The sequence below is a fragment of the Cupressus sempervirens genome, chromosome 2 (genome assembly GCF_028749045.1).
Source record: "Cupressus sempervirens isolate cs-2001-9-10 chromosome 2, ASM2874904v1, whole genome shotgun sequence".
Lineage (NCBI taxonomy): Eukaryota > Viridiplantae > Streptophyta > Pinopsida > Cupressales > Cupressaceae > Cupressus > Cupressus sempervirens.
Genome location: NC_143119.1, coordinates 203,585,921 through 203,658,009, shown reverse-complemented (window position 1 = coordinate 203,658,009; position 72,089 = coordinate 203,585,921).

The window sequence follows — 72,089 nt, the reverse complement described above, 5'->3', positions numbered from 1 at the left end:
AGTTCTCTATGAGCAACTAGAAAGCATCCCAAAAATACTAATCGAAGACTCAAAATGGTTAAGTCAAATATGCCCTTACATGACATCACCAAAAAAAATCATAGCAAACACCTCGGTGTCACAGAAGAACACTGGAAAGCAATAACAATCAATAGATCAACACACATCATAGATCATACTAGACACATTACCATGGTTGGGTTAAAAAGATCGAGATCAAATCAACATAGCATCACAATCACATAACCCTCGAGCCTTTGGTAACATCCTAAGACCGGTCAAAGCTAGGTCAACCATGAAACCCTAAAGCATAGATAGTACATAGAAAACATAATAGTCTCACTATTTAGTTTGATTTGAAAACACATAGTTGAGTTAAACAATAAGGTTTCAATTTTTGTTTAGTGTAAGTTCCAAGTAAATAAGTCTAATAGTTCACCCTTACAGTTAACCGATTCTTATTTTTAAATAATTTGTGCAATTAACCCTAATCAATTTAGGTAATTTTTTTTTTCAAAATTATCAAAGGTAATTATTCATTTAAATTATTAGAATAATATTTATTGATCTTCGAATAAGAAGCTTATAATTTTATTAAAATTAAATAAGTTTAGAACTTAATTGAATGCCTTTTATTATTAATTGATCTTAATTAAATCACATTTAATTAAATTAATTAATAATTATATAAAATATTCATATTAATACATAATTTATGATTCTAATTTATTTTAATAATAATTTAATTAAGTATTCTAATTAAATATTATTAAATTACAATAATCAATTTTGCTCCCCAAAAGTATTTTAATAATAAATAATTAAAACCTTTAATTAATTATTCTTAACTTCTTAAATAACTTATTTTTTTACATTCTAATAGGATAACCATTATTTTATTAATAATTTTATAAAAACATCAATAACAATTTAATTTAATTAATTATATTAATTAATATAATGAGTTAACCATGAAAATAACACAATCTTTATTAAATTAATTAAATTTTTAATAATTTTAAATATATATAATAAATTATACATACACACATACATACATACATAGATACATATATATAAAACACTATTATTAAAAATTTAAAAACGTATAAATTTTATTTATATTAAAAAAAAAATTATAATAAAAAAAGTGTTGCATTCAAAGCTCGCATGGCTACAACTATTGTTTGCAATAGAGTACTGGTGTCACAACAGTACTTGCTACGATGGTTGGACTGGTAAGAAGGTGGTGTGGGTTTGTGGTCCCTGCCCACCCCATTTTATTTATTTTTATTTATTTAATATTTATTATTATTATTATTATGGAAAACTATTTGAATTTTCCAACTAAAAATATGTTTATTTCAAACCCTCCTAGATTAAATACCAATTTCTTTTACCTACGAAATGAGGTTTCAAATTGATTTATTTTTCTTTCGATCCTAATAATATAGAGAAGATACTGGTATGCATTTAGTAATATTCAATATTGAAATACTCAAGAGTTCTTCACAGAAAAATTCAAATTTACAAACCACAGTCATGAAGAAGATAGGAAAGAAAGAGCGTAATAAATTATGTGAAAATCACAAGCGTCTACCTGGACTTTGATGTTAATCGCTATGCCCAAGAAGATGGTAGAGAAATCCCTCCTCTTAAAAACTTCTCAATTATAAAATTCTTTCCTCTTCCAAAATTTGCAGTCCTTTGAAAATGAACCCTCAAATTGTGATATGGAGTTCTTGCCTAAAATTGGGGCACAAATTGTGCATTCACTCTAGAGAGCTCTCTATTCACCCGACTTCAAATCTTTATTAACTTTTCTTTACCTTTCCTTTATCTTTTCTTTTTCTTTCCCATGCACATTTATTGAATTATTAAAATTACTTTATTTAATTTTTACTTGACTTCTCTTTTAATTAATTTATTAAATTTAATCTCATGCATGCATCATGCAAACATGAAACTTTCAATAAATTAATTTCTTTTTCCACTTCTTAATTTATTTTCGAACATTTAATTTGATAACTATTTATTAACTTAAATAATAATATTATTGAGCATTTATTTAAAAATGAACTCTAAACATATTATTATTAAATTAAATAAATATTATCATGTTCTAAATTTATTCTTATAACTTTTATCTTCAAATTTAATTCTTTTTATTTAATTAATTTCTCTATTAATTAAATATAATTAAATATTTAAATATTATAATAATTTTCTTTCAAATTAAATCATTAATTTAATATTTTAATTGGACTTAATCAATCTAAAATTCACCAAAGACTCATAAAATAAAATATGAAAACCCATCATAGCAAAACACATACAAAATCAAACTAAAGGGTTATAATCATGAATTAACATCATTCAACGCATTCAGAGGTTAAACAACTCAGATACTTGTCCCAATTTTCTAGGACAAATGGCTTAAGGGTTTAGGATTTGGATTAAGAATTTATCTCCCCTCTCTTACCATTGAAATAATGTGATAGAGTACAGTCATCCTGGCAATTCAAAGAAGTCGATACCCAGTACTTGTAACCTGCATAAAATCCACACATGTACAAACACAATATTCTAAGCTAAACAGACAATGATAGGAAGTGGTGCATCATGTAGATCCTAACTAGCAAGTCACTATGACTCCCTTCCTTAACCACATCAGAAACACCATGCATAAAGAAAACATACACGCACACCATACACATGCAATCTGGGGTAAGTATCCATAAGATAACACATAATATAATCCATCTAACTAATCACCATCAATATCTGAAAACACTATAATAACCATCATGCATACATGAAGTATAGAGTGCTAAGTAATCTCATCATATATCAACTAAATCTGAAACAATAACTAATAATCTCAAAATAATGCTACTAATCATCAAACATAAAACTGGCCTAAAAGAGTTCGATAATGATAGAAAAATGAAAACTAGGGGCAGGCACCACATATCTGAAATCAATTACTCTTTTCTCACTCTGATCCCTAAAAAGGCGAAGCCTGAGGGTTCAGGTGACTTTAGACCCATCACATTATGTAACACTATTTATAAAATCTTATCCAAGATTTTAGCAAACAGATTAAAACTTATCCTTCCAAAGATTATATCTAAAGAAAAAATAGGCTTCATACCTAGTAGATCCATTCTTGATGGCATTCTTATTATCCAAGAAACTATTCACTCAACCTATAAGAACAAAGAGGCTAGCATGTTCATGAAGCTAGACATCCAAAAAGATTATGATATGGTTGATTGGCAATTCCTTTGCAAAACTTTAGAAGATTCCACTTTCTCTCACCAATGGATCAATCTCATTTTTAATTACATTTCCTCAACAAGAAATTTAGTTCTTAGTAATGGCACCCCTGAGGGATTTTTCAGAACTTCTAAAGGCATTAGACAAGAAGATCCTCTATCTTCGTCTCTTTATATTATTATGCCTGAATCCTTTGGGAGATCCCTCACTAAGGCTTACAATAACTAGGAGATTAAAGGTATTACTATCACTAGAAATATTCCTAACATTATGCACCAACAATATGTAGATGATACTATTCTACCAGGAAAAAGCACAGTCAAAGAGGCACTAGTTTTAAGATCCATTATAAAGAAACACATGAATGTATCTAGTTAGAAAGTGAATGATTTGAAACCTAAGATTTATTTTATTAATACGGAACCAAAGTTGGAAAAATATATTTACCATATTATGGGATATAAAAAAGGTTTATTCCCATGTAAGTACCTCAGGATCGAGTTAGAGAAAGGTATGAAGTCTAGCAAGGTATGTAATAGTACTTTGGAGAAATTGGAGGCTAGGATTGGTAATTGGAAAGATAAGTGGCTCTCAAAAGCTGGAAAGAACATCAATATAAGTTCAGTTTTATTGGCTATCCTAACTTACCTGCTATCTTGCCTCCCATTACCCAAGCACCTACATCATAAGTTTGAGGCAAAGTTCAAAAATTTCCTTTGGAATGATTGCGAGGAATCCAAAAATCTGGCTTTGATAAAATGGGAAAATATATGGAAACCTAAGGATATTGGAGGATTAGGAATTAAGAATTATATTGGCAAAATGAAGCTTTAGGGGCTAAATTAGTGTCGCATCTTTTTGTGGAAAGAGAGCATAAATGGGCCAAGATTATGTATAATAAGTACCTTAATGTAGATGACCCTTTATCAATTTTTAGATTGAAAACCCTTCCTAAAGGGTCAGAGACATGGAACTTTATGGTTAAGTGTCACCACCTCATTAGCAAATACCTAACTAGGGATATTGGTAAAGGCAATAAGGCCCTATTTTGGGAAGATTTTTGGGATGGGCATCCCTTGATAGATAGCAATAAAAACCTCGGGGACCTCAATGAAAAATTAGTCAATCTTTGGGGTAGTAAGGTTAGTGATTATAAAACAAAGATCTCTACGGAAGAAATCTCTAGATGGATATGGAAACCTCTAAAGGACATATAAGTAGATCTAGCTACAATAAAGGCATACAAAATGATCATACAAGATAGGAAAGTTAATTAGCTTGAGAGGAATGACAAGCTCATTTTGGTGGCATCGAACCATGGAAAGTATAGTGTGAAAAATGGATACAAAGCTTTGATACATTCAAAAAGATGGGATGAAGTAGAAATTCCACTTAAACTCTATTGGGATCCTTCTTGTCTGCCAAAGGCAAGATTTTTATTATGGTTGGCATTTCAAAATAGGGTTTTGATGGTAGACAGATTCCATAAATTAGGTTTCAAAGGTCCATTAAGATGGGTGTTATGAAAGTAAAATAGTGAGGATATTGATCATATCTTATATAACTATCCTTACTCTCAAGCTTGTTGGGACTAGCTCAGACATATGTTAGGTTGGTCTTCCCTGTTGCCTAAATCATTAACTGATCTTCTCAAAGGTTGGCCCTCTAACCTATGCAATGGAATCTATAGTAAAATGTGGGATATTTTCCCTTCCATCCTTGTGTGGGAAATTTGGAAAGATCAAAATAGAAGAAATTTTTGTGATAAAGAGTTGAAGTCAGAGGAGTTAGTCAAAAAAGTAGAAGCTAGCATAGTCGAAATAGTTAACTCCCATCTCAAGAGATTGTTGGTGTTTGAAAATGTTACCAATTTCCAATTATCTTGATGAGAACAAAACACATCTAGGGGTAGCTAACTCCCATTTTCAACATGCCATTTCTGACAATAGGCCAACTATAAAGCATTACCCTTCTTCTACTTCAGGCTCTGCTAAACCTAGGTGGGTAAACTCAAGATTCAATTGATACCGTACCAATGCAAAAACATATCCCTGCATCTATTAAGAAGATGAAACCCTTTTTTCTCCTAGTAACTCATGAAATGACACAGATCTGTAGTAGCTAAATGCAAATCTAGAATATTCACAAGCTGAGTGAGGGCATTCTATTTAGGTTCTTCAACATAAAAGGGAAAGAACATTTGATTAATAATGTTGAATTCAACAAACCCTTAGATATGCAGCAGTAAGAAACTAATGATCCTGTAACTGATTAGTGCCTTAACCATTGGGAAAATCCATGAATCAAATGCATACATATGGATATTTGATACTTATACATATATTCAGATATTTGATCTATCTATTTAACTTGTAAATAGACATATATGCTCAATTTAAACCTCATTCTTACCTGATATCCCCCTTAATAAACTTGCAACCCTGTTGATTTATTGAAGCATTTACACAACCCCTTGAGTTATAAGCAACAATAAAACATTTAACAGCCTTAAGGGACTACAACTATGACCTAGGCTCTTTGTTCAAAGATCATAAAAAATTGAAGCTTACTAAGAAAGGAGACAAGATTCAAGATGAAACTGATGAAATCTTGTTGTTCTTTGTATTAATCTCTTTGAAACAATACAACCATATGCATGAAATGAAAACATAGAGAAAGCTAACAGACCAAAACTTGCTGTATTAACCATCCTACTACTGTTCATACAAGGGAAATATGCTGAAGAATGTGGTCACAGTCATGGGAATGCATCAAGAACTAGATCCAAAACCTTGGTATCAAAGTAATGTGCCAATTTTCTCCAAAGAACTGGAACCCTTACAATGAGAAAGGAAGGGATTGATATAGACAAGAAAGAATTCCTGGATCTGTTATGCAACTGCCACCTGTCCACTTGAAATTCCCTCTCTTAGCAACTAAACAACCTCTTTCTTCTCTCTTCCATCTTGAATTGATCTATTTTTTATCATTACTATTGTTGATCTGAGAAATATCTCCATTGAAATGATGAAACCTTGATGAGTCATCAAAATATCAGATTAATTACTAAAATGTTAGGTAAAATTTGAGCTTTTACTAATCTGAATAAATTTGACCCTAACTACATTTCCACTACCTTTTAACCATACCCAGGTCATGATCATGCTAGGAATCAATTCTAAACTTTCGTAGCTGAATATAGTTGCAAAAATGGAACCTGATAAAAAACCTCATGTAGAATGAATTAGTGGCATCTTGTGCAAAAACCAACTCCAGAATCAAAAAATCTAGTTTCTCCCGGTTCTGGTGGTATATTGGAGTGCATATCTAGCCTTCCATAAATGCCCAGAATCTCAATTTGAAAAATGCTCCCCTGGTAGAACACTCAGTCTGCAACATCTTTGAAAATTAAAATTTGAAAAATTTAGATAAATCTAAAGTTAAAACCTTAGAGTAAAGCCTGCTTTGATTTAAAAGTTGGATTGTACATGTAGTATTTGAAAAAAATAATAAAATATCATTTTGTACTATCTCCAAATTGTTGATCATCCTCTAAATTTGAGGTCAACCCAAGGTTTGACCAGCTTGGTGACACATGTCACTCATTGGTTGGCTCAGATCCGAGCAATGACATGTGTCATATTCTGACTGGACATCCTCATTAGTGCCACATGCCATCTTCTCATTACTTCACCATTTTATTGTGTGAGCAACTTCTCCTTGGCGAGATAGCGAGGACCATTGGATGTGCCATGTGGCACGATCTTGTTGAACTCTTTGGATCTTGCCACACCACCTCCTATTCACTGCCACTTGGCATGATCTAATTTGTTGTTTCTTTTGCAAGTGGGACCCACGTTGACTTATTATACCCTCATTAGATTTTGGAGTTTTTCGGTGAGTCGCTACCTCGCTAGCCAGATTTTTGAAATTTGCCAGCTAGTGAAGTAGCGAGGTACCAAATTCCTGAATTTCTTGGCAACCTCATTTCTGCTGATGTCATCCCTTGTTTTGCATGCTCACATTCAAAATTTATGCCTTAACAATTGACCACGGGCCCACCTACTGAAGGCGCTACCTTTAAAAGGCATTCTTTTTGGAACACTAATCTCTTGCAATGAATAGTATTTAAACACTTATTATTTCTACCCACAGCCCATGTGGGATAAAATCCCAACCTATTAATTCCAAGTGACTTTAGCAATAGGGGCTCTTCTCCTGTCATGGTAGCTCTATCTTATTCAGCGTGAACTTATCTATATATAGTGTGGACTACAGCTTCAACTTTGGTGCCTTTCTTCTAATCATGGCAACCATTTGTTTAATGTAGGGTTTTCTTTGTGATTTTCATTAGCTTCTTCAAACTCAAGCCTATCTACTCCTAACTAGCATTTTTGTGCTTGTGTTCCTTAAAAATGTGGATGGCCATTCTCTCAAACTACCACTTCATGTGTGAGGCTCTAGGTGAAGCCATCTGCTAATTGTGTGGGTCTCTATATTGCCTCTCTTGCACTAAAGAATGCCCCTATCACTATTCCTTGACTCATGCCTTTGTTTCCTTTTCTTTGCATGGGAGATGGGGCATGCTCCTCTAGCCATGATCTTGCTCTTTATAGCATGGGTTTCCTTGCTTTTGAAAGCAACTACCTCTGTTTTGATTGTGTGGAGCTCTTACTATAGGTTTCTTTTGTAACATGTGCAACTTTCTTTGTGGATGGCTTCCACTTTCTTTATTTGCATGCCTCCAAACCATTCTTGATATGTATGGACTATCTTCTAACATTGCCCCTTGTTAGATTTTTTTGGTTGTTTTGTTCGGCAGCTGCCCTATTTCAAATGTGTGATTATTTTCTTTCCATTGTTGCTTCTTTGCTTCAGTGTTGGTTGACTACTTAGATACCTTTGGGCCTTCACATTCACAAGTTCTTCTACTTGGTGTTATCTCTATCTTTTGTTGACTTCCCTACTCTACTCCTTCAACCATAATTAGATTGGGGTTGCAGTCTAACATATCCTCTTGAGCCATAGAATCTGCCTCAAAATGGGACTCAAGGAGGTCTTGAAAGAATCTTTTACTTTCACTTCTAATAGCTACGATATCATCCAACATGATATTCTCAACATTGTTGATGCTTATGACTTTATTATGTTGCCTTCGAATCATAATGGATAGCGGAAAGAAACCAGTTTTCCTATCCTCATCCTTGAAACACTTGATTTTAGGTGCCAAAAAATCTTCTTTTGTTCTTAACACTCTGTCATAGTCTTCCAAAAACTTGGATTTTAATTTATTCCTCCCTATTAGACTGGTTAAAATCTTGCTTGGTAGTGGCTCCCTCCACAACTTTCATCTCATACTCTATATCTCTTTTCTTGTTGAAAGCCTACTTTCTACATGGGTGGCTTTTTTTTTAAAACTCTCTCCCTTTTGGATAACAAGCAGAAAGATTGAGTACCTTTTCCTTAGTCATAGTAATCAATTACAGGAGAAGTTGATGCCATAAACATTATAAAGAATTTTTTTATATTGTCTCTATATTGTCATCATCTCAACCTTAATTAAATTACTTGTCACCTTAGTTTTGAATTCATCATATTCATCCTCATCTAATTTTATCTCTCGATAGATAAATGTTTCCATCCATGCAATGCAACAATACTGATAAAACCACATATTGATCATAGGGGTTGGGTCACATAGTGGCCCGGCTAATTTTTTTTTCATTTTTGGGCAATTGACATTGTAATGTAACCATTGATTTGCAAACTATCATTTTGATGCTAGAGGATCCTTTGACCAGCCTTAAAAACTAACCCAAACACTTGACCGAGATCTAAAATCTGACCCACTGATTCTCTGTTCTGCATACTCCTATCCCATCTAATCTTGTCTCATGAAAAATTCGAGGTCAAAAGATATTTACCATTAAAGATGCCTTCTTAGAATTACCTACAAGCAATCACGTCAGAAAATAATAAATTGGGTTTGGATTTGGTCTGGAAAATTGGGTAAACGGGCATATGGGGAAATGAAAACTACGGTGTTAAAACTTTGTCATGAGGATAGTATGGGCATGGAATTTGGGCTCATGATGAATAACAGGACACAAATGGAAATTAGTCAAAGTGGGCTACCTAGATTTTGCAGATTGAAACAATGACAAAAAATTAATTTTGGCAAACAAAATTGATTTGGAAAAGTGTGCAAATGGATTTGTCAAGACATAAAAACTGGCACACCTAAAGAATATTCAAATTACAACATAGTTGTACAATCCATTTGATTTAGCCCATCATATATTTTGAGTTATGACATCATGAACAGGGGTTCCAATCAATTTGCATTTGTTGACACTAGTAAAAAGATAAAAATTGCGTTTGGAATTGCATTTGAAAACTAATCAAATGGATTTTTCAAGAGCTAAAAGTTGAAACATGATGAGTCTCTGACGTCTACAATGCAACGCAAAAGGAATTTTCACATTTTAGTCAACTGGGTCAAAATTATTAATCGTCAAACAAGGATTCCCATAATTCAGAATGAATTGCAAAAGCATGAAAACAGTAATTGACCAACTTTGAGGGGTTCAAAACCTAGTCAAACGAACTCAAAATGACTCAAAATTTGAAACATAGGTTCTCGAGTATGGACACTAGACACTCCAAAAGTAGCAAATCATGACACAATTCTAGGTGCGAGATATTCAGGTACAAACTGGGCTTCTTGTCGCTATTTGACACAGGATAAAATGTAGATTAGATATTGGTTCAAAACAGGACTTTGCCAAACAACTTGGAATATCAATTTATCATTATGAAATATGTGAACAAGCTAAATGAAGGGTTTTAGAAACATTAAACACCATTTTTACATTAACTCAACAACGGGGTACACATGCTTCACAAAGCATTTATAGGCCTGATTTTCTCAAAATTTTTGAAATGGGACTAAAAATGAAGCATGCAATTTTTAGTCCCAACAGAACTATAGCAAAGAAGAAGGTTCTTTTTTCTAATTGGGATGGTCATATTAAAAAAAAGGCTAAACTTGATTAATCCTCCACTTTTCTATTTTAAGAAGAGAAAGGAGGCAAGGGAAAGGTGTAAATGGGCTCCCCCTCGAAGGGCTAGGCAAAGCCTAACTTTGATGAGGTAGCAAGAGGCAACTCAAGGACAACAGGTATTGGCTACATCATTATCGATGATACAAGTAAGTGGATTTCTAAAAAAGCCAAGTCTATTAATCCTACTTACAATAATCTAGTAGAGCTTGAAGCTCTGGAAGAAGGTTTGCAACTATGTCAAAATTTAGGATTATCAAGTATCATCATTGAAGGTGATTCTCAAATTGTCTTAAATGTGATAAGGAAGAAATTAACTCCCAACTGGCTCCTTAATTCTAAGTTAGAAGAAGTTTTAAGGCTATTGGATAGGTTTGCAAAAATTTGGATCTGTCACATCTTTCAGGAAGGTAACCAGAAGGCAGACCTTTTCAAAAATAAGAGAGCTAATGGTGAAAACTCCTTGGTATATTGAGATGAGTTATGAATGTTTCTAGTCATAGTTCTAATGTTAAGCTTTAAGTTTCCCCTATACATGGGTGGACCATTTAAATATGTTATAGATTTAATATAGTTTAGTGAGTTTATGTAGTTCCTATCTAAGGTTAGTTATAATATAGGGGAAAGAGTAGCTTATAATATTTTTATATTATAAGTTCCCTTTGGTGTATAGCAGTTAGGCCAGTGGGTACACATCTACATTTAACATAATTTCTAGGACTCTTTTATTAGATATCTATTTCAAAGTGCAAGTTATTATAGTAAGCTCTTCCGTTAGGCCCATTCCATGACCTGATATAAAGTTAGTACTTTTTTTCATCATTCCTTTTAATCATGTTTTCTTGTCCCTAATCTGGGATCTATCTGCATTATGATAGCTTCTAGGCAATGTGAAGTATCTAAGAGAATGTAGGCAGAGTTTAGGTGTTTCTAGAGTCTTCGCAGATTTTATTTGTTCCTCTTTGTTGGTGACTCACCCTATCTTATTCATTTTGCACATAATCTTCTAGATATGGACACGTTAATCTACATGCTTCATTCTTTGAAGATTCACACAATGGCCTTTCATGGCAATATAAAGCTAGAAAGGTGGAATCAGGTGCTTAGGCCAGTTTATGAGATGACTCGTGTCATAGTTAGTAGGGCTATAAGTAAGGGCTTATTCAACTACAAATTCACCTAGAGGACAAACATCAACATCATAGGTATCTTTATTGGGTGTATGGCTAGAGTTGGGATAAACAAATGGGACATGGTGAGACTTTGTTTGAACATTTTTTATCCCATCTAGTGTCAAGGATTGGTAGAAGCTATCATGAGCTTGAATGAGAATTTTAGAGTGCCCATACTTGAAATATACATGGATCATCCTCCAAGGAGCTTAGACTTGGCAATTGTTCATAGGCAGCCTACATTGATAATCAGGGATCTGGTAGCCTTCAATAAGGTATGACCAAAAATGAAATCTTGTTTCAATTTCTCCTTAGATGGAGAGGTATTAAAGTGGATACTAGATATGAATGACTCGACAATTACCTCAGTTAGTTTAATGCTTATAACCATTTGAGGGTTGGATTTGATAACCTGGATGCATTAGACTTCTATAGACCCAATATTGAGAAGTCTAGTAGGGAAAGGTTCTCCTTCAAATTCCCTTCCCATTTGCACTCGAAGACCCCTAATGACATTGTAGAAGTCATTATGGTTTTTTGAAGAAGTAAGGTGCATCAGGTTTATTGTCAGACATCTCTAGTTTTGTTGGGTATCTCTATTTTCCCTATTCTGAGATGTTGGCTAGGTTGTGGTTGTTTGTCTCCTTCCTTGGCCAAGAGTTATGGTTGGTCCTTGTTTTGTTCATTAGTACTATAGGTCGAATAGTTTATAAGTATCACTTGTTCATAAGTACTAATAGTTGAAGCTAACTATCTGCTAGCCCTTAATAGGGATTTTGTTTTAGTTGTAAAGGTTTTGTAGTTTCTATTTTGTAATGAATACAATGGAGGGTTAGATTAGTTACTATTTGTTATGTAGATGCCTTTGCATATATGTATAATGTCACTCATTATATATAAGTTTATATTAATGGAAATTTTTTATACATTCGGCTTGGCTACTTTGACATATGGTTTTTATTATTCTTTTTAGATTCAATGTTTATCATGGTCTCCATTAGATTTATGTTTCTTTCTGAGCATAGTATCAAAGATTATTTATCTTGGATCGATTGGAGTAGCATTGATAAATTTAGAAATAGCATTTTGATTCTTAGACAAGCAATTTAATTATTTGTTACTAAGATTATAAACAAGCACTATTAACTATGGTAAGGTTATTTTCTGCACTTAAAAGAGTATTCTCACATAAAATCCTTAATTGGATGGTTGTTTTGATGTATTCCTTCTTTGTTTCAATTGTATGTTGGGTACCTTATTGAACTTATTTTATTAAGTCTTAAAATCTCATGAGATAGTAATTTGGGTAATCAATTTATGTTTACAACTTATGTATTCCCATCTAAATTTATTTGTATCTCAACATGCTATGTTTGGTCTTCTTGACCTTTTTTTTCTATCTCTAGCTTGAGGTTCTATTTATGTTTGACTAGTAGCTTTGTAGGAAGAGATCAATATATTATTTATCAAAGTAAAGTTGGGATTTATCTTTCATATTTGGACATTAGTAGAATCTAAGTGTATTACGAGGATAATTTAGGAACATCTCTGTATACTATGATAGGTTTTAAAACAAGTATCAATTTCAATAATAGCTCTAAAGTGCTAAATTAGTCAAACAAGGGTAGTTATTTTTCTATAGTGGAAGGAATTACCTATTAATAATTTTATGATGTTATTTATAGATTCTTTAATTGGAGAATGTAAGTTATTAATATTTAACAAGGTGGATGGTTTTGATTAAATTATGACACGACGAAGTTACTAATAACTCTAGTAGAATAGGTGCATTTTTTTAACATCCTAGGTTAACTATTTTTCATATCTAACCAAGAAGTTAATTTATGACTATTACTTACCATTCTATTTGTCAAGTTAGAGAGGTAGTGGTGATTTTAGCTTTTAGAAATGGACAAGAGCATAAAAGCATTGGGTGGTAGGCTCCTCCGGCAACAAGTTTATGTTTGGTATAAGAGTCAACAGATCACTCGCATTCATTGGACTACAATCCACTATATTGTACCAATAATAAATTTGTATTAATTCAATTGGGGTATGCCCCTATTATGTTGTAATAATAAAATACCATGGTCCTGGGTGAGACTTGGGGTTTTCTTCTTCGTTCTTTCCTACCAATGCCCATTTGTATGGAGATACTCTGATGTATTTTATTTATTTATAATTAATATGATCAAGGCTTTGGCTATTTAATAATTAGAAAAAAAACACCATAACATCATGTGTTAAACTTCATAAGGAAATGTGTAAATACTAACATCATCTAAACATGATATACAAGCATTCCAATGAAAGCATAAATCACAATAAAGCATACTCTAGAACTCAAAGTACCAAGTGAAAACATCTAGCAATGGTCACATTGGGATAGTAGACCATCTCTATACACCAGTCCCCTAGTAGTGGTGAAGATAGCTATGCCTCTCAAACACATGGAACTTGTAGGTCTACTCCCACCGTGCTAATGGAGATAATGATCTAACAACAAACACACATAAAGGAAACATCCATGGCTATGCTCATGCCAGATAGTATGATGATTGAAACAAAGAACAAAGAAAATGAATAAACTACAGGTCCTAGTCAAACACTTAATGGGCTACTAAGTAGGGGTTGAGATTGTGAAGAGTAGATTGGCATCCAAAAGCCCAAGCTAGTTTTACAGCTACACTCCCCAACGAAAGGCCCATAATCTGGTTGGTAACACTTCCTAACGAAAGGTACACTTCCCACATTTTTAATTATCTTATATTTATTACCACATAGTATTTTAATTTAGTTATCACTTATATAAAACTTCCTCTGCCAATGAATAGGAAATAGTCACTAGGTTTTAGGATATAAGTCCCTCCATGTGCTACCCTACCTTACCCATGCTCATCCAACATTGAGTGAATGTAGGCATGCATATTCCTAACCCAACCCTAATGATCATAACTCCTAGAAGTACCATAGAAGATTGGGCCTTGCAAGTCACCCAAAAAATGTACATGCATGTACTCTTGTGTGGTGCACCACCATCACAAAGATCATAATACAAGGACTAGATGAGAACTCAAGAAAAATATCACTCATCCAAAATAGCTTGGGAGGATGAATGTGGCACACATCCCAATGTAACAAAAAAGTGAAACAATGGTTTGAATGAAATTGAAATAGATTATCAAGTTCTATGACCAATATTATGCCAACAAAACTTGAGAAAATAGGGTGGCATAGAAAATGAGGTAAAAATGCCCAAAATTGGAAAACTTCAAAATTAAAATCCATTTGATCTTTGGGTGCAAAAGCCTCAAAAATCCAATAAAATTTGGGTTCACACATTGTGTACAAAAATGGCCAGCATAATAGTGTAAAATCCCAAACCCTCATCCCAAAAACTAAAAAATGTTCATACCCGATAAACTGTGTAGAACCAAAAATAAAAATAGTAGGGAACACTAGTACTCAACCTCCTAACAAATGGCTACCAAAAATGGATACAAAATCCAAGTTGAAACAAGAAAATGGGAGAGCCCTACCTGACAACAAAAGGGGTTAAAATAAGAAACAACACAATAAAATAAATCATCCACTGAATTTGGCAAAAATCTCAGCAAAGCAAGGTGTACCCAAGTTGGATCCAACGAGACTAACCTCTCAAAAATTGCACACCCACAAATCTCACAAAAAACAAAAATGTGATCCTCCAGAAAAGGATTCTCAAAAAATCTCTCAAGTTTGTGTTTTACAAAAGTGATAAGTGAGGAATTAAATTCCTCTTTTCATACTTATTCACTTTTTGAGTGGATATTTGATTAGGGAAAATAGCCAATTAAACTAGCTAAACTTTGAATCGACCCAAACGAAAATAGGCTATTCTTAGAAATAGGAATTTATCTATGGAAAAGCTACCAGAAATTAAATTCAATAAAATTTAAAGTTCGAAAACCCAAAATCACAGAAATTTCCTTAACAACTTTCATGACAATGTGAACCTCTGCATAGACACGCTCATTGGTCTAATCATGTAATGCAAATGAATTCAAATTTAATAATCATCAAAAGGTTTAATTAAATAATTAAAATAAGGATATGTTGACCATACACAGATGACATTGGTAAAATATGAATAGCTAAATCACTAACTCCATGTGCCACTACCAAAGATATAAATCTTGCACACTAAAACACATGATCAAGTGTAATTGTATATAATATCATAGCCAAAGAAATAAATGCATTAAAAAGATAATTTAACCGTTAATTAATCTATACCAAAATTATCCATATACATCACTCATGTTAGCATAAAACATAATGAAGCAAGAATGAAGTAAATATCCTTAGGATAAAATCCATTACATAACAAAATCAAAGATATTTCCAAAATACTAGATAACCAGATATCATTATAGACCTACTATCATCTCAAATTAGCATCAACATGCAAATATGATAAATTGAATAGCATAGGAGTATAATCTATGGTACTAAAATCAAAGTATAACATCCAATCCTCATGTCATCTCAAGGTACACATAATAATAGTATCAAGTATGTTTTGAATCAAAATAAACAAGGTACAGACTGCAAACATGAGAGGTACTATAGGATATCAATACCCCCTAATTTTCCTAAAGAATTCCCAATTTTAATTAGGATTTTGATATGGTTTTATTCAAGAGGAACACTTTTGTGTTCATAACATTTTGAGGCATTGATTTTCTTACTACTTTTTTCATTATAACTTGGTTCCCATGCTATAAAGTTAATAGGATACCCTTTGTAAAAATAATTTTAAATTGAAACCAATTCATTCCTAATATTGTTATTTGTGCATTGTATATATAGTAATTGCTTAGAATAATTAGTAATACTTACCTGGCTTTCACATATCTTTTTTAGGCTTTTTACAAGTTTTCAATTAAGTTCTTCAAGACCATTCCAACAGACATATGCTCCTAGATCTGAACAATCATGCCATCGTTTCTTTAAATGAGAATATCTTCTTGTTGACTCTAATTATCTATTAGGTTTTCTATTTTTGAGGATTTGTTTGTTCTAAATTTATGTTTTTAATCTTCAAGAAGTTTTTTTTGTTCTCTATGGGGAGGGATATAGGCTTTAGGGCATTCAAAAAGAGATAAAGGTTTAACAATTTATGTGCTTTGATTAGGCTCTAAGTATAAACTTAATTTTTTAGGGTTTTTGGGAATGTTATTAGCAAATGATACAATTTTAGGTCAAGGTTTATCAAAACTAATAGTAATCCTACTACCTATATTTTCCTATAGGGATAAGGGCAAAGATTTTTCTGATCCTAAATACTTTGCATACTTTGTTTTGCTAAAGTATGTCTTTGATTTTCTAGATGGCTATCTTCTTTAATTTGATGTGAAGATGTTTCTACTTGAATTCATCTATTTGAGTATCTGGGTTTCCTACTTACTTGATGCCATTCACTTTCCTTTATTTCATGTATGTTGCTTTGTTCCTTTTGAACTTTGAGGTTTTCCTTATCCTTAGCTTCACGATGGAGAAGTAAAGATCCAAAAGTCTCAACTCTATTCATACTTTTTTGGTTTTGGTCTTGCTTCTTATGTGGAGGCCAAGATTTTGAACCTAATCCTCGCAATCAATGGAGGAACAACTTGCTAATTTTTTGCCCTAATTTTGATTGGATTAGCTGGTTGCTTTCTATATATTTCCCATTTAGGTTTTCATGATTGCCTATTTACAATTTCTACTTTTTTCACATAAGAAGACTTATTCTCTTTGATCGCTATTTTTTATTAATTTAATTTAAACAAACTTAATATACTAGTGTTAAGATTATTTTTTCTTATAATATATATATATATATATATATATATATATTTTTTTTTTTTCAATATTTTTATTATCATAAAAACAAATAGTGTATTCAATTCTTTTAAAAAAATATCCATAAAATTTTGATTAATAGAAAAGGTATGTTGTTATTAATTTAATTTTTTTTATTAATCATTTTGAAAATTAAAAGAATTAATAATATTATATAAGATAAGAGCATAATAGATAAAATTAACTGTATAAACCTTAATTTTTAATTTTTATTTGGTAAAAAGACATGTATTAATTTAAAAAATTATTGAAATTGTAAAATAAAATCTCATTCTAATTAAAATAATATATTTGAATGAATAAAATAGAAAAATTTAAATGCAATGATGATATCTTTACATTAAAAAAGTAAATAATAATAATTTAAAATCTTTACATTTAAAAAATAAATTATAATAATATTTGAAAAAATTTATATGCTAAATTTAAGATTATTTTTAAATGAATAATTAAATAATTAGTTTATTAATATTTTATTTTCATAAAAAACTAACTATAATCTATTTATTTAATTTAAATAAAATAAAATTTTTGCTTTCCTAATATTAAAAATTAAATAAATATTTTAGTAATAATTTTTTCTAAATATACAATTTTTTCTCTATTTGTTAATAACTAAAATAATCAAAATAAAGTATTTTTTTAATTAAATAAAAATATCAAAGTTAAAATAACAAATAATAAGATATCTATGTCTCTAAAATATTAAACAAAATAGATCTGTATTAATATTTTTTTGATCGGTAATCAGCCAAGGCTTTATCATATATATTAAATGAAATAAAAAAGATGGATCAAGTTTTCAGAATCTTCATTGAACTAAGCACTAGAAGGAAACAATAGAGAAGAAAACCTCCAGCCTTGCATATGACTTAAGTCCTATATTATTACATTTATGAAAGGGGTGTATCCTAGTTTACATACCTATGATTTTTTGTTTAATTTTCAAATTCCTTTCTCTGCATTCCTTGTAGTATTTTGACAAGGAAGCATTTGTTTAAGGAACTATTCGTGAAAGATAGTGCATTATGAAGTCTTTCCTATTAATTTCATCCCTCCTTCTTAATATCTACATATTGTCAACAATTCAATGTCAAAGAAATCATGTTAGAAATGATTAATTAGAAATCCTTTCACAAAGTTTCCAATTTGGGATCTCTTCTCAGTTTGTCAATTTGAATGAATATGAGTTACGGTAATGTTGTTATATTTTTTTGTTTAGGTTATTTCCATTCAACTTTGATGTTAGAGTTTTATGATTTAGATATGCCAGTATGAAAATAAGAAAGGGAGGTTACTATGTTTTTATTAATTGGTATGGAGTTCTGATGAAGTTTTGGTTGGTTTTGTTTTGAAGAAGCTCATGTTGATATTATTTTTTAGATGGTTATTAATACATGATCATGTATTTTCAATTATCACTCATCCAATTTTATAGTTGAACCTCAAATGTTTGAATTCATTGCATTATCTTTTCTCCTTCTACTACATCTTTGGCATCCCCTTTGTTCTTAAGTAAAATTTCCTTCTAATATAGCTGTCTTGTCTATTAGCTCTGCTTTACTTGACATTTATTTTCAGCAAAAACTTTTAAGAGTTTGTTCATTTATTCTTCTTTATTATCCTCATTAACTTCACCAATTAAAGTTGACTGTGCATTACTGATAAAAAATGTTATAGCACTTTTAAGTTTTGGATATGGGTTTTTAATTTAATCCCCTATTTTTGACTGGTGATTCCAAATTCCTTAATGCGAAATTCAATTTTGATAAGCATATTTCCCCTCTGTAAGAATAAAAGGGAGTTATTCAGATTTAAAAGTTACCTTCTCTATAGGAGTTAGATAAGAAATTCTAAGTCTAGATTCCTAGGGTCTTCTTGGTTATTAATTATGCACTGGTTTACATAGAATTTTGAAATTAGGTTGTGAGTTTATACTTTTTCCTTTTTATGAGAAGGTATGTTCTTGATGTAGGAGCATCCTAGGAAGTCAACAATCCTATATGTAGGGGCTTCATGCTTGAGTTTTTGGATTTATAGTTTGCAAGGTTAGGAATGTGTTTGAGACATGTTTTTGAGCATTTTTCTATGAGCTCTTAAAATTGGATGGATTGTGTTGACGTTAGAGTTGTTTTATCTTTCTATTGGAGTTGTATTATCTATTATTCATAGACTATTAACGCATAGTGTATTCATTTATCCCTAATCAATAAGAGTTTTCAAATATATGGTCTTAAAGAGGACCTAAAATAATACCTATAGCTAAGACGAAGAGTCTTAATTCATTTGGAGTTGGATTCTAATTTCCTCAAATTTGGTGATGGTTAAGAAGACATGTTCTAGTTTGGAATGTAGTTTCCAGTTTGGGGTGTCTCTTTTTCTGATTTCATTTAGATTTATCTAGGAATATCCTTCTATAATTAGCTTTTTGATTCCTATATCTATACTTATCTTTAATCCTTCTATGAGAGAATCCATTCTAGATAAGTTATTAAACATTTATGAAAAAGATTTTTCTCTTTTGACTAGTTAGTTTCCATCTTCTCAGTGTATGATACATCCTAGTATTGATTTTCTATGATTGTCCCTTGAAGCTCCATCAAAATTCATCTCCACCCACCCTTTGGGTGGAGGTTCCCATTTGCATTCCACTCTCCCTTATTTTTTTAATTTAGTATATGTTAATGGTGGGTTTATTGAGGTTTTTCAAAACTTTTTTCATTTTTGCATCCCTTTCTAAGAATGTTTCTTCTTCTCTATATTTATTCCTTAAATCATTGTTCAACACTTCCATTATACTAGTTTCTACAATGTTACATAAAGATGTAAGAATAATTGCCTCATCCAAGGATATTCTCCTATTTCTTTCTCTCCAAACTTCCCATAGGAGTATAGAGGGGTGAATCTTCTAAAGGTTTCTATAAATTTTAGAGAAATATTATTTAGGCCAGCTATTAAGATGGTTTAAGAGATTTTATAGATACAATGTCTGCCAATTGAGTTTTTGGCATAACCAATTCTAGATAGATTTGGAAAAGAGGCATTGGAAAAGAATATGTTCTGCTATCTCTACTTCAAATTTGCATAAGAAACATCTCAAGGGTCCTGCAAATCTCATTTTGGAAAACCAATCTGCTGTAAGGATTATTTTCTATAGTGTTGACCAAAGGAAAATGCCTACTTTGAATAAGTATGCTCTATCCCAACATAATTTTATGGGAATATATATTTTGTCCCATCTTTGGAAATTAGTTATTAGTTCATAACCCCTTTTTACAATGTATTTACCATTTTTGGAAGCTTCCTAGGTTAAATGGTCTTTTATTTCTTTATAGTTTTCTTGTTTATGTTTGAAGGCTTGTTTAAATGTTGTTTTTTCTTGTTTAGAGAGATTTGCAATTTCAATATTTTCCATGTCCAGTCATCCAAGTGACCCTCCTCAATTTTTTGAAGGTAATTGTTAACATATTTACTCCATTCCATAGTTAGGGTAGCCTTGATGTTTGGAGAGAGGTTTAGGCTACCTAGAGGTGGTAACTTGTCCCAAGAGTTTTCTCAAAATAGTGCCTCTTTACCATTTCCTATGTCCCATGTTAGACTTTTTCTAATAAGAGGTTTTTAGTGCATCATAAAGTTCTATGTATTAGAGCCTTTAGGTGGGTTCTTGGTCCAAAATAGGGTGATAGGGTCATTTCTATTGAGGCATTTTTGATAGAGGATCTTGACCCATTTACATTCATGCTCTTGGAACATTCTTCATCCAATTTTCTCTCCTAAAGCTTCATTTTTCCAACTTAAGTTTTTAATTACTAGTCCTCCTAGTTCTTTAGGTCTACAAATGTTGTCCCATTTGATGAGAGTGTTTTTCTTTTTGTCTTTTGAATAGTTCCAAAAAAAGTGCTTTAGTTTACTATCTAGTTTCTTTTTTATACCTTTTCACAAAGGGAGGCAAGACATTTGATAAGTAGGTATAGCTAATAGGACTGGCTTGATTTTGGTTGCCTGTCTCACTTTTTTCAACCACTTTTCTTTCAAGTTATTGATTTTCTTGTCAATCGTTTCAATGATAGGTTTCCAAGATTTGGTTTCTTTTCTATTTTTCTCCAGTTGGATTCTGTGACTATGACTCCCTTTATTTTCCTCTTTGTTTGTGCTTTCTTGATTTCTCTACCAAAGGCTTCTACCATTATTATAAAAACAAAGGGTGAAAATGGGTCACCTTGTCTTATACCTAAGAGTATATTAAATAATCCTTTAGGTGTCCCATTTATTAATATTGATATTTTGGGAGTAGAGATATAGTTGAATATTAGGTTGATCCATTGCTGTGAGAAAGTAAGGCTTATAGTATTTTGCATAAAAGTCTCTAGTCTACTTTATCATATGTTTTTTTTTAAGTCTAATTTCATTAGCATACATCCTTTTTCTTAATTTTTGCTGAATGGATTAATTTTTGTATTATTAGAATTGCATCTAAGATTGATCTTCTTGGTACAAAGCCTATTTGTTCTTCTAAAATTAGTTTTGGGAGTATTGATTTTAGTTTGTTGGCTAGTGCTTTGAATAATATTTATAGGTTGTATTACAAAGGGAAATAGGTCTAAAATCCCCAAGTTCCTCATGGTTGGTTTTTTTGGGTGAATAATGCTAAGAAAGTCTTGTTGATTTTTTGCTAGTAAGGATCCCAAGTTTCATGTTCTTTCTCTAGCTTTTTAAAGGTTATTTTATAATATATCTAAACATTTATGGAAGAAGTCTTGGAAGCCATTTGGTCCTAGTGATTTATCCAAGTTCATACTGAAAAGGGTTATGTTAATTTCATCTATAGTGAAAGGTTTATTTATGAGTTTGTTATCTTCCTTGGTCATTACTTTTGGAATGGTTTGTTCCATAAAGTTTTGGGCTATAAGATTGGAGTGTTCATAGTTATTACTAATATTTGAATAATAGTTAACTAAAGTATTGGCTATTTGTATAGGTTCTTCAGTGAGTATACTTGTTTCATCTTTTATTTTGGCTATTCTATTTATATGTCTATTATTAAGGGTGCCATTATGAAATAATTTTGTGTTATGGTCTCCTTCTATTAGCCATGTTTCTCGAGATTTGTGTTTCTATAAAATCTCTTCTTTAGCTAGTATTTTTCTTATTTTGCTAGGAGTTCCTTTTCTTTGACAAAGCTGTCATTGTTCATTTTATTTTTTATTACTTCTTCATTAAAATTTTTGAGGTCTTCTTCTTTGTCTAATTTTTCTTTAAAGATGTTTTTGAAATGGTTTTTGTTCCATTTGAGTATTTTTTCTTTTAAGTTTTTTAATTTAGACACAAAGAAGAATATTTTGGACCCCTTAAAGCCACCTTCTTCCCACCATTTTTTGATGTTTTCCATGAAGGTATCATATAAGAACCACATCTTCTCACATTTGAAAGGATTTCTAGATGGTTTATGTTGTTCTACTATTTCTAGTCTAACATGGTAGTGGTTTGAGCCCGCAAGAGGGAGGATTGCAAAGTGTATTACAAGATTAATGTTGCTAATGACTCCTTTGAATAAGAATCTATATAGCTTCTCAAAAATATATTTGAATCACAGTCTTCTATTATTCTAGGTGTATAAGTCGTTGGTTACGGGTATATCTATTAAGTTGTCTTTCATGGTCCATTCTCTAAAGTCATGCATTGCTTGGGATATTATTTATGATCCTCCAAATTTTTATTGTAGGGAAAATATAGCATTGAAATACCCTCCTATAAGAATATTTTTTGTTTGTAGGTTGTCAATAAAGGTGATGATTTCTTCTCATACTTCTTTTTTATCTACTGTTGGGATTGGTCTGCAAACATCAATGATTATAAGTTGTAAGTCATTTTTGAAGCTTTAAATTCCCCTCCCCTCGCGACCCCACGCTCCATCCAATTTTTTTTAGCAACTTTTTTACTATAAGATACTTTCCTATAATACTATATAATACCAATCTCCCTTAAAGCTCCTGCTAATTCTATCAAGTCTTATTTCCAAATTCATAGTTTCTTATTTAGTTTGATTCCTTCTTATTTTTTTTCTTTTTCTCAGATGATGATGGATTCTAAATCAAAGAGGGTTAGGTTGCACTTGAGTAAACACTTTTTTTTAGGGGTGTTTAATCCCCTAATGTTCTAGGTAGTTATCTTCATTGGTTTGTGGGAAGGCTATTACCCTTTCCAACTTTTAGGATATCTTTAATTTTCATTTCATTTCCTTCTCTTTTGGTTATATCCCTTAATTTTGTGAGAGATTTCCTACCACATTTTTAATTTTCCTTTCCACATTTAAGGGTTTTGATTCCTTACATTGTTTCCTCTAATCCTAAATTGTCAACATAGTCTTTTGCATTGTTTAAATAATTTTCAGTTATTTCATCCATAGTTTCTACTCCTTATTCTATAATTTCTCTTAGTATTATATCACATAATTAGTTTTTTTATGTCCTCTTCTTGGAGTGTTCACTCTTGTCTTTTGGGGCTTTTTGGTATGGCTGATGTTCTTTGTTTCTTTGTTCTTGGGTGCCTTATAAATCAAACTCTTCCCATTTTTGTCTTACTTCTAGATCAATATTTCTTTCTCATTCTACCTTTATTATGTTCTCTATCTCTTCATCCTCAACCATTTGCATTTTTGTTAGAAAAGGTTTCCACCTCTATTAGAACTAGGTTGATATTCTAATTTTCCTCCTCATCCCTGAGCTTCTATAATTCTCTACTTTCTTCAAATGGGTCACTACCATTAATAGGAGTTTGCCAACATTTATATGTTCTCAATGTTTTAAAGTTGGTGGTGGCATTCCCTCATCATTATTCTCCCTTATAGGTGCTCTAGTTGTTGCTATATGTTCTTTTATTTGTTCCTCTAGTTGCTTGTCTATCTTGTTCTATTATTTCTTATTTACTTCATTTGTTTTCTTTCCTTTGCTAATATCTATTTCAATTAGTGAAACCCTTTTGATTAAAGTTGAGTCTATTTGTACTTTTTGGGAGGTTTCCCTTACCTTGTCTTTCCTTTCCTATTTATTTTTTTCTATGTCTAATTTTGAAGTAACTTGAGTGGTTTTGCTATCTATCCCTTGGTTCTTTGTGTTTTCCTCTATTCTTTTAAGTTCTAATGAGTGTCCTTCTGACTCTTCCTTTTCTATCCTTTTTGGGTAGGTATCACTCCTTCTATTTAGAAGCTTTGGATTGCCTGTTATACTTTGTATCACATTTGAGATTGAGCTTCTAGTTTGCTCATGGTATTTTGATTCCTCTCTCCTTTTCTTTCCTTGTTCTTTATCTTTCTGCCTTTCTATTTGGAGGTGTTTCTCATGTGCTTGATCCCATAGGCATTGATCCGGTATGCCATTTCATTTTAATAGTAGGTTGTGGTTTAGTTTTTTGTAGGATTGTATACTAATTTTGATATCTTCTATAAATATATTATATTTAGTGTATTGATTACATTATGATTTATCTTCTACTCAAAGCTATGATTTGGGTTTGTGAAACTTCAATCAATTTTTCTTGGTTCCTTATTTTTCTTAAAATTTTTAAATGTGTCATTGCTTGATGTTGTACCATGTTTTGTATAATTTATTTTTTATGAATAGTGCTTTTCTATTAATAAAATAATATACTTTTTACAAATTCACAAAAAAGGGTCGGGAGATACAAGATCACCCCAGGAGAGTTCATATGGCCATAGCTAGAATCAAAAACTATTCATAAAGAAAAAACATTAAGTAACCCCTTAGGCCACCAAAGTAGTGCCAACTAAGGGGGGAGGTTCATTTAAATCATAAAACCCCAGTCATTCTTGGGGTTAGCAAGTGGACTAGGAATAGTCTAGCCATCAACAAAATTATCAAGAACCTTGTCTTTACCTTTGTCCTCTACTCGCGATGGAGAGATAGCCAAGTTTAGGTGGAAAGGCTATTTTCTAGAAGCAAAAAGAAGAGCACTAGGAGGGGAAGCCACTAGAATCATGGACTAGCCATAACCAAGCCAAGGTAGAAAAGTCAAGGGACAATGATGCTAACCACAATTGTCACCACTAGGAGAGCAGTGATGGGGAGCCTGGGAGTGTGGCATGTGCGAGTAGTGAGCCAAGGAGTTATACCCTTGATATAACCCCTTAGGAAGAGTATGGTCAGCTAAGGTATCAAGAGACACTCTGGTGACTATACAAGGAAATTTACCCCAATGATTGAGTAGCTTTTGAATGTGGGCTATCTCGAGAGCCACTTTATTAACTTGGACCTAAATATGTGTCATGACATTATTAAAAATGCATGCTTTAATGTACATAGCAACATTGATATCAAGAAAGCTATAAGTGAAAAGAACATCATTCCTATCCTTCCATAAGGTAAACAAAATCTCCATCCTAAAGGTATGCTAGATTTGGATAAATTTCTTAGGAATCCTAGGGGAATAACCCTACACAACCATATGCCAATAAAAGGGTTTTAGCCTAAAAGGCTTAAAGAAATCATGTATCCAATGCCAATAAATTTGAGCATTGCTTCAAAACAAAAAAATGCAAAAATTATTCTAGTTTCCCATAAAAAGGAAACTGAGGATCAAGAACCCCAATATTCTTATGTCGTGCCCCAAGGGGCAGCCCTTTGAAAAGTAGACATCAAGAAAAATGGGCAATCTTGGGCTCAGAGATAGCACTCCAAATAGTATCAAAACACATCCTCCATAGTATCAAATAGACCAAATTCCTACCTTGTGAACTAAATGATCTAAAAATTGTAGAGAGTAGAAGATCAAAAGTGTGTAAATCTTGATGAGCAAGAAAAAAATAGATTTGAATATCCTCTAGAGATTTGAGACTAATAGAGACCCTAGAAAAGAGGTCTTTAGGAATCTTGATGCTGCATTTGAAAAATGTAGAGTACTAGCACCTTGAGTTTTGGCCAGGGGAACAACCTTAATGGAAACCAATGGGGATCACTAAAGGTTCTATTGATCTAGAGAAAGCCCATCACAAAACCATCACTAGCCTAGTGAAGCCAAGGCTTGACACCTTCTCAAGCCTTCCGTATGCACTTGATAACAATAGATCCTAGATGTGAATAAGTTCCTGCATGACAAGAAGGGTTTGAAAGCTAATCCCCTTCCATGCAAGCCTATTGATAGGAAATCTAGAAGTGATGTAATGCTAAACCAAGACTTTCCAAGCTTCATCACCAGTGATAACATGGATAATACCTGTAGCATAGAGAGAAAGCCCTTGTTTCTAGTTGGAAAGAAGGCCAAGACCTCCAAACTCTTTGAGGAGACAAAAAAAATTCTAGGTAACTTAGTAAAAACCATGGTGATCAGAAGTAGATGCCCAAAGAAAGTCACGAAATTGTTTGATTACAATAGGAAAGGTGAACTTCTAGGGTGGGGGGTTGTTGAATCAATAGTTCAAACCTTCAGCTATATAAATTTCACTATCCATCCATCTCATACATTTAATGATAAAACTGATATAACATATAAAGAATATATATCTAAATCATGTAAACATGCAAACATTCAAACACATAACATCAGATATGATTACCCAAAAACCTTCCAAGTGAGAAGGTAAAATTGGGGTGGAGATAACACCCACAAATCTTCACTACTATAGCAATAAAGTGTATCCAATAAAGGTTACAATGTTTTGACCATGAAACATGATCTACCTTGTTAAAGGCTTAAAAAGACTATTAGGTCTCATCTTATTAAAGGATTTCAACACCTTGTTAGAAGTGTGCCTTGTTAGAGGACTTTGATTTACAACTAAGTAAGAACCCTCTTAAAGGATTAATTCATATAGCTTGTTAGGACTACTCTACTTAAGAGATTTGACTGAAATCACTTGTTAAAATGTCTCCGCATAGATCCTGCAGTTAACACTTGCTTTCTTGATAACAAATCATCTCTAAACAATTTCTTCTTGATCCTTTTCAATCAGATGTCTCAATGTTGTATCCTTTTCTCCATTCTTCATTCTTCTCTAACTGATTCTGCAATTCACTTTTTCTTCTAAGTCACCTTGAATACTCTACTTGCAAACTATCTTGTTCACTCCTTCAATTCCTTACACACACATATTCTCTCTCTTTCTCTCTATATTAAAGTTTCAGGGTTTTTGTCCTCCTTAAGAAGACTTTTGTGGCTTAGAGTTAGGTTTGAATCTATGGTTGAGATTTATCCATTTTGTTGCTTAAACCTTCCCATTTTCTGATTGGTTGCATGTAATTGCGCAGGGAATCCAAATAGAGATTCATCCTTATCTCTAAATATCAGAATATAATCTTAAGTCAGCTAAAAAATAGTTTACATAGTTTTTTGTGCCATTACAAAAAAATATGTCAAAACTATCTTACTCAGCATATGAAGTCTATGATGCCTGGCATATACTATTTTGTATATTGTGACTTAGCACCTATATTGCTTAGCATCCACTGTTTACTCCATTCCTAAATCACTTGGCATGGTCTTATATTTACATGTTGTTCTTGGCATGTATTACTAGTTTGACATGAACTAAGTAAATAGCTTAAGTGTGTTGACACTCGTCAAAACCAATATGACATCAACAATCTCCCCCTTTAACATAAGTGTCAAAAACACTTGAATATACATTAAAATCCATGTTCTCTTGAGCATAACATATCCATGGCTTATATACAAAACTTCAAAATTTCAAAATTTTGTAATAACTTAGATACCTTAAAATTTGATAACTCCCCCTGAGTTAATGTGTATGTTTTGTAACAAAAATTCTATGCTCCTTTCTGAGTAAAAATGTCTCTACTGATACACTTTGACTTCAATGCACTGTGTTATTGGTACTCTTTCATCTAATTTTTCTCTTTCTTCCCAAAAGATATATCTCCCCCTTTTCTCCTCTCATTTTTTGATATGCTCCCTCTTTCTTATTTCTCTGCCCCCTTCTAATTATTTCTTATGCTCCCCCTTTTTCGACACTTATGTCAAATGGGTTGTACACCTATGGTGTGTTTGTCAAGAAAAGATTTATGTACTTCCATTATTATCTTTAGGGTTGCATCCCAGTTATCACATGCAACATCCAATTACTTTATTTGGATTGCAAGCTCAATAACAAGGTGTACTAGACCATCTAAAGTAGAAAGATTGGGGTCTTTCTTTAGTAGAGTTTTAGCATAGCCTAGCTCCTTGTGCAATATCTCCATGTGTAGGGTGAAGGTAGCTTGTATGCTTGTTACTTTGGCTCTAATGTTAGCCTCATCTACTATTAAGACAACTAACTAACTTTGTGCTTGAAGCAATGCCCTAAAATGTTTCTCACTTTGAGATGTATTTGTAGGTAATCTTGCACCTGATGTAGATTTTTGACTTTACAGGCTCAAAATGTGACTTCTGGTTTCTTGGGTGAAGAGTGTAGGATTGCATAGTTTTCTATACAATGAGAATATGTTCTCAAGTACCTTCTTCACATCCTCAACCTTGGTTTCCAATGAAACTTGAGCTAGTACTATATCACCTGATATTTTCTCTTACTCTATTTTGGAACTTCTTTTCTGACCATTCTAAAAATTTTGCATTTGTATCAAGGTCTTCATTACTAAAATTTTCCACTATATCTATTAGTTGTTCAATCCATGGCTTGGTCTCATTAGGAGTTGGTAGACTAAATACTTCTAGAAAGATGTCCTTAATATCTCAAAGTGCTTTCTTCTTCCTATGTTCTCTCTTGAACATTTCTTGGTGCCTTTTCCTTTCTAAGGCTTGCTATAAAATGCCTATTTGTTCCAATGTCATACTATCATAATTATAGTTTGGAATAATAATTTCTTCATCAAGGCTTATTTTTCCATAATGTATTACCTTTGATGAGCTTGGGCTTGGCACTAAGATCTATAGTGGAGTAGCATCTGTGCTCAGCTTCTGAAGAGCTTGTGTGGAATGAGTGCCAGATGCTAGTAAGGCTACCAGTGCTTAGATGGCCACTTGTTCCTTCACCTTTGGTTCTATCTCTTTAGGCTTGCCCTAGTTTATCACTATGACCTAGTGTGCACCTTGTTCGTGTGTTGTAGGTAGAGATGACTCTATCTATCCTATTTCCTTCTATTGTCTTGTAGTGGTATCCTTTTCTTCTACTTTATTCTCAGTATTAACAACTTTAACAATTGTATCAATCTTGGTAGATGTAATTTCTAAGATCTTCTTCATGCCTTTTGTAGTAAGAGGATTCATGTTCTAAGCTAATGGATCAAAGATATCCTTTATAGTTTTAGTTTTAGTTTTTTTAGCTATCTCATGAGGAGGATTGACACTCAACAATTGTGTCTCATGTACACTAAGTTCTTCTTGCTACTCAAGTTTAATTGTTTACTTGTCATCTTCTTTTGTTTCTATCTCTCCTCCAACTGTGTTATCTTTGTCACCTTCTTCCTTATCATCATCTTTGTCATCATCTTTAACTTCTGAAGGGTCAGTTTCTCCTTTCTTGATAGTGATCAACCCATAAATGAGTTTCTAGATTTGTGTTGATTTCTTGACAACACCTTTAATATTATTTTGGAGAATGTTGAAGCCTATGCATTGTGTGAACTTAGCTACATATTTCTTTACTGCCTTAGCAATTTTTCCCTTTTTCAACTCAAGCATTACTTGAGCTAGTTCTTTCTCCTTAATTTCTCTTTCCAAACTTAGACAATAATGCCATTTTTGATCAATAATTTCATATGGATTTTTAGATACTAAGCTGGAAAATTCTAGTGGTGTGATCTTAAAATTTGACATCATGGCATATAATGCCTCTTCTACTTGATTCTTCTCCTCTTTACCCAATTTATCAAATTCAACACAACTAAAACCTAAAATATTCGCATTTTTCTTAACATTTTCACAAATATTTTCAAGGTCTGAGAGAGGATTGTGACTCACCATCTTGAATTGGTTTTTTTCATATGATTTTGTCTTCTCTTCATCAGAATCTGGTTGAGCCACCTACTTCCTTCTTGGTCTTTTTGACTCCTGTCCTCCTTGCTCTGTTTTCTTTTTTCTTTTCCCTATCCTTTTGTGTTGTAGCATGTGTGCTAGATATAGTTATAAGTGAAGTGGGCTTTGGTTGACTTGGTTTAACAAGTTTCTTAGTCCTTTTCACTAGTTTTGCCTTTTCCTTCCTTTTCTTTTGCTCAGTAGGAGTAGGTGCTTTCTTGGCACCTTCAGTCTCCTCCTCTTCTTTGTCTTCTCTTATGCCTTGTGTTATTGCTTGAGGTTCTTGAGCTTGAGTTTTTTCTTCTTCTTCTTCTTCCTCCTCAACAACCTCTCTAAATTTTTCTTTTTAAGTTTGGCAATAACTAGTTTCGAGTTTACTTGGCATCTGTTGATATTTCCATCACTTGATAGCTACGATGAGCTCAACATCAACTAACATTCTACTTGGCATATATAGGAAGCTTTTCATACTCAGCAACAATAAGAAAAACTCAATATTTATTTTAATTTTTGACAACTTCTTGCATCTTTATTTATACTAATGTAATCTTTTCAATCCTAGAACCTTTTGGAACTCACACATGATATAGCCTTTAAATATTAGTCCCACATATCTTTTGTTTGCCTAGTTTGATGAGTTATGATCACTTGAACCAATGGGTGAAGTGATCCCTTCTCTATTTTATGTGTTGTAAACATCTTTCTTTTTCCATGTCTTGTTTATCTCATCTTTGATGTGTTCAACATCTGCCTTGCCTTTACCTTTCCCAAATTCACAACTTGGTGTCTTTGACCTAGTTTGACAATTTTTACTGATGTAACTAGTCTTCAAATAGCTAAAACATGTATTTTGACTTAACCATCTTTCGTAGTTACCTCTGAAGTGTGTCCTAATACAATTCTTAGGAACATGTCCATAGTCTTGACAATAATGACAGCTATATCTTGTATTGTAATCCCAATTATAAAAGTTGTCATTATTTCTTACCTTTATTTGCCTATTTAATGACCACATAGATTTGGATCTACAATCAAAAGCTCTATGTCCATACTTTTGATAATTGTAGCAATATCCTTCAAATCTTTGTCTATCCATGGTCTTGGTTTTGCATTCATGTGCTTGATGACCTTGCTTGTTGCACTTATGATAATTATTCATATTCTTAGGCTTGAGATTCTAATTTATAAACTTTCTCCTACACATGTTAGCAGTATGTTCTTTCTTACCACAATTATGACAAGTGGGTTTGGAGTTCTTACCTTTGATGTTCCTTTCTTCTACATTTTTGGATGATTCTTCTTCTTTAGTGCTTGTTTATCCTAGTCCTGATGTTTCATTCTTGGATTTAGGAGATCTCAAAAATTTCTCAAAGTATTTGATGGCTTGATTTTGCTTCTTGAAACTTTTAGAAATCTTTTTTCTATCTTTCGGTCATTCTACAGTTGTTCTTTTGACAACTTCAATGTAGTTATCTCAATGTCCTTGACATTTAACTCATAGATGGAATTTGTCATTTGGCTTAGAGTATCAAATTACATATTGGAGATCTTTGTTAGCTCTATTGACTTTTATTCCAATCTATTGGCCAAATTTCTTTTGTGTTCTTCAATCATGGCTTTGTCTTCCATAGCTTTCTTCTTTTGTTTAGTTACCTCACATAGTAGCATGACTTGAGATTCTTGCTCTAACTTGAGATTTTTGATTTCTTTAGCTTGTGCTATATTCTTTTCCATTAGATTTTTAATTACTAAATCAAATCCATTGGAGTCACCATTGAAAAATAGATTGTTAGTTCCAATCTCTTTGTATTGTGTGTTGTTCTCTACAATAGCAATTTCTTTCCTTCTCTTCAAGGACTTCTTTAATTCTTCTCTTGCTTCATCCAATTGATGTAGAAGGTGTTGTATCTCAATTCCTTGATTCTCAATAATCTTTCCCGATTTGTAAACTTTCATTTCAAGATCTTTTCCTCAAAGATGCAAAGCGTCTCCTTTTGAGAACTTCACTCTAATACCAATTGTTGGAATTACAATAGGAAAGGTGAACTTCTAGGGGGGTGAACTAGTAGTTCAAACTTTCACTTATAGAAATTTCACCATCTATCCATCTCATGCATTCAATGATAAAGCTAAGATAACATATAAAACATATATATCTACATCATGTAAGCATGCAAGGACTCACACACATAACACTAGATATGATTACCTAGAAACCCTCCAAGTGAGAAGGTAAAACTTGGGTGGGGATGATACCCACAAATATTCACTACTATAGCAATAAAGTGTATCCAATGAAAGTTACAATCTTTTGACCATGAAACATGATCTACCATATGAAAGCTCTTCCTTATTAAAGGCTTACCAAGACTGTTAGGTCTCACCTTTTCAGAGGTTTCAAAACCCTATTAGAAGTGTGCCTTGTTAGAGGAGTTCAACTTGCAACTAAGTAAGAACCCTATTAAAGGATTTCATATAGCCTATTAGGACTAGTCTTCTTAAGATATTTGATTGAAAACAACTATTAAAATGTTTCATCATAGATTCTGTAGTTTGCACTTGCTTTCTTGATAACATATCACCTCTAAACAATTTCTTCTCGATCCTTTTTGATCAGATGTCTCAATGATGCATCTTTTTCTCATCCTCTATTCTTCTCTTACTGATTCTACAATTTACTCTTTCTTCTAAGTCACCTAAAATGATCTAGTTACAAACTATCTTGTTGACTCCTTTAATTCCTTACACACACTCTCTTTTTCTCACTATATTATAGTTTTAGAGTTTTCATCCTCCTTAAGAAGAATTTGGTGGCTTAGGGTTACATATGAATTTATGCCTAAGATTCATCCATTTTTTCACTTAAACCTTCCCATTTTCTAATTGGTTGCATATAATTGCACAGGGAATCCAATTAGAGATTTGTCCTTATCTCCAAATATTGAAATATAATCTTAAGTTAGCTCTAAAATGATTTACATAGTTGTTTGTGACATTACAAACAAATATGTCAAAATTGTCTGACTCGGCATATGAAGTCTTTGATGATTGTCATACACTATTCTATATACTATGACTTGACACCTATATTTCTTTGCATCCACTATTTACTCAGTTCCTAAGTCACTCGACATGGTCTTATATTTACATGTTGTGCTTGGCATGTATTACTAGTTTGGCATGAACTAAGTAAATAGCTTAAGTGTGTTGACACTCACTTGTCAAAACCAATCTAAGATCAGTAGGAATAAGTGTTTCAACATAAGGTAGGAGGATTTGGAAGGAGCCCAACATGAAGAGTAATAAACATGAGTAGTCGTCAACACCTTTGAACAAATTATGAAATTTACCTAGAAGAGAAAGGGGTTTAGTAAGTCAGTAGTCAAGCTTCTTTTCAATTGTCATGAGCACAACATTCCATAAGTCCATTGGTGAAGCTTGGAAAGCAAAGAAAATTCCCAAAAAGTAGAAAATCTCCTTGTGAGTGACCTTTAAAATTTGTGGATGATTAATCTTAGGTAGGATTGCTTCACTAACAAACCAAATAGGGGTTGTGTGTTTTTTCACCATGGTTTTAGTGAAGTTTTCTTCTCATATTATGAATTTCATAGAGAAGCCTTTAAAAGACATAATGAACCTAAAAAAAATTCTCTCTAATGAACCTATCTTTGCAATGAATATATAAATGACTATTAGATAAGGCAAAGATACTTACCCATTCCCTACAATATGCTTTTAACTAGTTTATGAGGCTTATGCTTTTGCATCCAAGCCCATTCTCGTAGGCAACTAGTCCTACATCCTGACATTCCCTCCATAATCCTTCACTGAAGGTGTTGTTTATGATGATTTATCCTTCCTTCCTTTCCCTATTGCTTATATCCTAAACTCGCCCTCTTCTAACTCCTCTTCTCTCTTTTTATTTTTCTCAATTTCTCTAGCTAGCCTATTGCAATTTTCATCCCATTATAGAGCTCTATTCTAAAGTTTGGGGTTGATTTTTCTACAATATATCTTGCTAAGAATCTCTCTTAGGTTCGATGTCCTTTCCATAAATTCCATAATTAAGCTTTTGGTTTAGTTAAATTTCATTATTTTGTTTATTGTTTCTTCAAAATTTTAAAGTGATATTGTATAAATTGATTTGTTGGTTATTATTTTGTTAGCATTACAAATATATTGGCCTATTTCCTTGTTTATTAAAAATTAGATATCATTTTTTGAATCAAAATATTAATCTATTCCTATGAGATCACAATTGTTTTCCCCTATTCACATCAAAATTTGTGGGTGATTAAGATCAAGGGGGGTTACTTTACTAACAACCCAAATAGGGACTATGTGTTTTTTTGACATGGTTTTAGTGAATTTTTCTTCTTATCTTATGAATTTCACACATAAGCCTTTAAAAGACATAATGAAGATAAAAGAAAATTATCTCTAATCCATCTATCTCTGTAGTGAATATATAAAAGACAGTTAGATAAGGTAGAGATACTTACATGCTTTCCACAATATGCTTTAACCCATTTATGAGGCTTGTACTTTTGCATCCAAGCCCATTCTAGTAGGAAAATAGTCCTAGGTCTTGACAATCCTTCTATCTTTCTTCACTAAAGGTGTTGTTATTAATGGTTGTGTTCTCCAAATTAATTGTTTGAGTGTGTTCCATGATTGAATCTTCTCTTTGGAAGCACTCTATTGCTCCTGCTAGATCTGTATGTTGTGTTGTTGAATCCTAAAGTCTTCTATTAAGTTAAGGATAGAATTTTTTTCCTATAAGGTGGGATATAAATGAATGTCTCTTGGGGTTTAGGGTTTTGTTTGGGTTCCCCTAATGGAATTTATTGGATTGGGTAATGAACCATCTAGTTAGGGAATTTTGGAAGCAAAGGATTTAGTTTTTTCTTCAAGTTTTGGGTTGAAGGTGTGTTTCTTATCGAAGGAGTTATCTATTGATAATTGTAGATATGGTGAGGATCTTCAATGGTTGTATTTTTTCCTACATGATTGTCATTCATTCCTTTCACATTTTTTTTAGGGAAGAAAACTTCGTATTGATTATCCATTCCTTTATCCCTATAAATGCATGACATTAGGATGGACATCAACTTCTTTCCTTAGGGTTTTCTCCTATTATGGGTTTGTTCATACTTTTTTTGTTGCGTATAGTTTTTCAGCCTTCATCTTTTGCTTGTTGGCTCTTTTTTGGTGGGGATTGATCTATGGTTTTGCAAAATCTATTTGCATTCTAGGATTTGGCCTACATTTTCTCCTGGACTATCCTAGATAGCTCCTTGCCCTTTTTTGTGTGGAATCTAGAGAGGAGTGTGAAGCTATTTCCTATAATTATTGGCAATTATTTCTTCCTACTGGATTGAAGGGTTCTTCTCAATAAATTGTTTGTGTTTCATCATTGTAGTGATTTTACCTTTGTTCCATATTTCCTTTAGGTTTTGGGAAGGATGAGAATTGGGGATTGCATCCATTTTTCTATTACCTTTTCTAATTCTTAGTCCTAAAGTCCTACTAGAGTTTTAAATTTGTTGAAGGTTTCCAGAGTTTTTTTCATTGTGTGTTTTTTATGTATGGGGAGCTTCCTTCCCTAGGCAGAGGAGGAATTCACATTTTGTTGATTCACTTGTGGAAGAGCCATTTATTTAAAGGAAAATGAATTATTATTCAATCACTGCCATCTAAAATTACTATTTTGAAAAAGTATTACCAAACTTTCCATTGCACATTGATTTGAATTTGTAGCGTGCGAGTGATATTGGAAAGTTCATATATGGATTGATTCGCATTTGTTATTCCATTCTTTTCTTGAGTCAATTAGACTTAAGCACCACACTAAGTGTAGTAACCAAATAATCAATGTGATGATTTCAACTTACATTTTTTTTATTAGATAAATAGGATTTACAGGGACCCTGAAACCCAAGAGTTAAAACATTAACAAAGCTGAAAATAAGCATGAAAAGCCTAGCCAAAAGAGTTCAAGTTCAAAGGTTAAAATCAAGCACAAGGTCCAGTCAAAAAAAAAGGAAAAGCCAAAAAAAGGCATAGATAGAAACAAAAGAAAGGTAGTGGATTACTCCTCATTCTTTCCCTCTAGCTCTTGCATGACCTGAGTAGCCTCATAGGCCATCTGGTTCTCCTCAGCCTCCTGCTAGTGTGCCTTTTGATCCTCCTAGTCCTGACCATTGCCGATGTTGTCCTTTGCATGGTTGAACACTAGTCTGGCTATTTCCCTATCTTTTCCTTCCTCTTCTTCCTACATAACTCTGTCTTTGATCTAGCTAGTTAAAGATATGATGTTATTGTTAATGGAGCTTAGCAGTGAAATCATTTGGTTTGAGAGATTGTGGCTATAGTTCTCGAGGTTGTTAATCCTTCTCTCTGTCAGACTGAGCCTCTCATCATGGCCATTTCTATTATTAGAACCTATTCCATTTTTGTATTCCTCCATATGACCCACCTGCTCTTTGACCTCCTCCAGCTCATGGAAAAGCCACTTGATTGATCTGAAGTTATCAATCATACTATTGCGAGTATTGTTCAAGAGGTTCATCCTAGTTTCCCTAGCTTTATCTGAAATAGCCACAATCGTTAGGTCTATGAGTTCTTCAAGCCACAACCCTTCTTGGTTTTCCACGAGGACCTATAGATTCATGGCCTCTCTAAAAATGCCCATTTTTGAGGTCGTAACACTAAAATTTTTCCAAGCTTTCCTCCTATCCTTGACCTTCACCTCCCCTCCCTCAGTCTCAAAATCCATTTTTTTCTCCTTAGATTGGGATTGAAGATAGATAGGAGAAAGGGGTAGCAAAAACATATTCAATTCTTGCTGCATTCTCTCATCCTCCAAACCCTCGCTCTTGTGTTTCTTCCCTCCCTAGTCTTCCTTATTTTCCTCCTACATCACCTTTTCCTCCACTTTCATCTCCACCTCCTCCTCATCATTTTTGTCATCCTTCTCATCCTTCATAGGTTTCTTCTAGCCATGATCCCTAGGGAGTTTTCTACTAGGGGTTCTAGAAGAAGGCGAATTCTTGACCTAATGGGTGACCTTTTTACCAGCGGATGAGATCCCCCCATCCTCAGAGCTTAAGCTCTGAATATCATCTGAGTCAAAAGAGAAGCTAGAACTTCTAGAGGTCACATTCTCAGTCTGAGGGGGGGCATTTCTTATTGTCTAAGCCTTAAAGTGCTCATAAATAAGTAGCAAGAGCCCCTCATGCAGAGTGGGGTTTTTAGTGCACTTCTTTTTGAAGCTATCCATCGCCTTGCTCATGGAAGTTAAAAAGTAAAAAGGAAAAGAATTTTTATAGTTGTTCCAAAAATGATTCAAAAGAACAAAGTGGTGGATATGAGCCCAATCAAACCTAGGGTCAAGAGTGATGTACTGAATTACAACTCTTAGAACATACTCCATAGTTTCTTCATGGTATCAAGAACATAGTACCTGCCAATCTTCTTTAGGGCTTTCAGTTGCTTCGCATCCTTCACAAAATCCCACACAACATTAGCAAAGAGCTTCTTTACCCTGAAGAACTTAAAACCCTCAATCAAGATTTCAAAAATGGTCAAAATCACCTCCTCAATAATCATGAAAGAAACCTCATTCACCTTTACTTTTCCATACTGTTGGTCACCTCCTGATCAAAACCATGCAATTTCATTATGTATCTGGTTATCCCACCTTGATCCAACTTCTCCCAAACTTTTTCCTTGCTTCTCCATTTCTCTATTTCACCCTTCAGCTCCTTTCTACACCTTTCACCTACCATATATACACTCTGCACACCCTAAATTCTCATATGCACCTCACACTGTAATTGATAGGAACCTCTATATATGAGCAAAATTTAGAAAGAATTAACCTTTCTATTGGTTCTTTTGCAAATGCAAAAAAAGACCCACAAAGCATGTCAAAAAGTTTGTAATAAATTACAGCTATTACAATTTCCCATGCTACCTTTTTGGGAAGTACCCTTTCCCCTTAATCCATTCATAATCATAATTACACATTGATCTTCTCTGTACTTCCTTGGATCTTGTCTAGTTCGATCATGCTTTTGACATCGGCCAGTAAACTATTTCTGAGATGCCATGTCATTTTTTGGTTTGTGATAACACTTATATTAGCAAATCGGTCAGCAATCAGGTTAGCTTCTTGAAATATATGGGTGACATGGACTCTATTAAATTTGGCAAGAGTCTCAAGTGTCTCATCAATAAGATTTGCAATTGACCATGATGGCTGAGAGTTGCCTTTAATACAATTTATAATGTTGTTCGAATCCCCTTCAAGCCAAAGGTTAGTAACTCTGATTTCAAAAGCTAGTTTGACAACATTACACATAGCATTCACTTCCACAAAGTGGTTGGTTTGAAATCCCAATAAGAGGGAAAAAGCTGCAATGCCATCACCATTTTCATTCCTTATTATGCCTCCACTTCCCAAGGAGCCAAGATTTCCCTTGGAGGCTCTGTCAAAGTTGGCTTTATGCCATCCTTTTGGGGGGAGAAGCCATTTGGCTTCTTGTCTTTTCATCTTTCTATCTTTTGCCTTCTCCCTTTTTCTACCACCTAATTCTATATCTCCCCCTTTCCTCACTAAATAGTTTCCCTTAATGTTAGCAAATATCTTCTTCCCTATCACTATAGTTGGCTCCTCTTTATCTCTGAAGATTTTGTTGTTCCTCTCCTTCCATATGCTCCAACAAAAATGAAGCAGGATCCAGGAACTTAATTCTTGAAGATCAAACCTATTGAACATGCATTTCCATTGACAAAAAAGATATAGAAGGTTAAAAGGCACACACCAGTTGAAGCCTAAGTACTGGGTGAGGAAAACCAAAACCTCCCTGGAGAAGGAGGAATGAATGAACAAATGATTGCCAGTTTTTGTTTGATCTTTACATAACACACATCTGCTAGGCATAATATGACCTATTTTAATGAGGTTATCTTGGGTGAGGATTTTTTCCTGTAGAGCCAGCCAATAGAACATATCAATTTTTGGAATGAGGCTAGGGAGCCAAGCCCTTGACCAAGGAGGAATCTCTTTTAATCTCCAAAGGGCTGAATACCCAGAGGCAATAGTATATAGCCTATTGGCATTATCTCCCCAAACCAATTCATCCCTATAGTTATTTAGGGCCATAGAGTTTAGCATTATCATAATTTGATTAAGATCTTTAGAGATGACAGAAAGGTCTATCCATCCCTGGTCATTCCTATAGTTACTAACTTTGTACCCAAAATGGTTGATGCAATTAGTCACCCAGACCTCATAGATGGGGTTGTTCATAAGAGGGCCTTGAATAAGCTAGCTATCATACCATAACTAGATATACTCCCCATTTCCCAATTTCTAAGAGACTATAGATTTTGCCAAGTCCCTGGCTTTTAAAATACCCTTCCAAATAGTAGATCCTCTTGGGATATTCTCACTGAAGAGGGTAAACTATTTAGAGGGCCTCTTTATGTACTTGTTTACCAAAATGCCTCTCCATTCCCTTGTGTTGTTGAAGATATGCCATATTTTCTTAGCCAAAAGAGCCTTGTTGAGGTGAGTTAGCTTCCTGATGCCAAGACCTCCATTTTTCTTTGGGAGGCAAACTTTTTCCCAAGCAACTAGGGGATACGTTTTATTCCTTTCATCCCCCGTCCATAAGAAGTCTCTTTGAATCTTTTCCATCCTCTTAGAAAATTTCACAAGGATCACAAAAAGGCTCAAAGCATTAACAGACAAATTCTAAAGGGTGGATTTTACCAGTCAACATTTTCTAGCTTGGCTTAAAGAGGCCCCTTTCCAACCAACTAGCTTCTTACTAAATTTGTCCATAATGCCATTCTAGAAAGAATTAGGAGGATTCATGCCCAAAGGGAGCCCAAGATAGGTAGAGGGAAGCTTCCCCACACTACACCCTAGAATTCTATAAATTTTCTTCTATTTGTCATTAGGAGTGTTGATAAAGAAAATAGAACTCTTATCCCAATTGATGAGCTGACCCAACCCTCTAGAGTAGGTATCCAAGATGTCCTTCATAGCCTTTGTCTCCTTAACAAAAACCTCCCCTCCCATTATAATATCATCAAAAAATTATTGATGCATAAAAGGGGCACTTTTAGAAGAAGGTTTAATACCTTTGATTCTCCCTTCCTTCCTATTCTTCTCAATATGTCATCCTATGCATTCTACCAAGATTATGAAGAGAATAGGCCAAAGAGGATCCCCCTGATGAAGACCATGAGGAGGTTTGAAAAAATTGAAGGGGGATCCATTAACTAAAATAGAAAGTGAGGAATTAGTTACCAGCTAAGATATTAGCTTACAAGTTTTGACATCAAACCTAAAAGACTTCAACACCATATCCAAGAAAGACCAGTCAACTCAATCATAGGCTTTTGATAGGTCCAGTTTAAGTAAAATCCCTTCCCTTTTTCTAGCTTCCATAGAGTGAATCACTTCATGCACCATCATTATCAAGTCTAAAATTTGTCTACCGAGACAAACCCAGTTTGCTACAAAGATATTATCAAAGAGAGGAGCTTGAGCAACCTAGAAGTAAGCACCTTCGAAATGATCTTGTAAAAATAATTGCATAGGCTAATTGGTCTAAACTTGTCAAAGGAATTGGATCTAGGAACTTTAGGAATGAGAACTAAAAAAGTAGAGTTAATCTCCTTTAGAATGCTTTTGGTCCCAAAGAATTCTTGAATGACCTTCACAAAATCCTTCATCAAAACTGGCCAAAACAATTGGAAAAAGAAAGTAGGAAAACCATTAGGGTTAGGAGATTTATCAGCTGGCAAAGAGAAGAGAGCTTTTCTAACTTTTGAATAAGAGGAAATGGCCCAAAGCATTTTATTATGGTAAGGATGGATGATCTGACGGATGTAAGAAACAATGTTATCCTGATCCACTTTGGATAGCATAGGATCCCAAGACAATAGGGAGGAGAAGAAAGAAATAACTTCATTTGAGATTTCATCATCCTTGGTCAGCATACCCTGTCCTTTCTTTAAACCTATAATTATGTTATTAGCTCAATGTTTTAGAGTAGTAAGATGAAAAACCTTCATATTCTGGTCTCCATCTTTGAGCTAGTTAACCCTTGATCTTTGTCTCTAGAACTTCTCCTCTTTACTGATAATATTGTGTAGTTTTGAAAGGATAGACAACTCAGCCTCCCTATTTAACTTGTCGTAACCATCCTCTTGAATAGAGGCTTAGATAGAAGTAAGTTTTTCAGATAAGTCTTCCTTCTCAATGAATACGTGGCCAAAATAAGACTTGTTCCAAGCTTTTACCATCCTTTTAATGTTGCTAAGTTTACTAGCAACCCTATACATAGTTGTGCCTTCCACATCAATACTCCACCAGAGCTTTACTTTGTCTAAAAGATTAGGGTGGGAGGTCCACATTTTTTCAAAATGAAAAGGGGGAGGTCTTTTGGGACCTATAAGAACAACCGAAAGGGAAATAGGGGAGTGGTCAGAACCCACTCTAGGCAAAAGAGCTAATTTGCAAGAGGAAGACTATAGCTAGTCGGGAATGATAAGAGCTCTATCTAGTCTAACCTGAATACAGTCTTGACCAATGCATTTATTTGACCAATTAAAAGCAACTCCCATGAGGTCCATATCAAGAAAAGCCAGACCATTAATGAAGTTTGATAGGTCATGTTTACTTTTCCAATCTGGAGGTAGACTTCCCTTCCTCTCCTCATCCAATAGAGGAGTGTTAAACTCTCCTATAATTATTCCTTTCTTTAAATTGCTACTCTACACTAGACTTCTAGCTCTGGTCCAATAATTCTTTCTTTCTCTCTTACTATTGGGAGCATATAAATTCAGCAAGAACTAGAAATCATTGGAAGGGATATGAAAACATTAACACAAAAGATTATTACCTTCATTGTAAGCAGATTCCATTCTAGAATTTTTGGTGTTAAAAAGGGTCAGTGGACCCCCAGAGGCACCATCTAAGTCCAAAACCTCCCCATTCATCAAGTTGCTAAACTTAATCTTCCCCAAAAAGTCCTTCTTCATCTTAGTTTCCTAGATCATCAAGATATCTGGTCTCTGATCTCTAATCAGATTCTTGATAATTTCTTGTTTATGGGCTTCATTAAGGGCCCTAATATTCCATGATATGATCTTCATTTTTAATTCTTGGAACACTCTTGAAGAGTTCTCTGGCACCCATTCACCAAGCTTCTTCTGGTCTCCTCCTCTCTGGCTTCCTTCTCTAATTTTTTGCCTCTTTTGGCCACTAAACCCACATCTAGTTTGCAACTACTCCTAGACTCCACCGAAGAGGCCAAAGAAGGTTCTCTAACATTTTTCTTCTTGGGCTTTGGGGATAGAAGGAATTCACTCTCAATGACCTAGAAGCCTTGAGAGAAAACTTTGGGGTGCTTGGAAGATCCTCCCATTGATCTAGATCCTTCACCAAAACATCCATCTTTCTTATTCGCTAAAAGAGGACCCTTCTGGCCCTTGTTGGTGGTCTTTTGTTTCCATACTTTCTTGACCGTGAAGAGAGAAGTAGTAGAAGGATTCTTCTTTTGAATTGAATTTTCTTTCAAGCATTGAAAGGCATTATGGCCTATCTTAAAAAAATGAAAACATCCAAAAGGGACACTCTCATAATCCATCTACTAAAAATGAGTGTCAAGTCTTGACTGAAAGCACAGTACTTCAGGCATATCATCCCCTTCCCTAACACCTATACAGATCCTTGCATAGGTTAACCTACTCTTAGAAGCAATGGTAGGGTCTATGGAGAGAAGCTTTCCAAAAGAACTAGCCACACCCATAAAAAATCCTCATTCCAAAATTCCAAGGGTAGCTCAAGGAGTCTAACCCATACTGGAGCTTGCTAAAAGAAAGATTCGTTTAAATCCAATTTTGAAGACCATTTTTGCAGCACTAGGGTATCCCTTCCAATGTTCTCGGGTCCTTCACATAGAATGTCAACCATATCCTCTTTATAGGTGAATTCAAAAGAAAGAAATCCCTTTGCCATAGCAGTAACACTAACCTGCCCTTTCAGACTCCATTTCTTCTTTGTGAAGGACTGGACTACATCGATGTTTGGTCTCTGACCTATAAACTTCCCCAAAAGTGTGGAAGCCATCATAGCAATGTTGTGGTCAATAATTTCACCTAGAATGGCAATCGTGCACGATCCTTTTTCTAGACCTGATAGAACCTTAATCGAAGGGAAAGAAGACTGACCAAAAGGCTTCACACCAAAGAGTGAGGCCCATTTCACTAGAAAATTCCCTGGTCTGTCCACCTTGGGTTGCATTTCTGGCTTATCTTGGGTTCCACTAGTAGCACGTGGGTCCCCATCCCTAGAATTTTCCTCTCCACAGTCAGCCTGGATCCCATCCTGCATAACTAGTTTCTAAGATCCATCTCCTTGAGATTTCCCACTCGGCACTATGTTTGAAATTTGAACATGCGCTTCCTGATCTCTCCACTGCTCGCTCCCCTTCCCACTCACAATCTTGTACTAATTTCAACTTACATTGTTGTATGGGAAATGATTATTGCTTTCAAAATGTTTTCAAATTTTATAGATGTAGATGCAAAATATGGAATCACAAACAAGCCATGTGAATTATTTCATGAAATGCTTTCTTTATATTGATGTCATCCTCTTTCCAAGTCTTAGATTGTTACTCATGGTTGGGGTGCTATGTAAAATGTAATCTTCAAATTTTAGGATCTATGCTACTAGAAAATTTTCAGAATGTCTCAACACTTGTTTCTTCTTATTTCGCAAATATTAGTCTAATAAATATCATCTGTGGTTCGTAGATACAACTCTACGATTTAATTCCTAGATATAGTTTGTACATCTAGTTTGCACATGTAGATAGGATAAAAAATATAATCTAGAGATGATGAAAAAATTCAAATGGTGCGTTCAAAAATTTGATATTGATCATTAACTAAATAATTCGCTATCAAAGATCATCGACTAAATAATTCGATGCTGAAAATACTCATTTTTGCAGAGTGTTCTCCTTCAACCTTTTGGTTTAAGTAAAAAATAGGTTTTTATTAATTTAAAAAATATAATTGTAATTTTAATTTTGACAATAAAAATATTTTTTTTTAAAATCCATTTTTAATAATTAAAATAATAAATATAAATTGGGGGTATGTGCAGTATCATGGTGTACCAAACTATGGCCTTAAGTGGTAGTGAAAAATCAGCAAATCAGGGTTATCTCAACTTGACACATAACTTTAAAGTGGTTCTAGACTTTATATCAAAAAGTTGCAAGAAAATAATCTGTAGGAAATTGAATATAGTTTCTAAACTACAAGGCCTTATCTGGAGAAAAAATTATTTGATTGGTCAAAAGTTTGGATTTTAATGCAGTACTACAAAAATTTCAGGACAAAATTAAAAAGTAGGTGTATGTTTGACCACCTTAATCATAAAAAAATGATAATATTTTTAAATATAATTTTAGATATAAAAATTGGACTCATGCCAGGATGTGATGCATATTTTTGGCAATTTTTATTCTAAATAAATAATTAATTTTGAATTTTCTACTATACTATTTTCAGAATTTAAAAACTCCCGTGTCTAACCATCTTAACTAGTTCAAAAAAAATCAAAATTAAGTTTTTCATTTTTTTTCTTATACTAGTCGAAGCATAGAATAAGACACATCTTTTGGATTTCACAAATCTTATATGGTTTGAAAGTTATAGCTATTTTTCAACCAGTATGTTAATCAGCACTTTGTAGCTAACTCCATTAGAAAATAAGTAATAATCACTTACTGAACTTGTAATTTGACAAAACTTACATTTATGAAAAGCTAAGAACATTCTTAAGAAACCCTTTTTATTACATCAATTTTTGGTTTAAAAAAAGTCGTCAGCTACATGCTTGAAGTAAAAAACACATAAGAACATGCCAAAAACACATTTTCGAGATGTTTTAAAGATGACCATATAAGGTTGGTATTGAAAGATATAGTAGGAATTATAAAGGTATTGATTATTTTCATTTAGTATCAGGATGGGTGGGAAAAAAGTGGGAATAGATTTTGAAATTCTTTGAGGCATTTCAAAACTACATATTTTTCAGATCGCCACTTTTTGGCACACCATGATACTGCACATACCCTTGGCTACTTTATTAAATATAAATACAAAAAATAGAATAAATAATATAAGAATAATAAATAATATCCTCTTCTCATCATTCTCTTATGTATATACTAGATGTATGTCGCAATGGGGGGTCTTGATTACTCCATCCATCTGTGCATCCCTCTTCATCTCTCTTTTTGGGGGAGGGTTTTTCCCATGAGGTTTTCCCTCTTTCTCTACTTTATGACAGATTACATATCATTATGTACATGGGTATCTAACATGGCCTAGTAGCCGAGACCCATTCTGCATTTCATCCTAGATTTTGTTAGCGTAAGGGCATTCCCCTAAGTTGCACTTAAGGGGGGGTGTTGGTGTAAATAATTATTTACTTATTACACTTACTTAAGTTTACTTAGGTTAATGCATTATTTAATTATTTAGGTGAGACACTTAGGAGTTGTTTACTCTCATACATGTATGCAACTCTAATTATGCACATGGTGTCTACAACACAATAGTTCACTTCATTCACTAAGTTGTCATGTTGAAAACATAGTTATTCACACTCCTCATTTAGCACATGTTGTCTACACCACTGATTTGTGTGCTAAACCATTGTAGGCTTATCCTCACATCATCACACTTAATCTCGTGCTTAATGGATGATAACCAATATCTAGTAGACATGTGCCTAGTTGTATGACTTATCATGATGTTGACTTCTATGCATTCTAGAAGCTCTCCTTAGGCCTTTATATATAGGCACTCTTAGTGTTCTCTCAATATGGCATATTGAATGAATATCATCATTTTGATCATACTCTATCTATTTTGGTCTACTATGTACTTGTGTTCAGTTCTTGGGTGAATTTTGGCCTAAGCCAAATTCTTAGAGTATGAATGAAGTTCAAATTGGATTTTTAACTATTAATATTTTGGTAGTTGTCTATTTTGTATAGTGTTAATGATCAATTGTTGGTTCAATGTAATGATAATTGCTAAATTGGAATAGCTAATGCAAGGATTGATATTCATGATTTATGAGTTTGTATTTCAAGGCCTTTTGAATAGACCCAAGATATCTTTTTAGAGACAATTGTCACTTGGTAACATCTACCTTTGTTTTTTATTGTAATATTCTTTTGGTTTACTATGTGGTATGATTTTAGGTTCAAATTAGCCATCTAAAGAATCTTGCAATTATTTTGAGTACATTTTTAAGAATTAATTATTACTTGGATGGTTTTTTCTCTAGGTGTACTATCCTTTACTTTCCTTGATTTTTGAACCTTTTGATCAAGATTTAGTGACTTTGTATGCAAAATGTTTCATTAGCATCTCTATGATTGATATCAAATGTAGATTGTGATAGACACTTGGTTTATTTGAGCTAACATTGATAAGAATTATTTTTGTACAAATGACAGCCTTTAAGTAGTGTTAGTATAATTTTCTCTTCTTATTACATCTACAAGTTTTCAATTATGTGGAGAGATTTTGGTAGTTGATCATCAAAATATTTTTCATACCTCCTTTGGGATTGTTGGCCTATATTTTCACCGTGTCTAAACCCAGACAATTTATTGTGAAAATGCAATTTTAAATTGTGAAGAATAGGGTTACATGTTTCTTGTTGTAGGAGTTTTTATGAAAAAACCCTAGGTCTTTATGCTCATTAATGTTTTCATATTTGAAACCCTCTTTGTTCTAAATAGTATTTCGTGCTTTTAAAAGATTTTTGAAACTTTAGAGTGCAACCACATGACCAAGGTTATCACTTTATCACTACATTGTTAAATCTTTAACCTTTTTATGGTGAAAAAGTGAGAGTCAACCAAATGCTCAATGTTCTCTTAGTCATCGCAATTAATATCAAATTGCTGATTCAAAAAGTGAAGGTGTGACATAGTCAAGTGATGAGATTTTGCACCTTTAGATGATTAATTATGAAGTTACAATTTTAGGTAGTGACCATGCAAAAAGATACTCACCCTTAGTCACTACCTTCGTGACAGTTTGAAGAAAGAACATGTGGAGGCATATGAAAGAAGTGCTTGTGTATAACATAAATATTTATTGTGTGATGGTATGACTGTGGTTAAGGAAGTTGTTTGCAATTTTGTAACCTAAAGTTTAAATAGTTAACATATTGGAGCAACTTGGCAATCAACTTTGATCGTGAAGTCATATGGATAAGGTTGTAGTTTGATAATATAGCCATGATGATGCAAAAAAATTAGTGTTGCATTTGAAAAATGCTTGATCACTTACTCACAAGATTTAAATTGTAAAGAGAGATAGAAACAACAAACCGGAAAAAAGGGTAAACATGTTGTAAAGAATGTTTAGTCACTTAGTCATGCCATTAAAGTGATAATGATGAATGTAAGTCGTGAACTAGAGTAAAGGGTTAAAAGCTTATGAAGTAATCTTTGATCACTCTATTAAAAAGATGTAGAATAAAGTAAATTTGTGACCTAGCAACCAACTTTGATCATGATCGTGTATTCATGTGGTTAAAGAATATAGTTAGTCAGATAGTTGCGAACAAGAAAAGTAGTCAAAATGATGCATGAGATGTTTGATCGCATGGTCATACAGTTTAAACCTTAAGGTGAAATATAAGGTAAAAATTAATGAAACAGTTAAGAGATTATAAAAATTTTGTCATCACTTGATCACACAGGTAAAGTGATAAAGATAAATAAAGGCAATGACCACAAAAGTTCTCATATTTAACATGTTTTGCATGATTGCAAGCTTCAAATGTCAATACTAGAATTAAGCAGTGATGGTGAGACTAAGGATGTTTCCAACTTCGCAAGTCATAAGATGTAGTTACACTGAATCAATGTGATCATGTTATTTACTCAAGAGATATGACAATTTGTGTGATCGCTCAGTCATACTATTGAGAAAATAGTGTAATACGCAAGCTACAAAGAAATGACATGGTGGTATTATTCACTCAGTCACACAATTAAAAGCATGAGGCAAAGCATAGATTGCAAAGTAGCAATGAGGTATTTAAGAAGGTTTTTCTCTTTCATAAGGATAAGAGATTAAGCATGAAATCAGATTGCGATGTTGTGGCCAAGAGTTTCACATAGTCATAGGCAGAGATAAGGGTTAGAAAATAAGCTTTGTGAAGCTATGAATAACTCACATTTTTCTAGTGTTTGCATGGTTGCAACATCAGACTTAAATAGTACATTGACTATTGTAACCTCACAATTACCACAAAGAGAGGTACGATCTAAAAAGAATTAAAAAAAGAATTTGAAAATTGGTAGTACAAGCACTATAAAGCTTGATTATGATGATTCTCTTAAATTTAGATTTTTTTATGCATGTAGACTTAAAGATGCCATCAATGCTATTTCTATGCTCAATTGTTATTAAAAGATGATGTAACAAATTTCTAATTACAACATTCAAAAAGTTTCAGAGCCGAAAAGTGAATTGAGTACAATTTTTTTTTAAGAGAATTGAGTTGTAGAAGAAGTGTTCGAATTAATTGAAATCAAAGAAAAAATGACACAAGAAGAGGATAACCTAATAGTACAGGTCAACATAGAAGAAGCTACTCAAGGTACTAAGTAATCTAAAACAAACCTAGGCAACCTCTATGTTGAAGAATGGGTTTTCTTTCTACTTGGGTCCTCAAATGCCCAGATGGTAAATTCACATATATTCAAAGATACATATAGTTTCAACATAGATGCAACTATGCTAGAAACTAATGGCAATGAGTTATTTTGGTATTTTTATAATAATAGGTTAGACAATCCACCTATTTCAAATCCATGGAACAAAAACTTAGCAAAGTTAATCATGCCAAAGGTGATAGTTGATGTAGAATTAGTGAAGGCCTTGATAAAATCCAACAATCCTACAACTCTTGGATATCATAGGAAGTATATCAGTCTAGTATGTACCTTGGATAGGGAGACCTTCATAGAAGTATTCAACCTAGGAGGACCTATGAAAAAAATCATTGAGCAAGAGAAGATAGATGAAACTTTCAAAACTCAAAAAAGTGTCTTCACTAGAAGGGTTATGCAAAGACATAAGCCTAAGTCCAAGAAGGAAAAGGGTGAGCTTCTTAAGAAGGTAGGAGAGTTCATGCCCTTAGAATTTTTTAGCAAATACTTCCAGTATACTATTTTTGGAATTGACAAAGTGATAGGATTGGATGGTACATTGAATAATCTTGAAAATGTATACATCATGGCCCTAGACATATGAGACTTGCACCATAATGTAGGGCATGATTTTGTGATCCATATTTTAAATCTTATGCATAATGAGATTAATGTTTCTTAGAGAGGGGAGAGATGGGGAATTTCAAATTCCACCATCACTCATTATTGATGCATATCATTCTTTATAAGACTATAGGGCACATTAGTCCTAATTTCATTGAAGGGACATAAGAGAATGGAGAAAACCTATCAGTGCAACTATGGACTAGGTTATGGAAAAGGTTTTACTCTTATTCCAATTCTATAGCTTTCTATAATGATTTTATTTTTTCAATTTCTAATATGTTAGTTGATATTACTAAAAGGGTTCCTAGGGGTGTTAGCATGCTAATTACACTATCTACATGCTCTAATGAGGATAGGAGATTGGGACATGACTAGGGAAGTATTTTTTTGTTTGAAATTTTTTCTATTATAAGGGTTTATGGATGCCTTCAACCCCCTCATGTTTTACCTAGGTATATTCTAGAGAGAATGGAGATTGTAGAATTCTTTTGGCAATTAATTATGATGAATTGGGAGTACCTAGGACCTAGACTCAAAATAAGTCCCTTTTTTGTAGAAATGTCAAAGTACGGGATTTTTTCATAGGAAAAGATGCTACTAAAGAGATAGATGAATTCATGAGTGAATTCTTCAAACCTTCAGCTCTTTCTAGGACCTATGATCCTAGTGATCTTGTTAGGCATGCCCTCAAGCAGATGAAAATTTTCTATTTGCCAAGTAGCAAGCCATGCTGGAAAGAGGATGTGATTATGAATTTTTCGAAAATAAAGGACTATAGAGAAAGAACATTGAGATGAAGAGAAATCATGAGAGTGGAAGAGGAGATGAAAAGAACTTATCCCTCTTTTAAAGGTTTCTATCACGAGGAGAGGTACCTAGACATATATAATAATTGCATCAACAAAATTTTGATAACATAATGTCTTAGGTCATTCCTGAAATAAGAGATAGAGAAGCACTCAAATCCCCTAAACATGATTATATCATAGAGATTGGTGTTGAAGAGGATCAACTAGAGAGTTCAACCTAGGCCCAAAGTGGCAGGAAGACACCAAAATTGATTGATACCCTAGATAGGGCAAGAGAGAAGGCACTGCAAATTATGCCTTGGGGAACCAAGTATTTTGATGATATCAAACATAACTTCTTGAAAAAGTAGGCCACCCAAAATGAAAAAATTCCCAATAAACTTGAGCTTGAGGCAAGGATGCTAGATGAAAGAATCATTCAAACTCAAGAAGTTATGAAGGATGATGACTTCTTAAATTGTGAGGAGTTCAGATCTTTTTTGTTTAAGATAAAAAAAAATGTACTCACTCTATAGTTGTAGCCAAGAGGCCCCTATGAGAATGTTGTTGAACTGGTGCAAAAGCTATAAGAGTATGATCCAAATAGTGAGACTCTCACTGTTGACGAGGCTAGCAAATTGGTAAAAAAAAGAGGGATGTTTCTCTTCCCTAAATGGAAATTAAGCTCATCTTTTAGATCAAATAATAAGAAAAAGAAAATCTATCTCATTTGGGGGGACCAACATTGCAAGAGAAGTACAGGGGTCTGGATTTAATGTTGACTCAAAAACAATGGTAGTATGGAGCATGGGCTTTGACTCTAATAAACCAACACTAATGGAGGTCAATGATTCTCCCCAAGGTAATGTGATATTTTGGAATGTCATGACAACATCAAGTGACCAGATTCACAACATGTGAACATTATTTCATTCATGGGGAAGAGTAAAATGGATATGCTTGAAGAGAATTTTTTCAAACTTATAGCATATCCATTTAAACTAGAAAGAAATATGAGGAAATGAAGAAGACCTATATACTAGAGGAAAAAATGACCGCCCTCGAAGATGAGATGAGAACTTTGAAGAGTTAGAACTATAATAGAGGTAAAAGATCAAGAGACCCAAACTAATGCTGATATAACAAATGTGGGTCTGGGTCAACCAATGGAGGTGGATGAGATGGAAGCAGGAAAACAAGTAGGGATTAGGACTATGGAGAGCATGCTCTCACACAAAATAAATGTCCTCAATTAGGCTTCCTAGAATGTCAGGAATGAAATGCTTTCATTCAAAAAATTGTTGATTATGTCAATAAGCCAATGGAATGTAAAGAATGGTCAAATTATTTTGACAACATATTAAAGCATGAAATATTTTTTTCCTACAACAATGGAGAAACTGACATAGTAATGGTTTTTGACATTGTTGATATTTTGTACAAGCTAGAGGCAAACATGAACAAAATAGTTGTAGAGATTAGAGCCTTGATAGATGCAAAATGGAATAAATGCCTAAATGAATTGAATACTATTAGAGGAGCCACCTAGCTAGATGAAGAATCAATATTACCATCTAAGAGGTTATAGCTGATATAAAGGCAATTCCATCTGGAGATAGTGGTTGAACATGCAAGGAAAATTCAAAGAACAATGAAGAGGAAGGACAACTATCCAAAGAGATACCTTATCTTTGTGGTTCACCTACTATGGGTATGCTCTCATTAAAAATTATGAAGTTGATCCTGAACATCTAGATCGACAGTTATTCTAATTTTGGCTATCTCCAAAATTCTTTATGTAACTATTTTTTCTTATATGGAAAATTTGTTGTATCTTGTTTTTAAACACGTGTCCTCCCATTTGAAGCTTGTTGTAATCCTTTTTTCTATAAAAGGATTTCCAAGATGTGGAGTGAGGGTTTGATAATTTTAGTCTGAATAGAGTCTTGTTAATTTTTAAATCAGCCCATGTATACTATATAAGTTTGTTCCAAAGCAGGAATGAAATTTTTTAATAATTGTTGGTCTAATTGAATTTTCTTCTGAGAGGAATTAGCATTCAATTGTACACATTTCAAAGAACTTAATACAAAATGGAGAAATTTGGAATTTTCATTCTTGATATTGTCTCTTCTTTGGTTTCTATTTTATTCTCTCAGGTTTAGTAGAAAAGTTTATTAAATTTCAATTGTAATTCATTTTGAATTATATTTCAGTTTACATTTTGTTTATGATCTAATGGGTTATGTAAATGCTTGATGTAAATAGAAAGAATTCTTTGATTTTTATTGAACATTTTGATAAGAATGAGATCTGGAAATAAATATTGATATTCTTCTCACAAAGTGTTAAGTTAAATATGATAAATAGATGTCAAATTCCTATTAGATAATAGCCCAATATATAAGGCATTGACCATCTATTAAAAGCTGATCTGTTTTGGAATATCTCTATAGTATAAATATTTTATCAATTAATCATTTTACTATTTTATTGTTATAAGATTTGAAAAGTAAACGTGTGCTTGATTCATGGAGTTAGGGTTTGATAAGATAGTCATTTATCTCTTTTGTAGTCCTAGAATTAGAAGAATTAAGGCTAAAGTATCTATTATATTGGAATTCATATTAAGAATTAAAAATTGGATAAAGAAGATGAATTCCTAGGTATACCCACCTAAATTTTGTAGAGTTCAAAGTGGAGAAGTGAGTTCAGAGTCTTGTTAGTTGGTCCTTTTAATTTGCATTTCAGAGTACCCATTATGGTTTCTAGCTAACTCCTAAGTATTCTCATCTTTTAAGAGGTTGTTAAAATTATGTCAAATCATAAGCCAATAGGGATAAAGAGTAGTTCTATGTCCAAGATTGACTAGCAACGTGTGGGAAGGGTTCACTTGACAGTCATTAAAATATTAAACCATCAAGTAGGAAACTACAAAACATGAAAGGATGCTTGGGATTATGCTTTGAACCAATTCTTTTTGAACCTAATAGTTTGTCACTTCCAATTATTAGATTTCCTATGAACAAAGTAAAGAGTGTTGAAGCTTTAAAAGGAAAATCACCCTTGCCTCAATACAACCATGACAAATGGCAAGGAGACAAGTAGTCTTTGTCTTAGAGGCATCCTTCAATTTCATAATGAAAGATAAAAGACTTGATGCTCCCTACAAATTTGAGAAGGAAATAGTGCATGGTGGTTTTCCCTAGAATTTTTACTAGTTAAGCATGTTGAGATACCTTTCCTTTTCTTATTTCTTGAGTTATTAGGTCCATCTTCCATGATAAGAATTTGGGCAAGAGTAACCTATCTATTGGGAAACTCTATTTTTCATGCCATGACTACATGAGCCAACAAAACTCTTTGAATTGGGCAAATGATGCATGCAATATCAATTACTTAAATAATCTATTCAATTTTACACAGTTGGGCATACAGGTAGTTAAGTCAAAACATGTACAAAGTTGTCTATCAGCTATCTCCTGCACCTCCTATGGTGCAAGTGATGGTATATTTTTCTATGAAACTAGCAATAAATAAAATTATATTCAATAAAAAAATCTATTAGCAATTATATCATAGTATGCATATTATTGCTATATTTTTAATTATATTATAACATATTGCTGTTATATACTATAAGATATTTATTATATTACTTGTAATATATACATATTATAAATAAATTGTAACATTTAAAAATATATTATTATATAATCTATATATAATATAATTTAATATATTTATATAATTTATTATTTCTTTTATCTTGTAACAAACATTTCTATCATAATTACAAATCAATATTTCACTAAAGAATATGAGTGATGAGTTGTCCACTTTGAACAATTTTTTAATATATATAATTATTCACACTTCTTAACATCCATTTTATTTTATATAAACTAGAGAAGACCATGAAAAAACTATTTTTTTATATTTAATTTTTTAATATTTATTCTCATTCATTATATACATTTCAGATTAAAATGTGTTTTATAGGCTACTAAAATTCTACCATTAACAAATGTTCAAAAAAAAAATCCAATAATGTATTATCTATTATTTAGTTTTTAAAACTCATCACCAAATCAAAACTTCATAGTTTTGATATGATTTTGTCTATGTGGATTACTTATAGTTTCCAAATAAGTATTTTTATTTACTTGTACATAATAAAAAGGCAATAGAATCAAGGTCAAGCTTCTTCATATGCTAAGGGTAATAAACCTTGATAATGGTAAAAAATGATAAAAATGAGATATTTATTATTTTATTGATTAATTATTATATTATTGTATTTTTCATATGAACTGTAATCACTTCTATCTATCTAGTAATTAATTCTTTTTATTTTAACCAGTTAAATTTGACTATTTTTATTTTCAATTATGATGATTCATTTTTCTAATGTATTAATGTGAAATCTGTAATTTAAAAAAAAAATTAAAAATTACTTCAATTTTATTGGTTCATTTATTTGGGTTGTTATAGGAGCGAATTTTTAGGAAGCATACCCCTATTTTAAGATAATATTTTTGAAAACACAAATATATTAAAATATGAAATAAATTTTGAATTTAAGATTGAAGTAACTTTTAAAAATAGAATGATAATTTCTACAATCTTATAATTTTTTAAATCTTTCATCTAAAATATGACTAGTATAGAATCTTAAATTAATTTATCTAAAGAAATGATAGATATCCATTATAAAAATGATTAAAATTTAATTTACTATATTTAAAAAAATCTGTATTTTCGCGTATTCATTTCTTTTACTTAAAATTTTATTTTAATTTCTAATTTTATTATTATTATTTATATCTCCAAAGTTTCTAATTTTACCAAATATTGAATATAGTACTTATTAAATTATTTTTAAAAATATATTGTGTTTATTAAAAATATTAAGATTTTGACATGTATATGGTTGTCAAATTTAACCTAGAGAGGTAAATGTTAACATTAACACACTCACACCATCCCACTACCCTTTCTACCATTTAGAATGCCTATTAGCATTTAAAAAATTAACTAGATTATAACAGAAAAAAATGGTGAGCAGACAAATTGTGCAAAAGCAAAAAAAGCATATTTTCATTCAAAACCAATCTCAAAAGGCAAATCAAAGTATATTCCTCTAAAAAACTAGGGCTCCAAAAGGAATGTGATAGACCTTCATCTAGCAAGCCAGGAAATAGCTCCTGTTTCAAAGGCAGTAGAGATTCAGGACCTTTGGCTGAAAATCATTAGAAGCAACCAAATTCCATAGTCGACACCTCAAATTCTTTTGCTACTCTTGATGGCCTCCCTGAAACAAAGGCATGTAATGCCCAAAAGAATTTCTCCAAAGTCAATAAGGATATATACTAATCTAAGAACTTGGGGAGCAGGAGGCTTCCACTAAAGAACAATTGTGACAACCATTTTCATCTCCTTCCATAGTAGTATTCAGGCAAAGCTCATGCTATTATGCACTCTACTTTTAGCCTAGATAAGCAGATCTTTTTTTACAATTTAACAAAATACGTAAGATCTAATTTAAACCCTATTTACACTCAGCAAATAAACTTTTCTTTTAAGGACCATGATGTAGTTAAGATCGGTGCTTCTTTTGGCCCACTCCTAATCCCTTCTTCTTTGTTGTCATATATCCCTCCACATTGCAAGTTGCCACCACCTAATCCTCATGTTTGCCCTGAATCTTCATCGCATAGGCTCTTTAGCTGCTCTACTTCTGATGATGAAGATATGGTCATCATTATTAGTGACTCTGATAGTGAAGACTGCTAGCAGGAATGCTAGAAGCTTGGCTTATTTGCCTTCTGGAATGGCCTAAGAGCATATATGTATAGCCTTCTTGATTGGTTGGAGGATTTCTATGGCTTTCACATAAGTATATCTCACCGTGATGAAATATTAATTTACATTCATTGTTTTGAAGAGTCTGTAAACAAAGACTTCTTATATGCTCCTGACTATTTTTTTTAAGGTTATGCTATTAAGTTTTTTGAATGGGTATGTGAGGAAGATAGCTTAGATTTTTTAATCCCAACCTAGTTCCCTTTAAAATCTATCACTCTAGAGCTTAAACAGATAGATATTATTAAAAGAATAGGGCATTCAATGGGAGACCTGTTGGGTGTAGATACCTCATTTGAATGCTACAAAAACATAAAACTTTTAATTAAATGTAAGGTGAATAATAAAAATCTTAAACCTATCAAGATTATCACCAATAGATCAATTTATAATCTAAAATTTGAGAGAAGTGAAGGAAAGATTTTAGAAATAATCAGGTTAGATGACAAGAACAAAATCTCCTTCAAGACTCTACAAATGACATCAGATGATTAGAATTAGGCATAAAAGAATGAAGGAAAAGGAAAGTATATCCGAGGAGAAATTTTTCATGATAACAAGAGACAAATCAAGGAAATAAGAATTAGAGAAGGCTAAGTCAAGAAAAGAAAGAAGCCCATTACTCCAAGATAAAAATTATTACATGGAAATGGTAACAAAAACCAAGGAAACTAGAAAAGGGAGCCCTCGTCTGAAGAATAGAGATAAAGATCCAATCTCAAATATGACTAAGGATAACTCAGACTCACCAATCATAATAGATCAGGGAGACCTCAATCTCAACTTGGAGAGCCCTTCCAATTTGTATATATAGAGCAACACAATCTCAAGTAAAGAAATGACTCAATACATCTAAAATGAAGGTTCAACTAGATTGAAGAGCATAATACTTTTCAACAAAAAATCCAACAGAAAAAAAATACAAGGAAAGAAAAAACTCCTTAGAGATACATAAAGATCAAACTTTAGTTTCTCTAGTATTAAACAATGAGGAAATCAAGAGTCATGTCAACTCTTTTAGCAAAATAGAAGAGTTGGAAAGTTCTCTCTTATTTGGGAAAGATGCAGTGGTAGGTAATACTATATAGATAGAGGATAAAACAAAGGCACTAATCCAATAGCCTAAAGAGCCTCCATTGGTTAAAGAAACATCTAGCAATAAATCTTTGAAGAAGTAAACAACCCCCTGCCCCCCCATAAGGAAATATTTGCTTGAAAATTCACCTAGAGCAAGCAATCCTAGTGGAGAAAGGACAAGAGATAATCCATTACAAGACTTTCAGGGATTTCTAAATAGAGAGATGGAGGAGAATGTAGTCACAAGTGAAGAGGTCTTAAATGAGGAAGAAAAAGAAAAACTAGAAAGGCTTTTAGAGGACTTGATCCATGTCTTTGAAAATATAGATAACAACTATACTTCTCAGAAGGAAGAACTCATGCAAAAAATGCTACAGTTGGGAGGAGATGATTATACTTTTGAAGATCTTAAAAGAGAATTACTATCCTTTGAGGAAGATCATAAGCTAAGTTAGGATATTGAGGTCATGTTAGCCAAAAGTACATTAGAGGAGGAGTTCAGAGCTTCAAGGGAACAAAAAAGCATAGAAAAGAAAATACTACTAGAGTTGGGAAGCAATGAAAATGAAGATAAGGAAAGAAAGCTATCTGAGACTGCTAAGAGTTCACAAGAAGATCTAGAATAGCTAGGCATAAAAATGAATTAGGAAGGTGTGAATATCTTAATTTTGATAGGGTAAAATCTAAATGAGGAAGATCTCTCAAGGAACTTAGAGAAGTAGATGGTCAGGCCCAAGAACAGTAAAAAATTAGTCAACTATTCAACATAGGGAAGAGGAAGTTCCTTCCCAAGGAGCCATGAAGATCACCACATGGAGTGCTAGGGGCTTAAATGCCCCTAGTAAAAAGAAGTTATGAAAAAAAATATAAAATTATTTGAATCTGACATTATTTTAATATAGGAAACTAAGCTAAATAAGGAAGAAGGAACTAGGTTGGAACATAGGCTAGGTAGCTAGCACAACATATTATAGGAATCCAAGGGCCGTCTAGAGGTATGGGCATCATATGGAATCCTAGGAAAGTTAGTTTAGAATTTCTAGCATCCAATCATAATTGGTTAAGTTGTAGAGTTAAAAGTATTAAATTTAACCTTTAGTTTATTTTGATTAATATAGATGGTCCCACATACAATTTAGATAAGAAAATTTTATGGAATGAAATAACTTATCTCCTTAATAGTTACAAGAATGAGTTAGTCCTCATAGGAGGGGATTTTAACATAATTTTTTATATGGAGGAAAAATATGGAGGTATTCAACGTATCTCCCAAGCCTCAAAATATTTCAAACTTTGGTATGACTCTAACAAATTGATTGGCATTCCAATAAACAATGGAAAATTCACTTGGAACAACAAACGGAAAGACTTCTGCAATATAGTAGAAAAACTAGACAAGTTTTTTCTGAAAGGATATTTAAGTAAAACTACATAAATTTTCAGTCCTCAATCCTGCCTATTACTAGTTCAGATCATTTTCCAATCAGAATGGTTTTTTCAAAACCCTTCAAACTAGTTAGGAATCTATTCAAATGTGAAAAAATGTGGTTTTGCGATCCCAAATTCTTAGAATGTATAAATTAATGGTGGAAACAAGGGTCTTTCAAAGGTTCCAAAATGTACATCTTTTTCTCAAAAATGAAAATGCTAAAAGAGAATATTTTAATCTAGAATAAAGAACACTTTAACAATATTTTTGCAAAAAACAATAAATCGAGGAGAGGCTAAAGGAGCTTAACTTAGAAGTCATTAAAAAAGGTATGAATAATAATAGCTATCTTTTGTCAAAGAACTGCTTGCCAAAAAAGAAAGCATTTTGGCTAAGGAAGAAATTTTTTGGAGACAAAAATCTAGAGAAAAATGGTTAGATGATGGAGATCAGAATACCAAGTCCTTTCATCACTCTACTCTTCATAATAGAGCAAAAAGAAAATAGGTCAAAATAAAAGATCCATTAGACACTATTACTGAAGATTTGGTGAAAATATCCAAAGTTATAGTTAATCACTTCCAAAATATTTTAAATAATTATGACTATTCCAATAGGACAGCCCAATCATGTATGTTGGAAGTCATTCGAAGAATAGTCTTTGAGGATAACAATAGACATTTGAATAAACCTATCACATTGGAAGAAGTCAGATTGGTAGTCTTCAAATTGCATCCTGACAAGTCCCCAAGTCCAGATGACTTCCAATCCTTTTTATCAAAAATGATGGAACATTTTGGGAGAAGACCTCTAGAAATACATTGAAGCTACTAGGATTGGTGGTTCTATCCTAATAGAAATCAACCATATGTTTCTCATTCTAATTCCCAAAATAGAGGATCCAATCTACCTTGGGGATTTTAAACCAATTGCCTTATGTAATACCATATATAAAATATTTGCAAAATTTTTAGCAAACAGACTTAAACATATTCTGCCCAAAATCATTTATGATAAACAAACTAGTTTTGTTCCAGGTAGATCAATTTTTGATGGTATAGTTATCATTCAAGAGACAATTCACTCAACAATCAAAAACAAAAAGGCAAGTATGTTCATGAAATTAGTCCAAAAAGCATATGATATGGTGGATTGGAGATTCCTTTGTAAAACCCTCAAAGCGTTTGGATCCCCACCATTGAGTCAATCTCATCTTTCAACGTATATCAACCACAAAGATTTCAGTTTTGGTTAATGGCACATCAGAAGGTTTCTTCAATACCTCGAGAGGAATTAGACAAGGTGATCCCCTCTCTACTTTTTTATTTATCATTATGGCAGAAGCCTTTGGTAGAGCTTTCACTAAAGCACATAAAAGATGAAATATTTTGGGTATTATAGTCACAAATAACACCTCCAATATCACCGACCAATAATTCACAGATGATACAATTCTGCCCAATGAAAGCACTGTAGAACCAGAATCAGTGTGCAAAGAACATTAACAAATAAAGTAAACATTCACAAACCAAAAAATAAATTCACATATATGCTTAGACAAAGAAAGAAAACAAGAAGTGCAAACCTCACAAGAGAAAACAATCCGTGCTTTCTTGATTCTGAAGATGTGTCCTTTTGCTGTGGATGTATGCTCAAGATGCTCAAAAGTTGCTTCAATGGAGATGGGTAATGGCAAATTGGTAGCTTTGTGAGCTCTCAATTTGGCATTATAAGGGTAATATTGATGGATTTGGTTCTCAAAATAGCATGGTAACTTTAGCTCAAAGATTGTTGATGAAATGGCTTGGGATGGGATTCAATTTATAGGCTAAGGGGTAGAGAGATGGAGGGCTTAGATGCAAGGATGGATGAAGGCTTAAGGAGGGCTAAGATGCACTCAAAGGGGAGCACATGGATTGTGCTTGTTTAGCACCAATGGGAAGGTGACACTTGTCACAAGGAGGATGAGTGTGAGAGGGTAGGGTAAAGGGTTGGTTAAAGTCATGATGAGTGGGGTTGAGTATGTAAGAGGGATGTAAGAGGAATGAGTGTGGAAGAGGGAAGAGTGTGGAAGATGGGTGTAAGAGTCATGAGTGGGCTTGTAAGAGTCTTTATGTTTTGTAAGAGTACTCATGACTTAGTGGTTGGGTTTTTTTGAGGGGAGACTTTGGTTTGGATTAGGAAAGTCTTAAACTTGTTTAAGGAATGTGACAACATTAGGGGGTGGATTAGGCTTGGGTTTAGGATTAGATTAGGGATGTTTGAGATGTGCAAGTGGATGGCATTAATGAGGGTGGGTGAGTTAGTGGCTAAGCTTGGTTAGTATGGGTGGATGGGGTGGATTAGGCTAAATGGAGGATTAGAGATAGGTTAGGGGTTTTTGAATTTGAGGATTTTATTTATCAAATAGATTTATTTAATAAATGGGGATTTTTGGAATTAGATAGAAGAATAGGATTTAATTGATAAATAATAGATTATTTGATTTATCAATTAGGACTATAGATGATTAATTAAATTAATCAACTAGGGGATGACAAAGGATTAATTAAATAGAAATTTAATTAATAATGCCCTTTTTAGATAACTAAATAGGATTACCAAAATAGTGTAATCAAATTTAGGTGTCTACAAGCACAATCAAAGAAGCTTGTAATATTAAGTCTATCATTCAACTCTATTTGACAGCTTCAGGTCAAAAAGTTAATGTAGAAAAATCAAAGATCTTCTTCATCTACACCAAACCAAAGGTAGAAAAGAAGATTTTTCATATTATGGGATATAAGAAGGGTGTTTTCCCTTGTAAGTATCTAGGTATCAATCTAGAAAAAGTAAGCAATTCTTGCAAAGTTTGGCAAAATATTTTGGACAAAGTGGATTCTAGACTTGGTGATTGGAAGGATAGATGGCTTTCTAAAGTAGGAATAGTAGACAAGATCAAGTCCATTTTATCTACTATCCCTTCTTACCCTTTATCCTATCTCCCACTCCCTAAGAACATTAATAAGAAGTTTGAATCTAAAGTTAGAAATTTCTTTTCAAAAAATGGGAAGGAATACAAAAGGCTACCTCTTACAAGATGGGACAACGTTTGTAGACCTAAGATCTCGAGAGGTTTAGGAGTTAAGAACCTTAGCTAGCAAAATGAGCCATTAATTTGGCACCTTTTTGAAAATAGCACTAGTAAGTGGGCTAAAATCTTATATAACAAGTATCTTGATCCTGAGGACCCCTACTCTATTTTTAGGATGAAGACTCTCCCTAAAGGATCTAAAAGTTGAAATTTCATGGTTAGATGTAGAGCTCTCATCAATAAATTCCTCACTTGGGACACTGGCAAAGGAGATAAAGCTCTATTTTGGGATGACTCGTGGGATGGACTCCCTTCCATTAACTATCCGGAAATTCCTAGGGAGCTCAAAGAGATGTTGGTCTCTTGATGGGGTAGTAAGGTACATGACTATAAGACAAAGGATCCTAATGATGACTCCTTTTTTTGAATATGGAAAGAAGTAGATGACATAGACTTGGATCCTTCTTCAAAAGAGATTTATCAAAGGATCATAAAATTAAGAAAGATCAAGCAATTAGAGCAAGTAGATAAGTTGGTGTGGGACACATCCAAAGATGGTAGATATTATGTCAAAAGTGGTTATAAAGCTCTCACTAATCCTTATTATAACAAAGAAGAGAACTTGACATCCTCTTCATTTTGGGACCCTTCATGTCTACCCAATGTAGGGATTTTATTTTGGTTGGTATACTATAACAAGAACCCTATAGCTGAGAGATGTTACAAATTGGGTTTTGAAGGACCCTCAAGATGCATCCTATGCAAACAAAGTAGTGAAGATGTTGACCACATTCTATATAAATGTCCTTATGTCTTTCATTGCTGGGAGTAGCTCAGAAATATGTTGGGTAGCCATGCCCCCTTCCTTTTACTTTTATGGATCTTCTCAGAAGTTGGCCTTCCAACTCTTATAGAGGCATTTTTAGTAGTATTTGGAATATCAACCCCTCCATCCTTGTTTGGGAAGTTTAGAAAGAAAGGAACATAAGACTATGTAGGGAGCAAGAAATGCAGCTAGAGGAGAGCATCAGGAAAATTGAATCTAGTATTATTGAAATAATGAACTCCCATATCAGAAAGTCCCAAAAAGAAGAAGGATCCTTCTCTAGTTGGAATGGTTTCATTAAGAAAAAATGGAATAATCTTATCAACCCTCCGCTCACCTATAGAAAGAAAAATCAAGTAGCAAGGGTATCTTGTTGATGGAAACCTCCTCCTTCCAAGTAGGCATTGGCTACATAATTAATAATGAGTCAAGCTTTTGGATAGCTAAGAGGACCAAATCTATTGAGGCAACTACTAACAACCTAACAAAGCTTGAAGCCTTGCAAGAGAGGTTGTTGATTTTTTTAAAACTAGGTCTCTCCAAAATTATCATCAACGGAGATTCCTAGATCATATTAAATGCCATTAGGAAAAGAGCCATGCCTAGCTAGACTCTGAATTTGAAATTAACAGAGGTTCTCTCCCTTCTATATAAATTTGAAGAAAATCAAATTTATCATATCTACTAGGAAGGCAATAAGAAAGTTGACCTATTAGCAAATGAAGGGGCTAAAGGTAAGTCTTATCTTATTTTTAGAGAAAGTTAGTGTTTTATTTTCTTCTTTATAGTTCTTGTAGAGGTCACCTTTTTTCTCTTTTTTCTGCCTTCTTATATTTTATTATTTTACTATTTATTTTTTTGTTTTTATCTCCTTTCCTTTTATGCTTCCATTTTTTTGGTGGCGACCTTTCATTCTTTTGTTTTAGTTTTTCCTTTTCATGATCATGTTAATTTAATCCTCTGGATTTTTCATTATTTCACCTTCAAGTCTCACTTGTGTCTTAGCTCATGTTGGTGTCATCATTTTATGACATAACAATAGAATGGGCTTCTAGGTCCTTCGTCTAGATCCTTCTTTTCATTATCTAGTTGTCATTGTCTATCATTATTGTTGGGCTCAATCTTACCTTGGGGATGGATTCCAATATCAGTTTATTTTACACTTTGGAAATTCAAACCATGGCATTTTGGGGTAATGTCAAACTAGAGAGATGGAGCAGAATCCTTAAATTGGTGGATGACATGACAAGGATTATTGTAAGTAGAGCCATTGGTGAAGGATTTTTTGACTATGAGTATACCTAGAGGACAAATAGTGATATTATAGGCACCTTCATCAGTTGTATGGTAAGAGCTAGGGTGGAGCCGTGGGCCATTATCAAACTTTACTACAACATTTTAAACCCGATCTAGAGGAAGGGTCTTGAACAAGCCATTAGAAGCATCGATGACAAGTTGTGTATCCCTCTCCTAGAGAAGTACATGGCACTCCCTCTAGGTTCTCAAAATTTGGAGGTAGCCTTTGGTTGACCCTCCCTAGTAATCCATGAAAACTTAGCCTTTTATCATGAATGGCCCAAGATGGAGGCTAGTAGAAAATTCCTCCTCCAGTGGAGGGGAATAGATGAGGACGAGAATAGAGTATGGCTAGTCAACTATCTCAATTTGTCCAAAGCATACATTTAGCTTGGGGTGGTCTTCAACAACCTAGAAGCCCTAAACTTCTATACTCCAAACACAAAGAATTTAACCAGCAAGGTAAAGTTTGAATTTGAATTTTTGCCCAATTTTTAGTTGGAGAACCCAAATGACATATTTGAAGTCATTATGGTCTATTGGAATTAGGCGGCTCTCAAGTGATATGTTGGGTTGTTCTCTTTTTTTATCTTGGTTAGACTTGTAGGGTGCTTTCAGTATTAGGGCTATGCTTTCTCATTATACTAGAATGCTAGTTCTATGTTGTACTCTATTTTGGGCCATTGTAATGTTCATTTCTTACTAGTTTCTTGTTGCATTTTTGTAGTATTTTTTTTAATTCTAAGTCCTCCTAGCTCATTTCTCTTATTAGGTATAGTTGCTTGATGGTATTTTTCTTGCTTCCTCTGCTTTGTATAAATGTTTCTCTCCTTTAATATAGATAATGGTAAAAAACACTATTTTATTCACATATTTCATGGTTTCTTTGGCTTCAGTGGTCTTTGAGGCTTATTGCTCCCCCTTTGTTATGTTAAGAGCTTTTATATCTAGATGGATCTTGCTTGTTTGGTAGATTTAAACTATTATTAGAAAGCTTTGAAGCAGCTTCCTAAATTTTGGATGGGTTGGAAATATGTTTATGCATTATTTTTAGGAATTAATACTTAATCAATTAATTTTTGCATTGTATCTCCTCTTTTTATGGCATTGATTGTTTTTAGTATTTTTTGCCCGATATCTTGCCCTGGTTATTATCATGGTTATCTTAGAGTAGGTCTCTTAACTTAAGATTCTATTAAAGATAACTATTATCTACTCGAATCATGGTTCCAATATTTCTACCTTTGGACTTCAGTGTTTTGGTGGTGTATTACAGTTTCTCTTTCCTCACTCGAGTAGTATTAGCAGGATATCTTAGCAATTTTGTCCTTCTTGATTTCAAATTTCTCTATTGTGTTAATTTAAATGAATTTTAGTTATTGATATGTTGTATTCTCCTAAGACTAACTAAAATTTAGGTTATAAAGGTATAGGACAAGTTAGATTATTTTCAATGCAATTCTGAACTTTTTATCTTGTTTCTGCCTCTTCGCATTATTATAGATAAAAGAAATAACTAAAGCAAACTTGAGTTTAGTTTGGTAGGGGGTGATAAGTTTAGCTTTCTTTTATAAGGATTGAATATTTATTATAAAAATATGAGCTAATTATATTAAAACCTATAGCAGTTTAATGATTAATACTCAAAATATTCGCTAAAACTAGTTGAGAAGAATATTAGAAATTTTCTAAATTTAAGAAATTTCAATAAATTTAAACAACTCCCATTATGTATGATCTCTTGGTACCAGCCTCGTTTTCTATCTTTCTTAATCTAGGATGAAGTTTTTTCATCTATTTTGGCTTTTCCTCCTCCTTTTCTTGGATTAACTATTAACTTCTTTTTGTGGCTAGTTTGTGGTATTTTTTCTATTTGAATTGAGGATTTCCACTCTTCAAACTCAAGTCTACATTCCTTAGAGTTTGGAAGGGTTTCCTTGTTTTTTAAATCAAATTTATTATGTACATAGGAAATAATGTAGCTATGTTCTGATTCTCACTAGGGTATGCTCCTTTTATTTTTCTATAATATAGGACTTTGGTCCCGGGCGAGACTAAATGTTATCTTCTCCATTCTTTCCTGCTAGTGCCTGCCAAAATGGAGATTATTGTAAAAACTTATTTTCCATTAATACAATTCATGGCTTCGATCATTTACCAATATATAATAATAATAATAATAATAATATTACCAAATTATAATTATTAAGATTGTACTATCTACCTAATTAAACTATAATTATTAAATTTAATTACTATCTATTAAATTAAATTATTAATGCCGATATGCATTCTACAATGGGAGCATGGGTGGAGTGGGAAGGTGTGAGCATGTTAATGTTAACATTTACTTTCTAGGTTAAATTTGACAACCATCTATATGTCAAGATCTTAATATTTATTATAAATACAATATATTATTTTTTTAAAGTTTAATAAATGGTCCATAGAATATTTAAAAAATTATAAATTAAGAGATATAAATAATCATTTCAATTTTTATTTTTTTTAAAATTAAGTGTGTGCAAAAAATAGGCAAAATATAAAAAAAATTAAGTATAAAAAATAGAATGGAAATAAAAATATGTATAGATATAGTAAATTAAATTTTGATCATGCTTATAATGGATATCTATCAGCATTTCTTTATATAGATTTCTTTAAGATATATATACTAGTTACAACTTACTTATGGTAACTACAAGTCACTATGTAGCACCTCTTCTAAGAAATTCATGCTAACACTTTCAATATGTGATTCTAACAATTTGATTGATTTGATTTATATTTTAGAATGTATAAAAATAAGAATTTTAAATTATTAATAAAATATAAATTAATTTATTCATTTTATTTTCTTATAGTTATAATTTTTTTAATTCTGTGATAAAATTATATACTACTCTATATAACAACTTACCACACTCGTTATATATTTAGACCGAGCTAAATTCTATTATAGCCAGACTTGATTTTGTTAATTATGCATGAATCAACAATTTGACTAGATTATGAGAATTAAAATCCTACTACTAAATTGACAAAAGGGCTAGAGTGTGATAAAGCTAGATAGAAGATTATGGTAATCTTAATTAGAAATCTGGAGCCATGAACATTACTAAAACTGGCCTTGCTTCTTCCATTAACAGAATCTGGAGAAAAAGATAATGTAGTTTATATCTGCTCAAGAAAAGAAATGGAAATAATAAATCACAAATGACCCTACCATTTGCAGTCTTACAACCCACAACTTAAGTTGTAGAGTTAACGAGGAAAAATTGTGTACAGAAGATGAGTCAAAAGATAAATTTCTAATTCGAAATTAAAAAAAAACCATGGATATTAGTGACAAAAAATCATTATTCTCTACCTAGGAGACCAAAAATACTGTTGTTAAAATTATTGGACTTTTGATGCACCTTCAACCCATGAGTTCCTGCCTCCAAGATGCTGGCTACACTTGAACAGATTTCCATTCTTCAAAAGACAAGGATCATCTTTTATCTTTCTTTGACAGATTTCTTGAGCAATACCTTTTTTCTCAATTCTAATTTATTCTTTCTTGATGAGCATGAATACAATTGTCTACTTGAATGTCCTCAAGTTTCATGGATGCTATCTGCTTTTTTTACTCAATACGGACACCCAGCTTGTTTTGATACAAATTGGGTTTCAATCTTCTTTTTCTACACTTTATGTTCAGAATGATAAATTGTTGTTCTGTTCTATATTCTTCTGTCATATATCTGAACTCATATTATACCTATTCCTTATGTATTTTTTCATTACATGTGCACAACTTTTATTTGAACACAATCTGATCATGATATACCAATGTTCAACATAATTCTAGATATTTATTTCCACCCTATTCCTAATGAAATCATTGATTTTGATTCTAGATATTTATTTCCATCCTATTGCTAACTAAATCATTGATTTTGATTTAGGAATTGTTTAACTGAATATTGTCCAAAATTGTGCGAAACAACCTGATAAATATTTTGATGACCAAAATAGCATGCTCCAGAAAATAGGTTGATAATACAATTAATTTATTTCCAATTCTGCTACTCACATGATACATCTCCAATGTCACACGGTTCAATTGTTGAGTATGTTATGCACACATCATCACCCAACCATGACCTTCTTTCTAGGCCTTCAAACTCTTTGCTTCCTTCTAATCTGGACATTGCTTCCAAATTCCCCACAGCCTCTCTGACATGTTTAGGCATAGAATTAGGCATCAAATATATTTAAGTTGAATTTTCTATCATAATAGAAAAATGAGTTTAGAGGCTATTAGTTTTGTTAGCTTTGGACAGTTGTTTCTCCATTTGCTATTATTTAGCAAGTAATTGTTTTGCTAACTAATTGGTTAGATAAGAAACAAATATTTGTTAATTAATTGACCACTTTTGGAAAAAACTAGAAACCGACTTGGTTAGAGTTGTTAAGTTTTTCTAATCTCAACCATCGATTGTAAATCAATCTCGGCCATTGGTTTACCAACAGGAGTAGTATAAAAGGAGGTCAGGGGGGCATTTGGAGAACATGAAGTTTGGAGAAACATTTGCAATGTTAGCAAACAATCTTGCAGTGTTAGCAAGGGAATAGTAGTGGGGAATATCAGCAGGAGAAATTAGGAGGTTTTTGGAATTTTGCCAGTAAGAGGCAAGGAATTTTGTATCTCTTGATTTGTTGAAGTTTAATATAATTCCTCATCTGTAGAACTAGTTTTCCCTTAGGGGTTTTTCCAAGGACAATTTGTCCAAAAATACTATGTTCATTGTGTTGCGCATTTCTTTTCATATTTTATAAATGAAGTTGTAGTTGTGTTATTTTTTGATATTAGTTGAGAATTTATTTTCAGCAGTTTAATAATCATTTATGATAGGAGATTAATAATCAGTGATTGCAATAGTTAAATTTTTCACATGGTATCAGAGCCTTGTTAAGGGTAGAAGAGTTTTGCCCTAGGAAAGAAATTTTGATCTCTTTAGATTTATTATTGTTTTAAACCCTAGAGATGGCTTCAACTAGTTTGAGAGATCAGGATAGATTGGATGGTGCCTCAAATTTTGGTGTCTGGAAGGCCAAAATTTCTTTATTTTTGGAAGAGAATGGTATCAAGGATTATGCTACCAGTGTTGTACCTATACCAACGGATGCAACATAGCTTGTAGCATATAGGAAGGATGATGCCAAAGCGAGGAGGATTATCCTTGATGGTGTCAAGGATCATATTGTTTCACATATTGTAGAGCTAGATATGGCAAAGAAGATGTGGGATGCCATTCTAAATCTGTACCAAAATGCTACCACCAATAGGAAGTTGATTCTTAGAGAGAAGCTAAAGAATACCTAGATGAATCAAGGAGAATACGTCACAAGTTACCTTACCAGGCTTAGACTTGTCAAGGACAAGTTAGCAGCTATTGGAGATAGCCCAAGTGATGATGAGATAGTGAGAATAACCCTCAATAGGTTTACTAAACAATGGAGTGTCTTTGTTCAAGTTTTCAATGGATGAGATACTTTATTGAGTTTGGATCGACTATGGACTGATTTCACTCAGGAGGAGTTTAGACTAAGTCTTATCAATGGGGCCAACAAGAGTCAAAAAAATGAGGTGGAACAAGAGAACGTTGCCCTAGCAGGTAAAGGGAAAGCAAAGAGGGGATCTAGCAAAGGATTGAATTCACAAAATGAAAAGAAGAAGAGGGACCTTTCTAAGGTCAAGTGCTTTGTATGTCACAAGTTTTGCCACTATGTCAGTGATTTCCCAAAGAGGAAGAAGGGTAAGAAGTAGGTGGAAGCTTTAGCAAGTGCAGAAGAACTCTCCAATAGAATGGAAGATGAGTTTGCACTCATAACTTGTATGGTTAGTTTAACCTCATAGTGTGTTTGATATATAGATAGTGGGGCATCATTTCATATGACAGGACTTAGAGAGTACTTCTCTAGTTACAAGGAGGAGGACACCAACATCCAGATTTCTATGGGAAACTTGTCCAAACTCAACCCTATTGGGAAAGGGACTATTCAGTTTTAGAGGGAGAATGGAAAGATAATCCCACTTCATGATGTGTTATATGTGCCAAGCTTAGGTATGAATTTGATTTCTATATCTGTTCTTTAAGATAGGGGGTATAATGTACTCTTTAGAGGGACAAATGTGTTGATTAAGCGCAAGGATTGGAAATCACCCATAACTATTGGAGTTAGGAGTGGTCGCCTTTATAGATTGCAGTTTGATACTCCTAAGGCACTTATGAGCAACAGTAATCCTAAAGATCTTGGAGAGCTATGGCATAGGAGGATGGGCCATATTCATCATGGAGCACTTTGATTGCTTTGTGAGATGGTGACAGGTGTTCTTGAGGTGAGCACAGAGCATGACAATTTATGTAAGGGATGTGTGTTGGGGAAGTTTGTGAAAGCATCTTTTCCAAGGAGTGACACCAGATCTAAGGGTGTTCTTGATCTAGTACATTCAGATGTTTGTGGACTAATGTCGATGAAATCTCTCAGAGGATATGAGTACTATGTTAATTTTATTGATGATTTCTCTAAAAAGACCTGGATATACTTCTTGAAGACTAAAGATGAGGTTTTCAGTTGATTCCAAGAGTTCAAGGCTCTTGTGGAGAACTCGATAGGAAAGAAAATAAAGGTTCTTTGGTCAGACAATGGAGGTGAGTACAAAGGAAATGTCTTCCATGAGTTTTGTACTAGAGAAGGTATCAAGAGAGAACGAATTGTTCCTTACAATCCACAGCAGAATAGAGTTGCTGAGAGGAAGAACCGTTCTATATCGAAAGCAACAAGAGCCATGCTACATGACCAGGACATGCCCCGTTACTTATGGGCAAAGGCATGCAATAGAATAGTCTACATTCAAAATAGAGTTCCACACAAGATGCTAGGGAATATGACACCAGAGGAGGCTTTCATAGGGAAGAAGCCAGATGTTAGTCACTTTAGCATATTTGAGAGATTGGTATATTGCCATATTCCTGGAGATACACGTACAAAGTTAGATCAAACTGTAGAGAGGGGGTACTTTGTGGGGTACAGTGAGACCTCAAAGGCATACAAAATTTTCATTTTGGGGACTAAAAGAATTATTGTCAGACAGGATGTCAAGTTCATGGAGGACAAGGCATTCAGGAGATCTAGAGATTTGCCAGCAGATGATCAGAGTGAGTAGCCAACAGAAGCTCCAAGACCATGTCAAGAGGAACAAAGGTCAAGTACAGTTACCAATACAAGTGTAGACTCAGTTAGTGAAGATTCACAAAGTATGGAGTAACAGGTGCAACAAGAAATACATCTAGAAGACTTAGAGTTTAACTTTTCATCCTCTATAGTTGGTAGCGAGAACCATGTGGTTCCAGATACACAAAGGGATACTCAAGAGTTTGTGGGAGCTCCTAGGAAGAGTACTAGACAGTGAAGACAACCAACCAAGTTCAATGACTATGTGGCATTAGTTAGTCAGTTGGTAGATAGTGAGCCTTCTAGCTATCAAGAAGCTGTAGAACATCAGGTATGGCGAGATGCTATGGTTGAGGAATATTCTTCAATAATGCAGAATGATGTGTGGGAGGTAGTACCTAGACCAATAGATAGGGTTTAGTTGGATCATGCTGGATCTATAAGATAAAGCATGGTGCAGATGGTAGCATCAAGGAATACAAGGTGAGGTTCATGGTAAAGGGGTTCTCTCAGAAGGAGGGAATAGACTATGAGGAGACATTTGTTCTAGTTGCCATGTATACTTCTATACAAGCTGTAATCTCACTTGCAACATAGATGGGATGGAAAATCCATCAAATGGATGTCAAGACAACATTCCTTAATGGTGAGTTGAAGGACGAGGTATACATAGAACAACCAGAAGGCTTTGTAGCACACAACAAAGAGATCCACATGTGC